This window comes from Engraulis encrasicolus, chromosome 16 (genome assembly GCF_034702125.1).
Source record: "Engraulis encrasicolus isolate BLACKSEA-1 chromosome 16, IST_EnEncr_1.0, whole genome shotgun sequence".
Classification (NCBI taxonomy): Eukaryota; Metazoa; Chordata; class Actinopteri; order Clupeiformes; family Engraulidae; genus Engraulis; species Engraulis encrasicolus.
This window is the reverse complement of record NC_085872.1, coordinates 16,265,697-16,326,644: the sequence shown is the minus strand read 5'-3', so window position 1 is coordinate 16,326,644 and position 60,948 is coordinate 16,265,697. Positions and strand designations below refer to the sequence as shown.

The window sequence follows — 60,948 nt, the reverse complement described above, 5'->3', positions numbered from 1 at the left end:
TGTCTCTTTACATTACATTACATTAGCATTTAGCAGACGCCTTTGTTCAAAGCGACTTACAAGGAGTAATTTAAACAAGGACAGGGTAAGGCACAGTGTACAGTTGCAACACTGATAGCATTGTCCTACACAGAGTAAAGAAGAGGACGGTGCTCTTGCGAACAGTGGCTGTTTAACAGGAGTGTGGACTACGCAATCTTGACGGTTTTTTGGGGGGGGTTGTCCTCTACTCAGTAGTCTACTGTATTAAAAGAAAATGGAAGACATATCATTTTTCTGCATGGTCATGGTGAACCTGGTGATGAGGCCTTGTTTCAAAGTGGCCATGAGTGTTGGAGAAGTCTGCCAATATTGCTACACTTGTCCTACACTGTCATTTTCACTTACTACTGGTGAGATATTGTTACCTGCTCTATCTTGTTTTGCCCTTTTATGTGGCAGTGTTTCTCTGTTCAAGTGCAATATTATTTTTCCATTGATTTAAAAATAAAGTTATTTTCAGTTTTACGCAACATCCTAAAGCAGTTTTGAGGATCTAAATTAGTGTTTCCCAATGGGGGCGCTACAGCCCCCCAGGGGGCGTTGAGGGTCTCTACGGGGGCGTTGAGTAGGAAACAGCTGAGAGGGGGTGGTGCTTTGTTGGGGGGCATTAGCTCATTTTATTTATTCAAAAAGGGTTGAGAACCACTGATCTCAATGAAAGTCTAAACACAGGAGTAAAAAGGGGAATGACATCAAATAGCGTTTATTTATATAATAAAAAAAAATCAGTATGTTCATCAACACGTTTTCTCTTCTAGTACCTGTACTTGTCAATAGAGAGTATAACAAGGCATTTAATTCAAAAGAGAGAAATGGGTGAAAGGTATTCTTAGTTGCATGCGGTACATAAAACAGTACACACAAAAATTAAGCTTCTAGTTGATCTTATCCTCTTCTCTGGGGATATTGTCAAAGAAACCTTCTGCCATCCGAAGCATCTTGAGTACAGAGTTAAGCAGCAGAATATCAGTGTGAGGGTCCAGATCTAGTTCATCACTGTAGTTTTTCACTGGAATGACTGCGGTCATGGACACTCCAAGCTGGGCAGCCACCTCACGCATCTAGAACAATTCAGTTACGAGACAGATGGCTGTTAGATGACAGTATCATGAAACACATAAAATGCAACAAGATCTATAGGTAAAACATACGAAATAGCAAGCATAGCTTAGTTCTAAGACATAGTACACACTTTTGGTAAAGCCCGGATGGAGTTGAACCAGTCAAAACTGCCTGGACAGAACTGAAAAAGTCAGAACTGCCAGTCGAATAAATGTTGTTTGTTTTAACCCATTGACGCCTAAGGCACCTGCAAGAAAGGGTGCTGAATGTCTGAGCCCTTTAAGAATGCTGCCCTCAGCCTATAAAAACCTAAATATCTCAGCTTCTGAAGCACATAAAATATGCACTAAGTTGCATTTTAACGCTAAGACCCTCATATTTCATTAGAATGTGTTAATTCATCTCAAGCAAGCAGAGATTTTTAATGAAGTTGTCTCAAATCTCATGAGCCTGAATGTTGATATAATGCAGCTCCAGGCGCCAGGGCCAATGTAGTGCAATGCAACATCAGGCATCAATGGGTTAATCCCTTAAAGGGACATTCCACCCATTTACATTAGGCTTTCCATTGATAGACACCCAGTCATACTTTTGAATGGTCGTGCAACACTCTCTCAATTCCCCCTGAGACAGGAGAAATCAGTATTCACCTCTTAACACTTCCTCCTACAATGATGTAAAAATCGTCATTTTGCATCATTGTAGGAGGAAGTGTAAGAGAGGTGAATTTCTGTTAAGACTACAAGCCTTTTTCCCACCCTTTCAACCCCACCCATAGGGGGTTGGACCTAATGCGCTAACAGACCTATCACAGATCAGTGTGCCAGTGCTTTTGAAATCACTGGCATTGAGGCTCCAGTAAGTCACTGGCAGAGCTGCCTGGGTGTGGCCTGTGGAACTTGAGCATGGCAATGCATTATGGGGATTGTTGTCACAAATCCACAAACAATAAAAAGTCATTTTCTGCCTTTTCTCGGCAAAGAAGGCACCAAATTAGAAATGTATGCTACTATTCTACTACATAGATGACCCACTTTCAATACATATTCATGTCTCCACCGGTGGAATGCCCCTTTAATACTGCATGTACTCAGACAGTATGTCTTAACATAAGTGAATTACAAAGAAATATTTATAATGTCTAAAACTGATGACCCTAAAACTGATAAAACTGAAGCTGTGTAATGAACAAATCGTAAAAGACTGTCTTGCATAATGGTTTGAACATGTTTTACACAGTGGGTACCAACTGAGCGGTTGGGGACGATAAAAGTCTATCTATCTATCTATCTATCTATCTATCTAGCTATCTAGCTATCTAGCTATCTGAGCATGGAAATACATGTCACTCCTCACCGTTCTCTCTACATTATGGCTCTGGTAAACATTCTTCAGGTCCTCTTTGACCAAAGGGCAAGCCTCATCCACCTTTGTCATGAGCACAAGTACAGGAACACCTGCAACACAGCAGACACAACACAGCAGTACGTTCTGCTATTACGAAAGACCTCATAATATACTGTACATGTACGTACCATGAGCATTCAACATAGGACATTTAGCTGTAGATTTGCAGTGCCATCTAGTGGTGTACTAGAGTACTTTTGTTAATCCTGAAGGAAATTAAGGTGTCTGTCAGCTAACATAAATACACAAATACAAAATATACATTAAGGCCTTATACAGATAATTGTATATTACAGTAAAATATAGCACACCCTTGAGTACAATCATCAGCCTTACATACACACATGCTTACACACACACACACACACACACACACACACACACACACACACACACACACACACACACACACACACACACACACGCGCAGAGCAAGATTCCTGCACATATACTCTCGGTTTATCACTGACCCAGCTGGTTGGCCTTCTTGCGCAAAGCCGCAAATTTTTCAATCATGCTGTCTGGAAGAAGTTTGAATTTGGATGTGTCAATCACAAAGGTCACACAGTGGATCTTATCCGTCAGTGTCACCGATTTGCGGTAGCCAGGAGTCTCTTCTTGCATGGGCATTGCAGGGTTAAACTGTAACAATAACAAACAAACATGTGTGATTGTAATTACACAGCAGTCATATGTTGTACAAGTACACATATCAAAATGGACTCAATGCTTAGCCCTTAGCACATGCTCAGGGTACCACGGCGGCACTTGCAGTAGTAAAACCTACAATCCTTCGAGCACAGGTGACATGGTGGCTTACCTCACCATTACCTAATAGCCTATAATATGCCTTTTTCAGACACTTCTTGTGTATTTTCTGTTGGTTATTAGATTGCTTTATTTACATAATGTTTTTGATTCAAAGATTAGACTGTTCTAGGTCTATTTTTGTTGTCTTTGTGTGTCTTAAGGGGTCCTCAAGTCCTTTTATCTGCCTGTCCAGCACTTTGGTCAGCTATCTTGTTGTATTTTTGAAGTGCTCTATAAATAAACTTTGACTTGACTTAACTTGACTATTTCTTGAAACAAAATATCACATCATATCACGATTTAATGTCACGTCATTTTTAGAGTAAGTAAAACAAAAACAAGAGAAGTAAAACGTACCTGATAGCGGTCAGGGACATTTCCCTTGACAACTCCTATGAAGTCATCCGTATTTAATCCTGCATTTAATCCGTCCTCCATGCCCATCGTATCACACAGGACAATTGGCACAGGATTTCCATTGCAGCCTCCACTGATGGAATAGGTGCGGTACTGGTAAAAGAAACATTATAGGAGCATTATAGGAATTACAGTAGGAACATGATATATGCCAGGGGTGTCAAACTCAAATGAACAGTGGGCCACAATCTAAATCTGGGACAAAAATATTCAGTTGCAAATGGAAGTGGAAGACACCACTGATGCACTTGTATGAGCATGTGACGCACAGCATTTCTTGGTCAAATCAAATTACAATACATAAATGTGTATGGGGGCCAACTGTAAAACACATTTGAAATGATCACAAGGGCCAAATCAATTGACTCCACGGGCCAACTTTGGCCCCCGGGCCTGAGTTTGACATCCCTGTGATATGCCCATGCAGAGCTAAACTATACAGTGTGTGTTTTAAGTACCTGTGTGGTCAGGCTGGTTCCTGCAGTGCCAGTGTTGGCCTGAGTTGACACGTAACCCTTGAAGACTGAACACACAGAGTTGAAGAAGCTCGACTTCCCAGCCCCCACTTGGCCAACCAGCAGCACTCGAGCCTGGCTCACTGAACTGATGACAGGCTTCCACTTTGTGATCGTCTCCATGAGGCCTTTCCTTTCTCTAAAACACACACATACGATAATCACAGTCAGCGTATACATGGGTTTATCAACACGATGTTATGAAGAGGGGCAAGACACTGGCAGTCAACCACGTTAGCTATTTTTGTGTCCGACAGCGGTTTCCAACAATCGGAGGTTGAGTTGTGCACAGTTAGTATCGCGCAGTAGGGTTGAAAACAAAAATTTGGAACCCATGTATTGCATTACTATTACAATGTACACAAATAAGCAGTGTATGACAAGGTCTACGGACAGTAAGACAAAGAAAGGAAACAGAAGTGTAATATGAATGACTGTCTTAGAGCACTGAAACGGTATCTGTGATGATGAATAAATGTGAACAAATTAAGCAGATATTGTGTGAGGTATTTTTCTTTCTTAAAATATATGCTGACGTACTCTGGATTCCACTGGACGTTCCTCCATGGCTTTGGCAGCAGCGCACTGCACTCTGGAAAGACACGGCATATCACATTGGTGAAATATATAACATATACAATATAACATATTGGTCACAAATGTCAAAAACCACACAACATTTTAAAATAGCAGCACGTGGCAAAATATGCATTATACCTTCAACTCTGTAGACCTCACATTCCAGGAGCTGTAAATTCCCCCCATGCATCTGGTTGGGGTCAAAGGTAAAGAAGTCGCCAGGGGCACTATGGATGGCTTCTGCATTGTTCAGCAGAAAAATCAAAGAACCAAAATTTGGACCAGTGTCTCCATCTGTGAAAGCAGCCTTGCCATTTTGGCTGGCAACGCGGTACGGCTCAGGGTTCTGCTCTTTCTCATCAAAGCTGAACAAAAAGGCCTTTTCATCAACAACATTTTGACCCGTTTGTGCGTAATCTTTGCTAATGTATGCTCCAAAAATGAAGCCTGAGTTGTTGTATGCAATAGTCAAGGTAGAACCTTGTTGATTGCACTTGTTGTGGAAGTTGGCATTATTATAGCCATGGATGCTAGCTTTGTATAGCAGGCTGAGTCTGGCATGGCCAAACATGGCACGGATCCTCTTCTCTTGCGCAGTTGTCAGTCTTGATGTGACAGCACTCATGTTGGTCCTTGATGATCTAGAAGATAAAAAATTGAATGGTTGTGACAGGCTTGTTATAACAGCAAGTCTTTAGGCCAAAGTATGAAATATATTCATACACTTTATTTCACTTTGATATTGCGTTGATATTGACTGCTGGCCATCCTTAAGACACTCTGCACAACATAACACTTGGCAGACTAATGTAGTCCCTGGAACAGTGTGGTTAAATGCTTTTCTCACGCGCACTCCAGGCATGGCTGAGGATGCAGGAGATTTTGGTTATGGATTTTGCATTCTTAAAACGTTAACTTAAAAACCCATAATCCACATATTCTTGTGTCTTTCTGTGATGACTAGTCTTACAAACAGCGTAGTCTAGGCTTCTCTTTTGCATCTATTGGTCAGATTTATTTCCCAGGGGAAACCCATGTAGGTCTATTACTCAATCGTGCTTCTTGTTCCAGTCCACTTTCAGTTTCACATTCATGCCACTCGTCTATAATTGTAGACATAACACAATGATAAACTTGAATTTCCTTACCAATTCGTTTCACACACAGTGAACAAGCCATGTGCATCGCACGACCACGTTTCAAGCCAGATTTAGTTCTTATCATGGTAGGAGAAGCGTCAAGACAGTTTACTACGAACAGACTTAGGCTATATGACCCGCTGAAGTGCCCGAGACGTAAACACAAAGATATGTAACCAATATTTCGAGGCTTACCCGTTTCTGCAATACTTAAATAACGTTGTAAAAAACGCGTGGCAAACTGTTGAAAGTGGTCAAAAATGATTTACGCGGGTTGCGCGTATCAGCCACACACCAACGCTGACCGGTGTAAAGTGCGGTACAGTAGTTGCTTCTGGTTTCGCTTTCGGTTGAGGTCTACGGGTGAAAAGGGGAAGACAGCCTACCCCGCCCACTTTCCCCTTGACTTAAACGCCCATACGAAATACAAAAGTAGTCAATCAATCAGTCAATCAATCTGCTCATGAAAAAAAGATAACATTTGTGAAGGGGCAGCACGAATTCCAGAAGTAGGCCCACTAAACAGATAGCTAGTCTACCTTTACTAGCCTACTATACTATTAGGCCTACTATTACTAGTAGGCTACTACTATGACGAATAATAATAACAAAAATAATAATTGTAATAAATAATAATAACAATAATAAATAATAGTATCTCCATTAAAGAAAACCATTCTCCAGCATTAATTAGCATGACAAAATTGAAGTGAGCATTACAAATTGTAACAGAAAGTGAATTTGAAAATACAAAACAGATGACTTGATACACTTTATTTAATTTATTAACACAACAATTACAATGTTTATGTTATCATGCCCCTTTCTTTGGCTTGGTGAGCAAATCACACTCCCTTCTATGTAAACAGAAAACAGAGGCTTCAACTAAGAACATCATTGACATGCTAATAATTACATACCAACGTAATAACCAGTGACAGCTTTGAAATATAGGAAAAACAAAGCAAAAAAACCTAAAAAACAAACAAACAAACAAAAACAAAAAACTGAGAAATTACGCCAACACTTAAGAATGTACGGTACATCTGATAAACCTTTAGAGTTAGTAAAGTCAGAGTAAGTGTTTGATACCTTACAATTTTAAGGACAAAGTGTCCATCTGATCCAAAATGTGTGACACATCGATTTCCGTGAAGATATGTTCAAAGCCCACTGAATATGGCACAAACCTGTAGGCTATTTACATCAGTATTGCATGCAAAAGTTCCAAATATGCACATTAATGCGAGTCTAATGTGGTGGATCTTGCAGGCTGATCGTACATGCACAATTATGTAAGAAGTGATGAGAAAAAGTGAGAGGATAGATAGAGGAAATCTCAATGAACTACAGAACAACATGAACTGAAATAACCCCACTGATATGGGTGTCGTACAGGGGGGTAAAGTGTGACTGAGTTACCAGGGCCCCATGTATATAGGGGGCCCACACATAGTCCAATTTATATAGATATATTGCTGGGTTGGGGGGGGTCCAATGGAGCTGATTGTATATACTAGGGCCCACGAGTTCCTGCTACACCCCTGTTCCTGCTACACATGACTTCTAGTCAGTTTTTTCTTCGTCCTCAGCGAGGTCATCAAAGTAGCTCTCTGCCATTCGAAGCATCTGGGTGACGGCATTCAGCAGGAGGATATCTGTGATTGGGTCAAGCTCAAATTCCTGACTGTAGTTTTTCACTGGGATCACCGCCCCCATGGACAGTCCCAGCTGCACAGCTACCTCGCGCATCTACATACAAGAACGCAGCACCAAACAGAATGACAGTTAAACATGTTCTACATTTCATTCTACAGTTTTTGCTTTTTGGGGACTGAGCAAAAAAACGTTTCATTGCTTTACATTCTTGAATTCATTTAGCCTAGTGAGCTAAACCCCATACAGCAAAAAGAATTCAAGAGTGCATGACAATAAATATCATGTTTCTTGTATATTCACTATATAGACCACAGTTTGATGTGTAATTGTATTTGTACCTCTGGTTTGAAAAATATGGACAACTGTTGTAAAAGGTTAATTTAACCAGTAATTGTTTTCAAACTATTGCCAATGACAGAAAAACTGACTATGAGGGAAACAAATTCAGGTCAATGAAGGCTTGGGCATTTGTTGCTGGTAATAGCTGAACAAACAGAGAGAACCCTCCTCACCATTCCCTCAAGATTCTTGCTGCAGTAAACATTCTTCAGATCATCTGCGACCGAAGGGCAAGCCTCATCCACCTTTGTCATGAGCACAACCTGAGGAATAGCTGCAACAAAAGGGAAACAACATCAGCACACAATGACATAACGAAATTGACATCTCTATCCTGTGGATAGCATTTGAACAGGATTTTTAGAAATGAAAAATCAATGTCAGTCTGTGTTTCTCAAGTCATGTAGAGTAGAGTAGAGTAGAGTAACTTTATTGATCCCCAGGGGGGGAATTCAGGAAGCTTATGGAGCTTATGGACATGTAGTTTATGGAGAAGTTCTGTTGCCATGGTTCACTGACCCAGGAGGTTGGCCTTCCTGCGAAATGCAGCAAATTTTTCAATCATCCGGTCTGGGAGGAGTTTGACTTTGGAGGCATCAATCACATAGACCACACAGTGGATCTTGTCCTTCACTCCTACAGACTTCCGGAAACCAGGAGTGGTTTCTTGGATGGGCATTGCAGGGTTGAACTGAAACAGCAATAAAATAGACTGTCTATAAGGTCTGCACGATTATGGAAAAAAAAACATACTCACGATTATTTTGGTCAAAATCATAATGACGATTATTAATCACAATTACTGTTTTTTTTAATTATAATTAGATGAAATATGACCAAGAATTAATTATATACAGGATGAGCAAAATAAAATGAATTGTAATAATTATGTAAAGGCAATAGCATGAAACTTAGGTGGACAGATTTCTGTCCAGAAACACCAGCCTGTCAGTATGTTCTAGCTTCAAGGACGCTCTCAAAAGGTAGGTCACTATTGTTGCCACGATTAAATCACGATTTCAATCACGACTTCGATTTCACAATTTTATCACTATTTTCGATTATTTACGATTAATTGTGCAGCCCTACTGTCTATATACACGTACGGTATCTACATCTTAACAATGTTAGTTAAACCTGTGAGCATAGCTAAAACGTGTCATGGTGGACAATATAAACGTCAACGGTGCACTGTGCAATATTTTCAGCACTTTCTTTCCAGGCTCCATGCTGCCCATTCACAAATGTTACCTTTTTCATGAATACTTACCACCACCACCACCATCAAATTCTAAGTATTCATTATGACTGGGAAAATTACACTTATCTTACTTGAAAACGGGGATCTTATCCATTTTTAGCTGCAAAACTTGTACAAAACTGTACTTTGGTTATACAAGTAAATATAAGTTTATTTTTTTTATTTAATATTAATGAAAATATAACATTTGGCAAGAGGCAGCAGCGTTTCAATGAGCAGCATAGCTGCAATATCTTCTCTGGCCACCATCCTATACAGTGCACTTTTACAGTAAGACTTTTTGTGTTTTACTTTATCAATCCAGTGAAAACAAGAGGAATAAGCTCAGTACCTGGTAACGGTCTGGTACATTCCCCTTCAGGATGCTTGTGTAGTCATCTATATCCAGACCAGCATTTAGGCTCTGCTCCATTCCCATGGTGTCACAGATAACCAACGGTAGGGGCTTTTCTCCGCAGCCTCTGATGGAGTATGTTCTGAACTAATACCAAGATGTTAGATCAGATAATCAAGTCAAGTCAAGTCACGTGTAGTGTACTTGATTGTCAAAAAGCTATGTAACAGGGTTAGCACAAAAGTTTGAAATTGCGATCAGAAATTGCACAGAAGTTTGAAATTGCAAATTTACAATCTCCCCCACACCCTTTATTGATATAAAGATCAGCGCATTAAAATGTTGAGTCTATTAATGTGTGACTTGGGTGTTTGTCTACCTGTGTGGTCAGGCTGGTTGCTGCAGTGCCCGTGTTTGCCTGAATTTTCACGTGACCTTTGAAGACTGAACACACAGAGTTGAAGAAGCTTGACTTCCCCGCTCCTACTGAGCCAACAAGCAGCAGGCGGGCCTGGCTCACTGAGTTGATCCCAGGCCTCCACTTTATGATGCTGTCCATGAGCTCCTTTCTCCTCCTGAAACAAATGTATGCATATGTGCAATTCATGAAACAAAAAATAACTTGGTTGTCCATCTAAACTAGTCACCAGAGGAGGAGTACAGATGTAGCCTAGTAAACCAGCGCCACCCGCTGGACGCCAATTTTGTTTTGGCTGCGAGTGGTCTAGCTTCGCATCGTTGGAGTGGTCTGCCAGGCTTGCCAAGAATCTGGCAAACCAATCACAACGCAGAGATTTGTTTTGAATCAAAGCGGGCAGGGTTTTGAGGGAGTGACGACGAAGCTCGCAACGTTTGGAGAGCACATCAACAGAGAACGTCTAACCTATGAGAACGGTATCTCTCATTGGCTCCCATTATAGCCCCGTTGGCGAACGCAGCCAAGTAAAAGATGAATGGGAGCCTATTGGGCTAAATGGCTCAGCAGGGATTTGTGATGGTTCTGTTCTCTGGTTTGTAAAGATGTGTGCACATTCTGTACCTTATCATGGAAGTTGTATTAGAAGTGAAGTTAAAGGTTCCTGACATGGCTTTGTTCTCCCAAAGACGTGTTAGTTTTGTCCTGCAACACACTAGCATTCGGCTAATACCTGCTGGCTGAGGAATCTCTGCGACTATTCACGACCAGAGCTGACGAGAGACGTACTCTGACTGATCCTGGCAGAGACATCTACGGTCACACACCTCAAAACCCCCCACCACCGTCCAACATGTTAATTGAAGGTGCCCAAAGGATGAGCGCAGTCATTTCCTTTACTCCATTTGCACGTACAGCTTTTCCACCACCTTAAATGCAATAAATAACAGGTGTCCGCAACAATCCTAACATAACTTTAAACACATCGACATCTGAAGTCAGACTTAAAACTACAAAACAAATGGCGTAGTGCCGTAAAGTCGATTGTCACGTGTTATGTCATTGCTATAGTTGAAATAAGGGTCATTTTCACGAATCTAACACTTGACAAGATGCAAACGTGTCGGCAAATGCTTTCACTTACTCCTATCTATCGAACGCGACTTCATTATTTCCAGGGAAAAAATTACACGGGCAGATACAACTATGAGAAGCGTACAGCCCCATTGGCACCCATTCATTATTTACTTGGCTGCGAGAACATAGCTGCAGTGCCACTCCTGGCCACCAGCCAGTGGCCATTCTCATAGACGTTCTCTGATATCAACGAGAAAGATAGCGCTGATTGGTCAGAGCGCCGGGCTACAGGCACAGGCACGGGTTGAAAGACAACGGGTTGTTCTCAACAATTTTCAGATATACTATTCATCGGGGCCAGACTAAATTACACATCCAATCTCACATTTATCCAAACAAATAGATCCGGCTTCAGTCTGGTAGACTAATGGGCTCACTGTGTTAATGAATATCACTGCTAACCATAAAGCCATAAGAACTGTATCATGATGAATGACATTTCAATACATGGTAGTCCTCATATCACTGAAAATATTATAAGTAAATAATAAGTGAAAGTAAACAAAGTGAAAGTAAACAAAGTGTAGAGTCGTCTGTTATTCTTAAAAATATAACGTGACATAGGCCTACTCTGGATTCCACTGGATGCTCCTCCATGGCTTTGGCAGCAGAGCACAGCCCTCTGGAAAGACACAGCAATTGAAAAAAATACAATGCATGTTGTTGCTATATGTTATGCATTACTGACTGGTTTAACAATATTTTTCAGTTATAAATATACTACAAACAATAAACATCCTCCTCACCTTCAACTCTGTAAACCTCACATTCAATCAGCTGTAAATCATTTCCATGCATCTTTATTGGATCAAAATTGTAAAAATTGCCAGGATTGCTATGGACAGTGGCTGCATTGTTGTGGAGAAACAGCAAAGCTCCAAAATTTGGACCAGTGTTCCCATCAGTGTAGGCATATTGGCCAGGTTGACTTGTGATGCGATAAGCACTTGGATTCTGCTCCTTTTCATCAAAGCTAAACAAAAAAGCCTTTTCATCAATGATATTTTGACCTGTTTGTGCATAATCTTTACTAATATACCCTCCGAAAATTAACCCTGAGTTGTTATATGCAACAGTCAAGGTAGGACCTTGTCGGATGCACTTATTTATGAAGTGATTCCATTGATAGCCATGGACACTAGCTTTGTATAGCAGGCTGAGTCTGGCATGACCAAACATGGCACAGATCTTCTTCTCTTGTGCTTTTGTTAGTCTTGATGTGACAGCACTCATGTTGGTCCTTGATAAAGGCAATCTACAAAGTACATCAAATGGTTAATGGTTAGGAGATTATCAATGTCGCACTAATGTGCTACTAAATGCATGATTATTGCAACAAGTTAAAATAAAATGTTTAAAACATAAACAGTCAGTGGCACGTTTATCAGTTCGCACTAATTGTACGTAGGCCTACCTATCAACAGATGCCTCAAACCCAAATATATCTAATGTAAACCAGGCACACAGCCTCTTCTAGGCTACAGTATAATTAAAGGTGCACTGTGTAATATTTTTAGCAGTTTCTTTCCATAATTCATGCCCATTCACAATTGTTACCTTTTCATGAATACTTACCACCACTTGTGTGCTTTTATAACTGCTTCTTATTTGTTTTCTTTTTTTGATTATGTGTTGGATGGCCAGGAGGCATTCAATTTCCCTTTGGGAATTAATAGTCATTCATGAAAGTTCATGAAAAGATCACATTTGGCAATACTGCCCTACAATCTAAGAACGCAGTAACTCTGAAAACGGCAAACTGAGAAAAAAGGCTTCAAAGTTTTCCATATGGCACGACAACTGTGTTGTCGGTAAATTGGTGGTGACACTTCCTGGTAATGCTTGTTTAGGATAGAAATTTAATGCACACAAAAAAAACAAAAAAACAACATTTATGTGTCTTTTTGCCACAAAAAACAGAGTTACTGCGTTCTTGGCTGGTATTACTGCCACAAAATGGAGTTACTGCAGGAGTTACTGCGTTCTTGGCTAGTATTACTGTCTACTCCCAAACCAGTCCCATTGGAACGTGCAGCAGTAACTCGCCGACTTACTGCGTTTTTGTTTTGTACGACATAACCTGTTAATACAACAAGCAGTAACTTTTTTTGGTCATTTTTGCACTTTCAAAATGAGTTTTCTCCAAAACGGGACGGTGTTGGACCACCATTTTTGGACACAAGACAAATGAGGTAGTTTAGAACCCATTTCCGATATAATTTTTTTTTGACCATTTTGAGTTACTGCGTTCTTGTATTGCACGGCAGAATAGGCAGCACCGTTTCAATGAGCGGCATTAGTTGCAATACCTAATCTGGCCAGCATCCTACACAGTGCCCGCCAGGTTGGTGGAGGGAGTAATTAACCAGTGCTGTCCCCCATCCTCCTCCATGACTGAGGTACCCTGAGCATGGATGGTACCGTTCTGCTGCACTGCTCGCTTGAGGCGCTTGAGGGCTGCCCTCTTGCACGGGTGATGCATACAGTAAATGCAATATCATTGTTTGCAGTGGACACTTGTGTGCTGTAGAGCAGTGTTTCCCAACCTTTTTTGTCTCGTGTACCCCTTAAGCCTTTTCATTGTGCCATGAGTACCCCCTAACTCGTGTTTTACATCCCTTTTTCTATTGCAGTGTGACTATGCTCCATGCATTTGTTAAAATTATATTTACTGCTGTAGAGTGCTGTGTCACAATGACATTGAGAGTTGGAGTTTCCCAGGTGGGCTTTCACTTTAAAGGGTAGGTTCTGCCCATTTCGACACGCAGTTGTAATGCTCACACTACCCTGGACTTGTCAGTACCTTAGAATATTTTTTTCGTCAACCTTTTCTGAGATCCTGGTCATTGTAATGGGGGCAGGTGTTTGTCTACATTAAAAAAAAAAAAAAATCTTGATTTATTCCCACTAATATCCAAACGGTTGTGCAACATCAGCAGGCAACTAGCAAACAGCGATACCTTTTGGGATAATATGTCGAGTAGGCCTATGTTAAGAAAGTTTTATGTAAACAAAGCATGTCCTCATTAGAATAGTTCAGATCTCAGAAAGGGCTGAGTCGAAAATGCAGCATCACCAGGTAGGCCTACTAACAACAAGTCAAGGGGTAGCGTGCTGTGAGCGATACAACAGGGGCCTATAGAGCTACTACAAAGCAGGTTCAGGATAAGTTAAGGTTTAGTTAAGAGGAAATCATCTAATAGAAGAGCCTGAGTCCTCATTTTCTTAAAAAAAAAGGGCTCTTGTATTAGATGAGTTACCTCTTAAGTTAACCTTGACTTATCCTTATCCAGCTTTGTAGTATATAGGCCCCTGCATATTTAAATTTGCAGAAGTTACTTTAATTGCTCCATATCCCGACAGTAGCCTACCAGTGTATGTGTAGGCCCACGTGTATGATGCGCGTAGGCCTATCAAACTTTGATGAAAGCATATGCATATACGATACGCGCCATTGGCTGGGTTCCGACTAGACCAGGCAAGCATGCAGGCAGGCTACGTGAGCTTCACTTCAACATTTCAACATTAGAGCAATTTGTTACCTCCGCCAGGGTAACAGGGTGTGTGTGTTCTGTGTTTGTTTGTTGTGTGTGTGTTTGTTTTCTGTGTTTGTTAGTTCGCTGCTATTCCACTGCCTGCCACAAGGTGCGCACAGTGAGCACTGAGCAGAGGCGTGGCTGCGCCTTTCTCAGCAAAGAACAGGGAGAGACTCTCTCCTCCGCCGCCAGCTCCAACACCACGTGCATTTCAACTAAAAAGTTGTTCATCTGCAGGCAGCCTTCATCCGCAGGCAGTAACCAGTCCTGTCAAATGAATTACCACCGCTACCAAAAATATTCAATTTGTTATGTGTGGCCTAGGCTATGTTACAATTGCTGGTGCGAGAAGGACAGTGACCATCCCCGCAGATCGTTTAGGTTCACAATGCTGTCGAATTAATTACGTTGTCAAAAAACATGGAAGTGATCGTGTTGTGGACTGTGACTTAGGTTCACAATCCTGTCGAATTAATTAAGCTACCGTTGCCAAAATAATGTATGACTCTAGACCTACGTTCACAGTGCTGGTAAAATTCATTACATCCCATTCGCTACATTTAAAGATAACCCCAAGTTCTTTGCGAGATGGACAGGGATCAGAAAGCCCGAGAGCATGCATAATGGTCGAGCACCGGTGTCCTGTCTATATGAGCGACCCGTCGAGATGTGATTCTTTTCGCTACTGAGCAGGCGCACGCATGCGCACACCCTCGCGGCGGTTTTCGCGGGTGATTGCCCATCGAATTGTGAGACCGCAGTTTACGATAGGATCCCCTGAGACAGTCAACTTTAGTGACTCAATCTGTATGAAATAGCGTGGATCATCCAGCAGATCATACACCTGTGTAGTGACTCAGACTTAACTTGTTTCTCCAACCCAGCAGCGCTTTTTGTAGCCTACCCGTAATTATATCAGGCATACTACATATTCTCAATTTGGAAAATCTGCGAAATAGCGTGGCCTCGAACATTTGCTACTTTGTTGCCTAACCGTAATCGCTCACACACGCAGCCTCGAACATTGTAACATCGATCAGAAAATAGGCCTACTATTTATGTTGAGAGGCGTTCTCATTGCAAAATGGAAAAAAATCGCCACCTCTGATTGAGCTGTCAAAATGTTCCCTCCACCCTTTTCACTCAAGAATTTGAATCGACTGCATTGTAAAATGCCTGAACATGATAATAAGAAATGCACTGGTGGCGATGTTTAGAAAATGATCCCGGTCATTAAAAGAGGTGTTGCCCATAAATTGACAGACATCTGCCAAAACAAAGCCTCTATCTGCTATCTGCATCTGCTATCTGGGAATCTCTGATCGCGCTTGTTTATCCCCATAGCACATCATTTCATATGGCGTTGCCTTGCGAGCCCACGTCGCATTGAAACCAAACTAACAGCAAATGGCTGCATTAAACAACCCGTAACCAGGCCCTGATCCCAAACACTTTCTCCAGTATTTGCGCAAACTCAACTCACTCTTTCATATTAGACTAGAAGCATTTCCAGAAAAAGGCCCTTTATAAGGGTGTTAGAAGCATTTTTTAGTAAAAGTTGGGAACCTAGTTTTCTAAGACAATTAGAGTACCCTGAATTCAGCTAGCCTGGTTCCCAAGCTGAATTTTGAGTTTTTGACCATGAAATGGGCAAAAAACAAAATGGCCGCCGAAATTCTTGATTTTGGGCAGAATACGTTAGAAAGTATCACTTCTCCATGGAAATAAATGTGCAATGCTCACATATTTGCATTTAAGATGTACAAACGTATTCGTACACTTACACAAAGGCAAAATGTCATTGCAAAAAGATAAAAATTACTATAATTATGCCTTTTTATAATGTGATATCCTCGTAAACTGGCATTCAATAGCAATAGCCTCCGTAAAGCACATTATCATACACAATTGTCATTCAATACGATTTGGAAAGAAAAAGAAAGAGAAAGAAGATAGTATTATCTAAAAAACTAAATATTGGAACATGAATATGTCCCCGGTTCTTTGAAGGAGATGAGTGAGCCATCTCTATGGGAGCACACTCTCAGCTGTACGATTAGCTGAAGACCTTTGCAATCACGCCAAAGGTCCAATCAACTGCGTCGTGGGCGGGATGTCCACTTTCTCAAAACCGAAAATAAGCCACTTTGATGCCAAACCTCTCTTCGGCTGTCGGCAACGAGGGTGTCTTGAGAGATGGCTCACTCATCTCCTTCAGAGAACCGGGGACATATTCATGTCCTAATGTTCTCTTTCAGTCGAATCGTTCGCATATCTATGGGAAAGTTACAATCACTCCCGATTGCTGGTCTAAACTAGGCAGAACTCCAAGAGCCTCCTGTAAGGATAGCGTTCCTATCACCCTACAGACAATCAGTGGTCGTGCCCAGAACCCTATGTTCCTGTGGCAATGTGGTCACATCTAGCCGGTAGAACCGGACAAAGGTGTCGGGGTTGGCCCAACCAGCCGCTCTGCACACGTCTGAAACTGCTGCACCCTTGAAGAGAGGACAAGATGTAGAGACCGCACTGGTAAAGTGAGCCCTAATCTGAGCCGGGGGTTGGCGACCCTTGGACTCATATGCCAGGACAATGGTTTGAACCAACCATTTGGAGACCTCTATTTTAAAACTGTGAGCCCTGTAGAGGGCTTGATGAAGCACACAAACAGCTGTCCTGTTCATGTACATGCGTAAAGCGTGCACAGGGCACAAGTTGTGTTGTCCCCTCTCTTCCACGGATCTGAAAGGTGGTGTGCAAAAGCAGTTTGGAGAGACCCCTCTTGGAGGGGCTCGAAAGGGGCCCCACACATAGCCTCCAGTACTAGAGAGATATCCCAGGTGACGTAGCACAGGGCGTAAGTATCTAGTGGATGGGCACTCAGAGTGTTGGAACTGAATCCTACATGGCACAATGAAATCGCTGCAAAGTAGACTTAAATGGTAAAGCATTGTCTCCCTCCAATAAGTCTTGTAGAAAGGACAACACCATCAGTACTGAACACTGAGAAGTTGTCTTGTCGCATTGGTCACAGTAGCGTTCGAAGACAGACCACTTCAGGTTATACAGTGTCCCAGTAGATTGGGCCCTGGCCCCTTGAATTGTCCTGATAACGTTATCCAGAAAACCGGTTAGGTTCAAATGTTCCCTTGCCAGACTCATAGGGGCAGGTGCCCCCTGGGCTGGGGGATGTCCTCCTGGTCCGGTGCCAGACTCGAACCTGCAGGAGAGAGGAAAGTAGCAGGAGGGGCCGAAGCCCCTACGCTCTCAGCTGAGGCCCCTGAGCCCCGTGGGTTAAGTTTAGACAAACCCTGAGAAATCTCGCCTCCTTGCAGGAGGGGAAAAAGGGAGGCGTCAGACGAAGGCGCTCGTGGTGTATTATACAGGACTTTTGGAGTCTACAAGCGGGCCATGAATGGTGACGGGTGCGCTTTTGTGCCAAGCGCAATGGCCTGCGGTGATGGCCAAGGGGCTCCGAGGCAGCTGCTCGAGCTGGGGAAGCCACATCAGCCACTAGGGTGGTGGTCAGTCCCTGCTGTATGAGATTCTCTGTGGTGGCAGGGAGTTGGGATAAAAAGTCGTCCACCTTAGGCGGGAGATCGAAGCACTTTGCCAGGGGGGAGTCAGAGTCTGACTCCACTGAAATGTGTTGCCAGTAGTCGACCGTAGTCAAGAGAACAAAGAGACAGAGCAGGCTAGAACTAGTCAAGCTCTCGTAACTCGTGTCATTCAGGGTACTCGTGACCTCAGTCAGGAGACGTGAGTCCAAGGAACTGGGTACGCACAAATGTGTGTAAAGAACTTTTACTCCGTATTGTTTCTAATCTGCGGTGAGTAGGTTCCGTCATTGTGAAGTTTCTTGCTGCCATGGAGGACACTGTACATTCCATATGTTTGATCTGCAATGTGTGATCTCAGGTTAAAAGAGAGTGTCCACCTACACAAAGCTGAGGCTGTCTCGGTGATCGCAATGATGCTCTTTTATTGCCTGTGACATTTACCCACTTCATAGAATGATCAGAATCTGGCTAAACGTGTATGTTCCTGTCCAAAATGTGAAGATATGACAATGCATTTGTATTTAAAGTATCAAAATGTGTGCAAAACGTGTGCAGTCGCGCATAGTAGGACTATTGGCAAATACAACGCAGCAGTCTGTTGTTCCTTTGATGACAGTGACTGAATGAACACTGGCCAAGAAGTCTTCATGTCTAAGTTTTGACAGTGCAAGAAGAAAGCTAGGTCTGTGGCCTTTGCTTTTTTTTAGCATACTTATACTCCTCTCCAGATTTTCCAAAGCATGATTCAGCAATGGGTGCTGAAAAAGTTGGTTTGAATGTCCTAGGAGTAATCCTGAGAGGATGTAGTTCCATCAGGGCATTTGGCACATTTAATGTCAGAATCATCAATTAGTTGGCCTCTCTGCCATGCTGCCATTTGTGTTGCATGGGAAGTATTCTTCCCATCAAGTGTTTCATCCAGGATGTCAATGTTATCACATGTGTAGTGGATGAATTTATCTGCCACAATGTTTGTTGGAATAATGGCACCACTCTCTTGGTTCAGTGTTTTACAGTGCTCTCCGCTAAGGAGGATCTGGACTTGGAGGACCTGGTTGTAACTCAGACAATGACCTGCCAGGTTGAATTGTCGTATTAGGTCTTTTACCCAATAGCTTGATGAAGAGTACAAGCAAGACCGACATGTTTCGGAGTCCATTTTTTGCCATCACTGACACAATAAACAAGGACTTAAGCCTCATTCAGAACTGTACTTTGAGCAAGTTTTTCCATCATCTTCAAGAGATGTCTGGCCACTAACAATCAGGCTGAGTAGCATGTATAGACTATCTCAAATGTATGCAATAGTATCTTATAAAATATGTAAAATATGTCTGAACATTTTTCAAAATGACACAAAATCACTTATGTTATATGTAATATCATGGTGTCATCTAGCGATTTCTGGACAGTTTTCAGAGAGCTAATAGCAACTTTAAGTGATTTTTTGGAAACACTAAATACTGCACATTATGCTAAGTATTTCTAAAATACTTATATCAATTTTCTTAACCATATAAACACACATAGGTTACAAATATCTTATTAGAAAAGCTAAATATTTGAAACGTTTAGGTTAACACCTATTAGCATTATTAGCATTCTGGAAGCTATTTTATACTTTTAAAAATCCTCTATAGTAGATACATTCATCAAGAAACATTATTGGGACACAAAATGTTAGAAAAGAGCATTTATTTCCAAGTACAGCAATACTTGGTAAAAATGCTCTGTCAAAAATAGCGTATTTTGGCAGCCATTTTGTTTTTCAAATTTAACTGTCAAAACCTCAAAATCCAGCTTGGGAACCAGTCTAGTTGAATTCAGCACACTTAAATTATGTTAAGTACATAGGTTCCCAACTTTTACTAAAAAATGCTTCTAACATTCACAAATATGAAAAATGTGTCTAGAATATATGGCACGTTTCTTAACTTAATCAAACGAGAGGCTCACGTTTTTTCAGGCTAGTGGTCAGCAGCCGCACGTTCTTTTAACTCCGCACGAACGATTGCACACCCCTGTCCGTGAAATAAACAAAGTAATGGTTATTAAAACAGTCCTACTTGGACCGATTGATTCGCCTTCCGCGGAAAATCAAGGTCGCTCATTTAGATGAGGCATCGCAAATCGATAGAACACCACTATCGAATAGGGCGACCGGTCGCTCATCTCGACGAGGCAACACATCTCGACAGAACACCGGCATAGATTTCACACGGTTGAGCCTGCGCCATTCTAAACAGTAAGGGACAGGGTGGGACTGTCTCAGCTCCCACACCAGTGCTATCAACCTAAAAAGTTGCTCATCAGCGGGCAGCCTAGCCCTAGGCTACACCCTCATTGAAGTTAACAAACAATCATGTAAAATTAATTACCGCTGCCTAAAATATGTGTGAAGTGGAAGTGAATTGTTGCGAGATGGACAGTGACCACCGCAGATCATTTTGGTTGACAATGTCGAATTAATTGGGTACCATCGCCAAAAATATGGAATTTGTGGCTGTGTAAGTTCACAATGCTGGTCAAACACCCCCTTCACTAAATTTAAAACCAAGCCCAGTTGCGAGATAGAAACGGTGAATAGTGATTTGAGGAATGCGGGGAAGCAAATGTCGCTTCAACCGACAGCGCCAAGACTAACCAGTGGCCCATGAGAATGATGCATAGCCATCGTAGGCACAAAAAAAAGGGCCTTAGCCTTCTGTAGTTGTTTCAGTTTTGTTGGTCAAAATCATTACATTCCCTTCATTAATTAGGCTACAGTTCTATCAGCGCGTGATCACAAGCTTTCAAAGCAGGTAGATTTTGCAAATGACTGACATGAGTGTGTCATTTTGAAAGTTCTGACAGGAATATAGTCGTTCATATTGGCAAAGTGATTATTTTTGTCCATTATCTAATTATGCCATGCCCTGGCGGAGGTATGTGATCTCGGAGCACTTTTCTAGTTATCAATTCAATGGTTTACCAAGTTAGGCCTACCCAATTTGCCTTTTCTGTTTGTCATTATTCGCAATTAAGGTTTTATGCAAGCATTTAGCCTACTTACCAGTGCCAGCGTTGTGAATATGATATCTCGTTGTTTGGTTTATGCAATGTTAATTCCCTGCGTTCTTCGATACAGTTTAGTAAGGACTTTGCAAAACTTGTGCGCACATGCTGTTCGGCTACTGACACAGGCGGTCCGCTACTTGTGTTGTGTGTGGAACGCTGCTGACTTCCGTTTTCAAATGAATCGAAACCATGCTTGCTACTAGGCCTACTTGAAAACGATGGGATCCCAAGGTTTCCGTATCAACTCCATAATGTGCCTTAGAATTTTAAAAAATAAAAATAAAACATATAATGTTTGGGGTAATAATTGAATATGTTTGAATTCTCCATCAGGTGTAGAAACACATTATGTAAGTGGATGTGCTTAAATTATTTAGATAAAACATTTGCTGTTTTGTTTAACATACGTCATTTCCATCACACTGCAAACAATGTGTTGTACAAGCAAAATTATGAATATGGACAAGTCTTTTCCCACATAGGCTACTGTATTTGGACACATAAATGTGCATATCTTTCATCCATATATTACATGTAGTTGCAAGGCTGTAGCACCAGTTCCTGGGACCTATGCACACATATGCCTACTTTTAAAATGTGCAGTCATAGGTTTTAGAAAATGAATAGGCCTGCATTAGTATATGAAGCAGTCAACAGTTTTCTTTTTCATTTTTTCAAATTTTACTTGCCACACAGATGCTATGGACTGACACACTTTCTCAGTATGAGATGGTGATTTCACCTTTGACCTCAATAATGAAATGCACCAATAGTTTTGCATCATCACAGAAGCAAGGATTTGAAGCATGTGGAGATTGGGTTAATTCGTGATGAAGCAGTGATGCTTTTTCCATGGTTAGTGTTCTCTGTTTGACCATGGGAGTCTATTGCTTGCAAGGCCCAAAACTCTGTATTTGTACAGTATACATCACTGTCTTTGAATTTAATATACAGTAGGCCTTTCAAAAGGTCAGGGAAACACAACATCCACTTTTGAAATTCAAGAGGGCTCTTTAATAGCTGTGTGCATATAATTCACATGATTTACAAGTTACATGTAAGACAGTAACCAGTGGGACATACAGTAGAACGGAAAAGAAACCAATCAGCTACAACATCTACTCATGATGGCATACAGTCAATGTCAATCTTTGATAACCAAGAACAAAAAAAGTGAAACTATACAGTGTCTTTAAAGTGCGTAAGAGTTAAATAAATTCTACCGACATATTAAGAGAATACATCAGTTCAAGTTTTGGTGGAAACATTCAAATACTGAGTAAAAACGACACAATGCTTGAAATGGTGTTTGAGGAACAACTAAGAACATCATTGACATGCTAATTACATACCAACGTAATAACCTGTGACAGCTTTGAATTAAAGGAAAAACAAAGCAAAAAAAAAAAAAGAGAGAGAAATTACTCCAACACTTAAGAATGAATGGTACATCTGATAAACCTTCAGAGTTAGCAAAGTCAGAGTAAGTGTTTGATACCTTACAATTTTAAGGACAAAGTGTCCATCTGATCAAAAATGTGTGACATATCGGTTTCCGTGAAGATATATTGAAAGCCCACTGAATATGGCACAAACCTATCATTATTGCATGCAAAAGTTCCAAATATGCACATTAATGTGAGTCTAATGTGGTGGATCTTGCAGGCTGATCTTACATGCACAATTATTTAAGAAGAATAAGTGAGAGGATAGATACAGGAAATCTCAATGAACTACAGAACAACATGAACTGAAATAACCCCACTAATGTGGGTGTCGTACAGGGGGGTTACCAGGGCCCCATGTATATAGGGGGCCCACACACAGTCCGATTTATATAGATATATTGCTGGGGAGGGGGTGTCCATTGGTGCTGATTGTATATACTAGGGCCCATGAGTTCCTGCTACGCCCCTGCCCACCACACATGGCTTCTAGTCAGTTTTTTCTTCGTCCTCAGCGAGGTCATCAAAGTAGCTCTCTGCCATTCGAAGCATCTGGGTGACAGCGTTCAGCAGGAGGATATCTGTGATTGGGTCAAGCTCAAATTCCTGACTGTAGTTTTTCACTGGGATCACCGCCGCCATGGACAGTCCCAGCTGCACAGCAACCTCACGCATCTAGATACAAGAACCCAGCACCAAACAGAATGACAGTTAAACATGTTCTACATTTCATTCTACCGTTTTTGCTTTTTGGGGACTGAGCAAAACACTTTTCATTGTTTTAAACTATTGAATTCATGTAGCCTAGAGAGGTAAACCCCTACAGCAAAAAGAATGGAAGAGTATGTGACAATAAATACAATATTTATTGTATATTCACTATATAGACCATAGTTCAATTTGTAATTGTATTTGTACCTCTGGTTTGAAAAATATGGACAACTGTTGTAAACCAAACCAGTAATTGTTTTCAAACTATTGCCAATGACACAGAAAAAACGGACTATGAGGGAAACAAATTCAGGTCAATGACGGCTTGGGCATTTGTTGCTGGTAATAGCTGAACAAACAGAGAGAACCCTCCTCACCATTCCCTCAAGATTCTTGCTGCAGTAAACATTCTTCAGATCATCTGCGACCAATGGGCAAGCCTCATCCACCTTTGTCATGAGCACAACCTGAGGAATAGCTGCAACAAAAGGGAAACAACATCAGCACACAACCTCTTCAATGGCATACAAAACTGACATTTCTATCCTGTGAATAGCATTTCAACAGGACTAAAAAATATATAATTCTGTGTTTCTCTAGTCAAGTAAGTAAGAGTAACTTCATTAATCCCCAGGAGGAAAATAAGGGTAACGGCAACTGCCCAGGGCAGCGCCCCAACATAGTCATGTAGCTTATGGACAAGTTCTGTTGCCATGTTTCACTGACCCAGGAGGTTGGCCTTCCTGCGAAATGCAGCAAATTTTTCAATCATCCGGTCTGGGAGGAGTTTGACTTTGGAGGCATCAATCACATAGACCACACAGTGGATCTTGTCCTTCACTCCTACAGACTTCCGGAATCCGGGAGATGTTTCTTGCATGGGCATTGATGGGTTGAACTGAAACAGCAATAAAATAGACTGTCTATACAGTATACACGTATCTACATCTCTATACCTGTGAGCATAGCTAAAACATGTCGTGGTGGACAATATACACTATAACGGTGCACTGTGTAATATTTTCAGCACTTTCTTTCCAGAATTCATGCTGCCCATTCACAAATGTTACCTTTTTCATGAATACTTACAACCAGCATCAAATTCTAAGTATTCATTATGACTGGGAAAATTGCACTTATCATACATGAGGAGGGGGATCTTATCCATGTCTGCCATTTTGAATGTCCATAAATAGACATTTTTAGCTGTAAAACTTGTAAAAACTGTACTTTGGTTATACAAGTAAATATAAGTTTATTATTTATTAAATATTCATGAACATATCAAATTTGGCAAGAGGCAGCAGCGTTTCAATGAGCAGCATAGCTGCAATACCTTCTCTGGCCACCATCAGTGCACTTTTACAGTAAGACTTTGTGGGTTTGACTTTATCAATACAGTGAAAACAAGAGGAAGAAGCTCAGTACCTGGTAACGGTCTGGTACATTTCCCTTCAGGATGCTTGTGTAGTCATCTATATCCAGACCAGCATTTAGGCTCTCCTCCATTCCCATGGTGTCACAGAGTACCAACGGTAGGGGCTTTTCTCCGCAGCCTCTGATGGAGTATGCTCGGAACTAATACCAAGATGTTAGGTCAGATAATCATGTCAAGTCAAGTCATGTGTAGTGTACTTAATTGTCAAAAATCTATAACAGGGTCAGCACAGAAGTTTGAAATTGCGATCAGAAATTGCACAGAAATCAGAAATTGCACAGAAGTTTGAAATTGCAAATTTGAAATCTACCCCACACCGTTTATTGATGTAAAGATCATCAGCGCATCAAAAATGTTGAGTATATTAATGTGTGACTTGAGTGTGTGTCTATGTACCTGTGTGGTCAGACTAGTTGCTGCAGTGCCCGTGTTTGCCTGAATTTTCACATGACCTTTGAAGACTGAACACACAGAGTTGAAGAAGCTTGACTTCCCCGCTCCTACTGGGCCGACAAGCAGCAGGCGGGCCTGGCTCACTGAGTTGATCCCTGGCCTCCACTTCATGATGCTGTCCATGAGCTCCTTTCTCCTCCTGAAACAAATGTGTGAAGTATTCATGTGCAATTCATGAAACAAAACAACAATCATTTGGTTGTCCATCTAAACTAGTCACAACAGGAGAACTGACGCAAACCAACAGTTGCAGTTTCAGTCTGGTAGACTAGAGGGCTCACTGTGTTCATGAATGTCACTGCTAACCATAAATCCATAAGAACTGTATTATGAATGACATTTCAATACATGGTTAGCCTGATTATCATCGACTTTCAAATCTCTTCGAGACTTGGTCTGACCAAGACCATAACAATTAACCAAATGGCATGGTTGATCTGCCTCCCTAGGTTTTCTACTGGTTGACTGGTGTCCAACAAAGTGGGTGGAGTTCCGTTTTTTTTTCGGGAGATCAGAAACGATATTTACATTGCTCTTGGCCTGACTTGGTGTTGTATCACTAGGAGGGCTTGGTCTGGCTAAAATATGGTAGTACCACTGAAAGTAAACAAAGTGATGTGGTGAGTCGTCTGTTATTCTTAACGATATAAAGTGACATAGGCCTACTCTGGATTCCACTGGATGCTCCTCCATGGCTTTGGCAGCAGCACACTGCCCTCTGGAAAGACACGGCAATTGAAAAAATATAATGCATGTTGTTGCTATATGTTATGCATTACTGACTGGTTTAACAATAAACTAAATAAACTAATAAAATAAATTTCAGTTATAAATATACTACAAACAATAAACATCCTCCTCACCTTCAACTCTGTAAACCTCACATTCAATCAGCTGTAAATCATTTCCATGCATCTTTATTGGATCAAAGTTGAAAAAATTGCCAGGATTGCTGTACACAGTGGCTGCATTGTTGTGGAGAAATACCAAAGATCCAAAATTTGGACCAGAGTTTCCATCAGTGTAGACATATTGGCCAGGTTGACTTGTGATGCGATAAGCACTTGGATTCTGCTCCTTTTCATCAAAGCTAAACAAAAAAGCCTTTTCGTCAATGACATTTTGACCTGTTTGTGCATAATCTTTACTAATGTATGCTCCAAAAATAAAGCCTGAGTTATTGTATGCAACAGTCAAGGTAGGACCTTGTCTGGTGCACTTAGATACAAATGAAGTATATGGATAGCCATGGATGCTAGCTTTGTATAGCAGGCTGAGTCTGGCATGGCCGATCATGGAACAGATCCTCTTCTCTTGCTCTTTTGTTAGTCTTGATGTGACAGCACTCATGGTGGTCCTTGATAATGGCAATCTACAAAGTATGAAATGAAATGGTTAGGGGAGATTATCAATGTCACACTAATAGAATACTAAAAGCATGATTATTGCAACAATTTTAAATTAACTGTTTTAAATGTAAATAGTCATTGGCACGTTTATCAGTTTACACTAAATAGTAGGCCTACGTAGGCTAGGCCTACCTATCAACAGATGCCTCCTACCCAAATATGTCTAATGTAAACCAGGTACACAGCCTCTTCTAGGCTACAGTATATTTAAGGTGCACTGTGTAATAGCCTATTTTGTAGCCATTTCTTTCCATAATTCATGCCAAATGTTACCTTTTCATGAATACTCACTCCCACTTGTATGCTTTTATGACCGACTGTGTCTTATTTATTCTTTTTTTATTATTATTGTGTGTTTGTCTTGTCCTGCTGTTATGTGTTGGATGGCCATGTGGCATTAAATTTCCCTTTGGGAATGAATAAAGTCATTCATGAAAGCATGCAAAGATCACATTTGGCAATAGGCAGCACCGTTTCAATGGGCGGCATAGTTGCAATACCTACTCTGGGTTGAATATCTCAAAAGAGAAGTTGTTAGCAACTTCGGTAGTTGCCAATGGGAAAATGCATTGAAAACATCGAAGTAGCTAATGTAGTAAGCAACTTCGGTTTTGAGAAATGCACCCCTGGCCATTATCCTACTACACAGTGCCCGCCAGGTTGAAGGAGTAATTAACCAGTGCTGTCCCCCATCCTCCTCCATGACTAAGGTACCCTGAGCATGATACCGCTTGGTGAGCATGGTACACTGCCCACTTGAGGCGCCATTGAGGCTGTCCTCTTGCACGGGTGATACATAAATGCAATATCATTGTGTGCTGCAGAGAACGGCCAATGACATTGAGAGTTGGAGTTTCCCAGGGCTTTCACTTAAACATTTCACTTTAATTGCTCCATATCCCGATAGTACCAAAGAACACGTATATGTATAGGTGTGTACGTGGATGATACACTTTGATGAAACCATATGCGCCATTGGTCACCATACGACCAAATTTAAACAAGAACAGGGCAAGGCCGTATTACCGACCGGGTGAGTGGGGCTGGCGCCCCGGGGCCCATGGATCCAGGGGGCCCAGGGGGGGCCCAACAACAATCCAGATACCGATGTCGATGCTGATTGTGATAGAGCCCTCTATTCTAGGATCTTCTTTAGTTGTACTTCTTTAGTCTATAAGGGTTAACTGAAATGGGCTGGGGGGAGTGACAGCAGTCAGAGGGCCCTCGGCCACAGGACATAGGAACCAGAGGGCCCCTGGGCCATGTCGTACAGCAACCAGAGGGCCCCTAGGCCACGGAGGACGGCAATCAGAGGGCCCCTGGGCCACGGGGGATGGCAAAGGGCCCCTGAACCACGGGATATGGCAACCAGAGGGCCCCTGGGCCACGGGGGACGGCTATCAAAGGGCCCCTGAGCCACGGGATATGGCAACCATAGGGCCCCTGGGCCACAGGAAACGGCAATCAAAGGGCCCCTGGGCTATGCGGTACGGCGACTAGAGCGCCTAGGGGGACAGCAATCAAAGGGCCCCTGGGCTACAGGTTATGGCAACCAGATGGTCCCTGGGCCATGCAGTACGAAAACCAGAGGGCCCCTGGGCCACAGAATATGGCAACCAGAGGGCCCCTGAGCCATGATGTATGGCAACCAGAGGGCCCCTGGGGCATGGGGGACGACAACCAGAGGATCCCTGGGCCATGAGGAACGGCAGCCATTGTAAGAGAAAAACCAATATGGATTTTCCAGTGGACTCAGTCCTGCTAAAAATCACAGAAAGTCGCAATTGGCTCTCTGAAAAGTCGCTTAAAGTCACCAGATGACATCATGACATTACGTATGATGTCACAGCACCATGCACGCAATGCCAATCTCTAGAAAACGTGTGGGGACGGTTATGTCTGTAGTAGAAGAAGACAGTGCTAGCGGATTTTTACAGATCAGAGCTAATCTGCAGCACTGATTCACCGTTAGAAATGCTTCTGACAGCGGCGCAAAGCTACAGTTATGTTGAGAACAATGATTTTTGTCACTTTAAAGACGAGCAGCCAGATTCACCAAAAGGTTGCGAAAGTTGTTAAATGTTTTTTTTTGTCGCTAGGGACGCCCAAAAGTGCGGACGTTTTTCCTTTCCAAAACCCCGCCGGTTAGAGTTAGCGCAAGGGGGTAGGGATATGCACCCCCGGTTTCGGGTTTCGGATTCGGTTTCATAATAGAGAGGTGTAACGGGGGAGGTGTAAATCGGGGGGGTTGGTATGGGCTCGGGGGGGGGGGGGGGGGGGGGGGGGGGGGGGCGGCTTGCAATCTCCTTGCCCCGGGGCCCAGACCCACCTTAATCCGGGCCTGGAACAGGGCAAGGCACAGTGTACAGTTGGAGCACTGATAGCGTTGTCGTACAAAGAGTAAAGAGGACAATGCATTAAAAAGTAGCAAAAGAAAACAAAGACCTCAAGGTGCAGTGTACAGTTGCAACACTGACAACACAATAGAAGCAACATTAAATAATAGGAAGGTAACAAGGCAAATTGGATAATAAGCAAGACATCTAGGCGCAGTGTACAGTTGCAACACTGGCAACAATGTCCAGCACAGTGATAAAGCAAAATAATTAAAGGATAATAAGTAGGCTACTTAATAGGCCTAAGTAAAGAAAAAAGGATGTTAAAAGCAAATTAGGTACATAAAGATGTTAGGTACATAAGAGATGTTAATAGCAGTGGCTATTAGAGACTAAGACCAGGGAAAGAGACTAAAAACTACAAGGTGAGTAGAGTTAGTTATGTTATAGTGCAAGGAAGCTTTCTCGGAAGAGGTGAGTCTTCACTAGCTATTTATTGTGATGAATGTAATGAATGTAGGCTACATGACAAAGCATTTATTTAAATAAAGTATGCATAGAAGCAACAAAATGTAGGCTAAATGTAAACATTTATTATATATTTGACTAAAGACGAATAAAGGAATAAAATAACTAAAATGGGTTTTCGCAGCAAACAGAGGGTCACGGTTGGGCTCGCGCGGTTGGGTCACCAAGCTTACAATGGTAAAAACATGGGTCCCTGAAGAAAAAGTTTGCGAACCACTGGGCTACGCGAGCTTCACTTCACTTCACTTCACTTCACTTTTGAACATTAGAGCTCTAAGCCTATAGCCAGTGCAATTTGTTATGAATGCAATAGCTTACCGAGTGATATGACTTTTCTGTTTTTCTTATTATTCGCAATTAAGGTTTTACGCAAGCCTACTTACCTGTGCGTTGAGAGTATGATACCTCGTTGTTTGGTTTGTGCAATGTTAAGTCCGTGCACTCTTCATACGTCCAGTTCAGTAAGGACTTCGCAAAAGTCGTGGGCACAACCTGCGATTAGGTTATTTCTACTGCGCTCCGCTACTATTATGTGGCTGACTTCCGTTTTCAATGAATCGAAACCAATGCCTGCTGTCTGCCTAAACCTAATATGATTCCAAAGGTCCCATGGTCCAAAGGATCCAAACGTTTCCGCATCAACTCCATAATGTACTTAACACCTACTGCATGACTTTCATCTCAATGAATAACCACCAGTACTGTATGTCAAAGTATCGCTTTCATTTATGCTACTCCCATAATAATATGCAGAACTGCAGAAGTTTATGGTAACTTATAAGGACAAGTCTTATTCCACATACTGTATTTGGACGCATAAATGTGTGTATCTTTCATCCATATTACATGTAGTTGAAAGGCTGTAGCACCACTTCCTGGGACCTATGCACACAGATGCCTACTACTGTATTAAAAATGTGCAGTCAGATTTTAGAAAATGAATACATTAGTATAGGAAGCAGTCAACAGTTTTCTTTTTCATTTTTTGACATTTTAATTGCCACACAGATGTTTTGGACTGACACACTTTCTCAGTGTGAGATGGTGATTTCACCTTTGACCTCAATAATGAAATGCATCAATAGTTTTGCATAATCACAGAAACAATGATTTTATGCATGTGGAGATTGGGACATTTATGATGAAGCAGTGATGCTTTCCCATGGTTAGTGGTCTCTGTTTGACCATGGGAGTCTGTTGATTGCATGGCCCAAAACGCTGTATTTGTACAGTATACATCACTGTCTTTGAATTTAATATAGGCCTTTCAAAATCTCAGGGAAACACAACATCCACTTTTGAAAATTCAACAGGGCTCTTTAATAGCTGTGTGCATATAATTCACATGATTTACAAGTTACATGTAAGACAGTAACCAGTGGGACATACAGTAGAACGGAAAAGAAACCAATCAGCTACAACATCTACTCATGATGGCATACAGTCAACGTTAAGCTTTGATAACTAAGAACAAAAAAAGAGAAACTATACAGTGCCTTTAAAGTGCGTAAGAGTTAAATAAATTCTACCGACATATTAATAGAATACATCAGTTCAAGTTATTCTGGAAACATTCAAATACTGAGTAAAAACGTCACAATGCTTGAAATGGAGTTTGAGGAACAAATGGCAAGGGCAGCAAAACTCCCAGCTGACAGTACACATGTGGCATGATACACAAGAAAGAAAAATCTACAGCGAAAAGCCAAAAGACACTCAACAGAGGAAATGGGGGAAGTCATTAAATGTGCCAGATAGCAAATAATGTGTCATAATAAACATGTTTAAAACCTTACATTGAATGTATGGTCCCAAAAATAGTACAAAAGAAATGTTCTTTTTCAAATACATTTTACATAGACTAATTCAAAAAATGACTATGCGATAAATGATTGTAAAATGCAACACCACCACTCTGCCTGGGTTCTCAAATTGTACAAAAAGCAAGATAACTGTTGCGTCATACTGTGCAGATACAAGTTTCACAGATACACAGGATTTACTTGACATTTTGTCAATGTTTTAACCAAACGTAAGTAGGCACAAAATGAAACAGTCTGAAGACAAAACCCTCCCAGTAGCATTAATTTACCAACTCTGGATTAGCAAATATGATCACATTTTGGGATTAAACCACCTACAACCATCTTAAATTGGATTAAAAGATAATCTAGAGGTGGGAGATTTATATACTTCTAATGGTCAGTTTTCCAAAGAAACACTGGACCGGTTCATATGCACAGCATCATTAAATTTCAAGCTATCTAATTAAGTCATTTGGTTTAATGTGTTCTTTTTGAATAGATTTGATTAATACCTTACAACAATAACGTAAATAATAATTTGTTACTATTTTTGTGTCATTCAGGTTCCAGAGACGTTCCCCTTTCTAACATATCTATACAGTGATGTTTGGAGTAACACAATGAAGTCATGCACATTAGTGTTACCAAGAGATTTTTCTCGCACACCTCAGCTGGCAGGTGCATCGGAGATGGCCCATGGGTCACTCAGAAGACAATTAGAAAAAACTCCAGCCCAATGGTCAGGGTGTGGGAGTTTTTTCTAATTGTATGCACATTAGTGTTACCAAGAGATTTTCATTATTACAATCACTTTGGAGTTCACTCCATACAAATTATTCAGGCACTTTCTCACTCCCCTAATGACCATTCGCTGTGTGTGTTATGCAGTGTTTGTACTGTACAAGTCTTTTAGAACAGAGCATTTTCAACCCTCTGGTGAAACATGTCTGTTTACACTTAAATTTAAGTTACAACAACCATAAACATTTCAAACTGCACAGATTTATCTTTTTAGAAAACCAATCAAGCACAGTTGTACATCTCTAAACATAACCATTACATAAGTGCTCAGATATATAGTTTAGTGTTAAAAGGGAATACAGGACAGTATGACTGTGTGTGTGTGTGTGTGTGTGTGTGTGTGTGTGTGTGTGTGTGTGTGTGTGTGTGTGTGTGTGTGTGTGTGTGTTTAATTTGAGAAAGAGGGCAAGAGAGACAGACTTCTACATAAGTATTACACGTGACCCTCATAGATTTGTCTGCTGATCAGAACTCTACTTTGCAAGCAGGGAAAGTCTCCTCTTGCATGGCTACAGTGCTGTTGCTGCCGAGAACAGTGACTCCCAACTTCCTTTGTCTCTCCTGGGTCTGCTGGTACCACTCATGAATTGTCAGGGATTCAAATGTGGGTATCAAAGTCACCTAAAATGCAAGGAACAGATGCAAGGACATTAAGTTTGATGATTCATGATTAAGAACTCTCCTCCAAATAGTTACACTTGATTATCAAAATAAAATGTCAAGGACATTCAGTTTGATGGTTCATAATTAATTACAAACTCTCTTCCAAGCAGTTAAACTTGATTATCAAAATAAAATATCAGCTGGAGGTTAATATATTTTATTTGTCAGTCAATAAGAAAGGAAACTGACCGGTATGTCATCAGGCCAGACAGATTTTCCATCCAGGATTGCATCCAGAATGGGCCTCAAAATGGCCTCCTTTAGAGTGTCATCCCCGCTGACGATGTAACAAGAAGAACGCAATCGGCTGAAGAATTCCACATCAATGGTTGAAGCTGCATGGCTGGACGGTAGATATGCCAGGTCCAAATAGATAGCAGGACCCGCAATATTTCCCATCTTGCTGCCAATGCTATAGCCTTTGAGGCAGATGATGGAAGATAAAAAGACATCATGCATTTGCCATTTAAAAATAAAACTAATCATAAAACAATTATGTTACAAATATAAGAGACACATTAAAATTGCTGAAAGGGTTGTTACCTGAAGACGTTGGCCGTGAAGCACTTTTGGCACCTGACGCACGGGGGGTAGCCTGTGTCTCCAACCCAGAGCTGGTCCTCAAATTGCCCGCAGATGTATTTGACGTCCCCGTCTTCCCTTTGCCCCCCTGCCCTGGTCCTGCAGCAGACACAGTCCTCTGAGTAGCTCCAGCCGGTAACCTTTTGGTCTTCCCTGCTGCAACCCTGACCCCTCTGCCAGGGTCGGGCATGCAAGCACCTGGCTGTGGTGGTAGAGGGGGCAGGTCTTTCAGAGGCGCAGGTGGGGGGTCTTGGGGAAGTGGATGCACCATCCTCATGGAGAGGTGATTTTGTTGCGCACAGTCGCCTGCACTCTGAGGTGGAAGTGGCAAGCCACATTCGTCGTCAGAGTCTAGAAGTCCGTCAGCTGTAATGGATGGGCAGTCTTCAGTGCCCGGTGGCATGTCTGAGTCTGACGCAGTGGGCAAGTAATCGCTCGCAGAGGTCAACGGCGTGTCCTGTGCACATGGATGAGGCTTGCCAACCAAATTGGATGGTGCCTTTGGCTTAGCTACCTCCTGAGAATGATCACTATCATCTGAAAATTCGTGAGGGCTGGGGTTGGCCACCCTGGGAGACAATGGATGCGGCTGATTCCCAACCGGCTTGAAGTGCTTGAATTCACAAGGGGACACTAGACAAAGGTCGACGTCATGTGACGGGTCAAATATGAGTCCTTGCGGTGGTGCAGGGGGCCGTCCGTCTGCAACTTCATTCTGGTTCTTCATGGCATGGGGTTTCTTTAAAGGTAAGGCCATTCCTACTTTGAAGTCAGGGTCCACAAAATGTCCGTTAGAGTAGGAGTGGTCATCCTCGTTGCTCGACTCGCTGACAGGTGGAAGAACCTGCTCAAACGACATGGACAATGACTCGTCCACTTCTGTTGATTGTGGGGAGCTGACTTCAGCCGGCATGGAGTGGGTGGTTGTTGTCACTGTGGGGGATATGTCAGGGCCGATGTCTTTGAAAGAACTCAGGGACAGAAAACTTGTGTGTTTGTCCTTAGATGACGTTGAGGTGCTCTCTTGGTTACTTTTAATGGGACCTGCATCAGAGTTCTTACAGTCCATTGACTGACTGTCTGAATTCATACATGACATCTTGCTCCCAAGACTGTTATTCTTCTTAGAGGACCACATCTCCTCAGGAGACAGGTGGTAAGGGGTATGACCAGCACTGTTAGGCCCAGACCTTGGGGAGGTCAACTCGAGAGTTTTTTCTTCGGGAGTAACACACACATCATCTGGGCTGTTTTTCCTTGATGAGTCCTCTTTCAGAAAACCATCAAGTAAAGTGTACTCTGTTGGGGTCAAGTCCAGATTAACACAGCGTTCAGTTTTGCTTGGTTTTGCAGAGGAGGAAGCAGATGCTACGGCTTTGCTGTCTTTTGATCTGATGTTTTCTGAGCTATCCATTTCCACCTCCTGAGACATGTCTCCAGCCAAAGCATTGGCTTGACCTTGATCTGTTTTTCTTCCATTGCGTTCTTCTTCCTCCCTCAGTTTTAGCACCTCTGATGATAGGTTTTCTGGTGAGGAGACAGGTGATTGGTCTGTATCGCCGCCGGACAAGATCTGATTTTGTTGCTCTTTGCTGGATTTATGGTTTATTTTTTTAATTTCAGTATCTTTGCTGTGGTTTTCTCCATCTGATTTCGCACTGGCTGCCTGGCTGATGCTCCTGTTAGGTTCAACAGATTGATTCATTGAGGCTTTCTTGGTGTCTTTGCCGAGCAGTTTCTTACTTTTCCCAGTATCATTTTTCAAGTCCTTCTTTCCATCTTTTCTGGGTTCGGTCTTTACATCCACCTTAGGTCTGCCTGAGACAGATTCCTTCTTACTTGGTGTTCTCCTCAATCCATTTTCAGGCTTTGCAGGGCCACTTGTGCCTGTGGGTTTGTCTAGTTTGGACGGCCGCATTCTACCACTATCAGCAGCAGACTTTGGCTTTTCTTCTCCTTTTGGCTCTTTATGCTCATTTTCATTTGAGCCTTTGGTCTTGTCATTCAGATTTCCACCTCTTCCATCTCCACGTGGTGCTTTAGTGTCTTTGACAAGTGCGCTTCCTGGTCTGGAGTCCTTGTTGCTGGACTTCAGGCTGTCCTGGCTCTCAGCACGCTTAGGATTCTTTGATGATTCCAAATCACTGGGGCACACGACTGGCCGCTTCAGAAAGTCGAGGTGTTTGATTTTCTCTAAGCCTTCCAGAATTTTTCCCTGTGGTGTGGAGCCAGGGAAGAGAACTCGGATAATCTTCTCGTGCGGATTGGCCGGATGCCAGACCAGCAGTGCACAGACCGACACAAGGCTAGTCAGTGGTATGTCTTGTCCTTTGGGATTTGTGCTGTGCTCTGGCCAGTGATGCATAAATGTGTCTAGATCTTTGGAGCGTTTTGCTGGGTTAAGAACATAAAGCTCCAAGCATCCTACTCCCATTTTTTGGAAAAGGATGACTGGTTCGATTGCAGCCCCTGCTGAGCGCAAGAGCGGCTCTGGTGTGATTTTGAGCTTCTCCAGGTACCGTAAGGTGAGAGCCACCTGATCACTACTCCTGAGCACATTAGGTTCCCCGTGTACCTTTTTCAGCCTGTTTGGCGCATTGAGGAACACGACACCAATCTCTGGTGATATGAGATTCTTCAGCCATTTCTCCTTCATCTGTAACTCGGTGGCATTCTCCTCCTGCTCGGCCACTTTCCTCTCCAGAAGGCTATTCATGCCGGGTAAACTGTCCAATCCGACGTGCGTTAGAAGCACAGAGTCCACCCGGTCTAGGTGCCTCACAAGCTTCCAGAAGCAAGACCGAGCATCCGCTCCCCCATTGACCAGGATATTGAAACCGTTCACAGCAAAGAAGGCACAGTCGCCTCTCCCACCCGGGAATACATAGCAGCAAGGTCGACAGAGCTTCAGGAAGCCCACAGTGCTTGGGGGCTCCAGCAGGTCAAACGGAGCCAAGAGCTCCATAGACTCGGAGAGGCAGTCTGTGAACTCCTCGAGGCCCTCCATCTTTGGCAGCACCATTAGGGGGTTGACTTTGATGTCAATGCAGTCTTGCAAAGTCTGTTTTCCCAATATAGAGTTCTTCCATTTCCCTGATTTTGGGCAGCTTACTGTCAGAGTTGCTTTTCCAAGCTCACTTGCTGTAGTCAGTAGATGACTTATCTAGTAGAAATATAATTAGTTATGAATGGTAAAAGAGATAGATTTACATACAGTATATTTGAACACATTCAGTAAACAAATAATACTTATACAATCAATTACAGTGCGAACTTCAGAAGCAAAGTTACCTCTTCATCAGCAAAAATCTGGACAAAGTCATGTGGCGAGAACTGCCCAGTGTGCAGCAACAAATCTCCCGAGTCCTCTGACGACTGTCCAGTTAACACAAGCAACTTGTGGCGAGATCCATCAGATATCAGCCAGTGAACCTAATATGTCATCACAATTGGGAAAAAAATATACACATTTTCCAATTACAAAATGCAGCTGACTGCAACTTTTTAAAATAATTTACAGTATGCATGTACATTATAGTATGACTAAAGAAAACATTCCTTACTTCTGAGTACAGCAGCTCCTCAGATGGGTTAACAATAACATGGATGTTCAGGATGTCTGAAGTGTATTTCAGTGATCTCTGACCTAATGCAAGGAGAGAGAGAGAGAGAGAGAGAGAGAGAGAGAGAGAGAGAGAGAGAGAGAGAGAGAGAGAGAGAGAGAGAGAAGTGCTAAATAGGCCTACATCAAATATTACTCATATCCAAACACATTTTTGTGTCAATCAATGTGTATTGTGCATGGTCCCTGTTGAACTAAACTAAATAAACTAAACTAAACTAAATTTACAAATGAAATTTCTTTTCTAGCTGCATCCTTGATTTTTTTATGGCAAAAATCTGGGATTTTGCTTTAATTTAGCAGACTGCTTTTACAGAGGCTTTAAATGTTCTGCGAATTATTTGTCAATTGGCCTTTTGTTCAGTTGTATTGTGAACATCATAAACTTGTCTGCATGCAGGTCCGATTGTCATCATGGCAAACAGCAATACATCAGGCATACTTTAACTTTAAGAGGGCACTGTGGTACTGAAAACAGGCCCATATTTTGTCTTTATATCTATACTGCATACTTTTATGGAATGGTGTGTGTGTGTGTGCGTGTGCAGTGGTGTACGTACACAGACATTTTGGAGGGCAGTTGCAGAACATGGGAGTGTTGGGGGCATGTGGAACATTCTGTTTCTTTAGAGGCTATATTAAGGAATAACGGCCAACGAGGTGTCCCGATATCAAGGGAAATAATGGAGGCGGCGAACCGTTCTAACAGCCCGACGGCGTTCGCTTCGCCAAATCCATTTTTCCCTTGATATCGGGACACCTCAAAGGCCATTATTCCACTTATCACCTGGTTTCCAGTATATAAATAATAATTTATTAATTTGTTGATCTATGGCTTGCGCAAAATAAGGGACATTTTTAATAACTCGACCCTTTCATATGGGTGTTCTCCCCACGAGAAGACAGTGATTTCCTTTGGTGTATCCTTTAGGCCATCAGTTGAGAGTAGCCTAACTTCGGCCTATATAAAAACTAAGTATTTTTGGACAAATAACTATAAGGGAAGACAGAAAATGAATAAAAATAAAGGGGCTTCCCAGGGCAGGGCAGCAGGCAACAGAGGTTGACGAGGTGACTGTTTCGATGAAATGAATGGCGAGGCGGATGCTTAGAATTGCGGCAAGATTTGCTCAGGGTTTTTTTTAAATCTATTGCTGAAAATTTGTAGGAATCATGCCAACTGCAGCATAATCTAGTGAGTAAGTCAGACTCGCCTCATATCGGACGAGTGTAAGGATGCGCGTATAACATTGGGGCGACTGACTTGACAACCATATGCGATAGAACTAGCGACTGGGATCTTGACTTGACAACCAAATGCGATAGAACAAACGACTGGGTTTTGGCCATAGCAACCGACAGTTTAGAATTAGTAATGGCAGTTCCCCAGAAAGTTATGAATAGAGGCAGCTTAGATGCACGCACGCCTGCATGACATCATAGGTGTCCTGTTCTCGGGGAATAATGGACACCTGCTCGGCCAATCAGAAGACAGAACGTCTGATCAGTGGGTGATAACGGGACACTATTGTCACATGCTTTTGATCCTGAAGCATTTGTAGATTACCATGTCAAAAAAAGAACTTTCAAAAGGGCATTTTATGTCCAGTAAGGCAAAGCGGGAGGTCTTTAGGACCACCTCATCCCTATCTGTGCACACCTATGTGTGTGTGTGTGTGTGTGTGTGTGTGTGTGTGTGTGTGTGTGTGTGTGTGTGTGTGTGTGTGTGGGTGGGAGAGAGAGAGAGAGAGAGAGAGAGAGAGAGAGAGAGAGAGAGAGAGAGAGAGAGAGAGAGAGAGGTGTTTCAGCTCCAAGAATCCGGCTGCCCAACAATTGGTTTCAGACACTTCCTTCCTTTCTTTCTACAGGATGTGCAGTGGTAGCAGCCCAAAGAAAGGCTATTAACACAGCACACAAAAATGTAAAAGCTTCCTCTCTGAGCCCTACCACTACCATATACAAAGTTTAACTTTAACCCTTTGACTAACCTAATGTAACATCCGAAAGTAACAGCTTAACCCGTTAAAACATGGAGTTAAAATGTTGTTGTTACCAGAATGGCAATGGCTGAGTCGTCGTGCATCACTAAAGGCCCTGTGTTATGTCATAGTAGAGTAGTACTATGGTAATTATCCTTTCAATGACTATCACAGCGTTCCTCAGATGGTGCGGTGTGCATTAAGGGCCTACTAAAGATGACACCAAGAACTGCCCTGAATAGAGTATGGCTAATCTATTGAACAATGGTGACCATTTGGAAAGTGCCACCGATAGGCTTCCGTTCACTCTGCACAAGGTCAGGGCTGGAACTGGTTGATTAGATCAGATCAATCAGGTAGTTTATGGGTGTTCACATGTTCAGCAGGGGGTTCTCGAGAATATCTTCTGTTTTCAGTAAGACTGTAATTCAAAAGGCACAGCAGGCTGATGAATAAGACAGTGTTTAGTGGCAGAGACTCTATCTGCAACTTGAAAACAATACTGCCCTTTGTTCCATATGCCATACCCACACTCTTGAATCATCTTTTGCATACTTACTTCTTGAACAAAAGAGCATTTAGATATTTTATGTTTGGGCTTGCAGTATGCACTGTTTTTGGTTAAAAAAGAAAAAGAAAAAATAAGACATTCTTTCAGACATTCAGGACATATCTTCATTTCTGAATAGATAAAATATCTAATAATTCATACATTTCTTTCACTGTCCAATTCAGGCAGTGCTTGCCATACCTTTGACATCTGTAGACACGGTGTTGGAGTGACGGGAGGCAAAGAGTTTGAGGTGTTCGTCCAGGTTACATGCTGTCAGGTCAATATCCCAAGAGCGGATACCTGAACACAGGAATAAGAACACAACATCTGTATGTGAAATCTAAGGCGTGTGTTTTTTTAAATTGTAGGCTACTTAAGGGGAGACCGATGTCAGTCAGGACAGCTATAACTCCTGCTCTACACCAGTCAAATTCTTCTTCTTAAAATAATCCACATGGAAGTCAAATGGGTAAAGGTAACACTACACTGAAACACACACACACACACACACACACACACACACACACACACACACACACACACACACACACACACACACACACACACACACATGTACTCTGTACAAATTTAAGACAAAGCATCTCTAGAAGTGATAATACACACCTGATAATGCACACCTATTGCCAAATATTGCAATAACTTGGGAATGGCAAATGTTGCTGATAATAATATGTACATTTCCCAACATTATGCTGCAGTATACTGTTTGATAATGCAAGACATTTCAAGTATATGGCCAGTGTTGTTGCAGTATGACACTTTTGACAGGTATTGGCATATCTAAACATATTTTGATGCCTCCCCTTTAGAAGAATAGTTCATGTCTCCAGTGTGACATAGGCCTATTGTCATTTTCGTCACTAAAATCCACATCCCGTTGCAGCTGTCAGTCAACAACCGAGAAAAACATCAGCCATGCGCGTAATCAGAAGAATCGGTGTCGTCAGTAGAACGGTGTCAGACCGTCACCCTTTGACTATGTAGCTTGAAGAGGCAAATGCCTCAGCTAACCGCCAGGCCACTGATTGATAATTGATGCCCATAACGGGATCTTGTGATGAAATGTGTTTGTTGTCATGCTTTACAAAGGAAGCAGCAGAAACCCAGTTTGTGCTTTATGGCCAAAATAAAAATTAGTCGAACTCGAGGTTTCCAATTCAAGCATCCACACCACTGCATGCGACTGCACTGCACCAGGACACTGGCGTTTATGAAAGCACATGTATTTAAAGAACAGAGATAACGTGGGAAATCGAAGAATCGTAGGCTATATTTAATTTCAACATTAAAAAAATGGTCACCCTCTGCCAAGCACACAATAGCAGCATCTACTATATTGCGCGATGAATTAGTCTATAAAATTAGTAAACAATGTTTTGCGCATTTGGAGTCTGATGAGTCTGCGAACGCTTAATAGCAGGCTATATTCTATGAAAACAGTGCAATCGATATGCAGTCTAAAACCCAAAAGACCGACTATTAAAGCATCACAGTACACCATGTTCAATTACACGGTGGAAAATAAAATGCACGCACCTCGTTCAATTTCCAACATGACATATTCGACAAGACTCTGTTGACGGTGCGCTCCGATAATAATCAGCAGAGAATATTTGTCATTGCTGAAACCCGCAGGAACGCGACCCTGATTTCCAAGCGGTTCCCTTGGACGCGCTTGTTCAGACGCCATGTTGAAAAGTTATGGTTATGATGTCACACGCAAACAACCAGGCTCTATCACAGGGAAAACTGTAATTCCGACCAATCCCAGCCTCGCTCTGTGTTGCTGGTCTATGAAATGTGGAGAACAAAATATTTTTTCTTTTTTTTAATTGTAGGCCTACATTTAGTCTATGCGATATATATATTTTTTAAATGTGTAGGCCTATTTTGATGATCATTGTCATGGCGTTGTGTCTCGTGAGTTTTATGTGATACAGAAAATAAAAACTTATCATAACGATCAGTCATCATAATCATCAAGTTGCCATAGGCCTAGCCTTCATTATCATCGACAACATTTCAATAAGGGTGAAACAGTCGATGTAATTGTATAGGGGCGCTGCTAGGCATAAGCAGAGTAAGCAGAGCGCTTAGGGCCTCAACCACTTTGCCCCTAAAATTGTGGCCTCCTAAAGTGAAAATGACCAAATGTTTTGTTATTATTATTATCTACTCATGACAGGGGGCTCCTGACAAGTTGTGCTTAGGGTCTCCAAAACCTTAGCAGCGGCCCAGAGGCAACTCATAATGAATCTACAGACACTTCAAAACCAAGAAGTGGCAGGATGTTCCTTGTGGACAGCCACAGAGTTTCCCCAACTCGAGCACTTTTTCGGACAGCACAATCCTGTCATCAAGCGAAATTTGTGCGCAGGACCGCATCTCTTAAAATAGCCTAAAGAAAGAAACATCTTCCATCATGTTATTTACAACTATTAATTTAATTAGTTACAAATATCTAGGTCTCAATGATAAAGCTACTAATTAGGCCTGCGCACGTTCACAAGTAGCCTACAATATTGCAGAATCTTAAGAACCATGTAGCACTTCTTTGAATGTGATAACCCATGTGTTCTTTACTTTCTCGAGAATGTTTTGTAATGAGCCAGTCTGACTGAATAGATAGATAACCTCTTGGTAAGGTCTTGTATTGTATGTTTTTGTTGTTGTTTTTGGGTTTTGTCAAGTGTAAAGTTTTTAACCATTTATCTCTTTGAACATCTCACCGTCAAGGGTCAAGGTAGCATGAAGGATGATCTGAACGCTGACCATGGTGCTGATTACCCAAACTGTCAAGGTCGAATAGAAAGGGGTGTGACTCGCCAACTACCTAAGGGAGCAACTATCCTCACTGAATATCTATCCCACAATTAGGCCTAAATCAGTGCACTATTCATGAAAATCCATTCCACCGCGCAAAGCCCCCCACATTTGGGCTCACATTGCCCAAGGGGACCCCGGTTCGAGTCCGGCCGGGGTCATTTCCTGGCCCTGCCCCATCTCTTTCTCCCACTCATTTCCTGTCTACTCTCACACTGTCCTGTAATAATAAAGCCCAAAAAGCCCCCAAAAATACGTTAAAAAAGAAAATCCATTTGACGGACAGCAGAGGTAGGCTAGCCTAAGCTGCTGAGGTCTTCAGGCTACAGTAACCGTTGCAATAACTTGACAATGGATACAGTTATAGCTTATCATCAAGGCACATCTAAATTCAATAAAATAAAATAAAAAAAACCAGCTACTACATTTATCAAAAAATCTTTGCTTGTATACACGGCTCCTCCAGTGACATTTGACCCATAGTGACTTTGGCACCTAGACACTATGGACACTTTTCTAGTTTTTGATCTTCTCTCTGTGTGTGTGTGTGTGTGTGTGTGTGTGTGTGTGTGTGTGTGTGTGTGTGTGTGTGTGTGTGTGTGTGTGTGTGTGTGTGTGTGTGTGTGTAGGATAGGGAGATCTGACCCTGTGTATAGTGAATATTTGTGAATATATGTGCAATATTGTGTGTAATGTCCTTGTGTCTTCTTCTGTATTTATGTATGTATGTATGCTACTTGACACCTTCATTTCCCTTGGGATCAGCAAATGATACTCTACCCTACCCTACCCTACTCTACTCTACTCTACTCCCGACCCGCCAGGTTGGTGGGGGGAGTAATTAACCAGTGCTTCCCCCATCCTCATCCATGACTGAAGTATCCTGAGCATGGTACCGTCCCGCCGCACTGCTCCCTTGGGGCGCCTTAAGAGGCTGCCCCCTTGCACAGGTGAGGCATAAATGCAATTTTGTTGTGTGCAGTGTTCACTTGTGTGCTGTGGAGTGCTGTGTCACAATGGGAGTTGGAGTTTCCCAGTTGGGCTTTAACAGCTTTCACTGTGTGCGTGATGCAAGCATAGAATTAAACTGATAATATGAAAGATTTGTGAATATTGCACTTAAATGGCTTTTTGAGTTCTTCATATGTAGTTTGATGAAATGGTACCCAATAAGGCACCATTCAGAGCAATGTTAATTAGTCTGTAGTGGTGTGCATTGGCACTGTCCTCACGATTCGACTCGATTACGATTCGGGAGGTAGCGATTCGATTCGATTCGATTCAATTCTACGATGCATTGCAATGCATTACATTTCTACTGAAAGCAAAGCAAATGTTTCATCAGTCATGATGAGGCAATACAAGTAGTCAGATACTGAGCAACATTTTATTGGCTGTTTTCTGTATCAGTCTTGCCGTTTTCAATGCTTTGAAGTGCTTTTATTTAATTTAACATTCATTTGCTACTGAAATATCCACGGAAGTAATTGAAACTTAAAAAAAATTGCTGCATCGATTCTGGAACTTGCCGCATTGAATTGAATTGTCCATGCCCTGCATAGCATTACATTGCTGAATCGATTATTGTTGACACCACTTTTAGTCTGGCAAACCCACTACACCAACATAATTGCAAACGCTGGTAAAATGTAAATATGCATACAAGTAGATACAGCCAGTCAGCCAACCAGTTCGCTCAGAAATGTTGACCACTCTCAAGAATTTACAAACCAAATGTATTTTTTCTATACCATCTTAACAATTATAAATCATGGTCTCTTCCAGCCTGACATAAATAGAATAGAGCTGAAAACTTTCAAACCACCCTCTATAAATACATAAATGACATTCTCAGACAATGGAATGGTGCTTACAGGTTAAGATCAGAACTACTTCCAATAGAATAAATGCATAACCATTCGCCAGGCAGAAAACAATTGTCTGCACCAGGCATACATAACGAGAAAACACTGAAAGTACGTTCCCCAACTCCTCTTGAGTTAAATAATTGAGTTTTACCTGTCTCCTTTTCCTTCAGCCGTTCTCTGAGTGGTGACACAACTTGTATCCCCAATCAAGCATATACAATTGAACTGGATGAGCTAGTTCCAAATGGTCCAATGATCCTGGAACTATAGGAGTAATATTACCAGACTCAGCATGGCTGGATGCGAGAAGAGACTGGATGAATGTACTGTACCAAGCTCCAAGCACCCCCTGAACATGCTCTGTCATCTATTCTTCAAAATCATATCATTCGACACAATGGTTTTCAGACTGCTCACCGTAGAAGAGATGAGTCTACTCACAGGAAAGATACCCAGGTGAAAAAGTGGTTCAATTTAGTGCAATAAAAGCACGACTGAAGTGTACTTAGCATGTTAAAAGTGCACTCGTACTTTTTGTGCTAAGAAAAAGTATGTTTACAATATGCTTATTTAAAGTGTACTTAAAATTAGATGTAATTAAGTTGCTCCCAAATAAAGTACACTTAGCCAACCATACTTAAAGTGGACTTGGAAGATGTTTGGCTAAAGTGTATTAAGAGGAATATACTAATAGTGTTCTAATAGTGAACTTACTAAAAGTGTATTTTTTAATAACATATTGCAATTGCACTTTTTTAAAGTGCACAATGATTATACTTCATCCAAATGTTTTCGAAGTGTGATTTTCTATGGTGCGCTTTAAAGTAAATCGCTTTAACATATTGCAAGTATACTTTTTCTAAGTGCACCATGATTGTACTTCACCCAAATATCCTCAAAGTGCGCTTACACAAAGTGCATTTACCCATCATGCACCATCATGCATGTCCCATCATGTACTGCACTTCTTGGAGCTAAATTTCTCAAACAGAGAGCCATTTATCTCGAAGGAATATCTTTGGTTTGCATGAAAATATTACTCATTGTTATATTTTGCGTTTATTGTAGGGTTGTATAAAATTTCAAGTCGAACACAAAAAATGACCATGTTCCCACCGTCATTGCGATGGTCATGTATATGTTCTGGTAATGGTATATATCCCTATAGGCTCACACAGATGTCGTGCTGAGAAGTAAGACAGAAGTAGTTGCCTATTCTAAGGTTAGTGGATGAAAGATAGTGTTCAAGTGCAGGAAAATGAGATTACACAGAGTTGAAGTGATATCTGAAATCTCTGTGAACTTGCAATGACTGTGATTGGCAAACATGCTGTGCATGCATATCACTGACGTGATCTGTGGATGTGGATTGTGTACAAGCCCTGATAAATGGCTTGAATTATAGTATTGCATTTATGTTATTTCATGTACTTGGGAGTGTACTGTAAACGTACTTCAAGCATACCTGTTAATATATTTACAATAGGCCTACTTAATATGATTTTCTTTTTACAGACTTGAAGTGTTCCAATGTAGTCCAAAGAATCATGAAGTTAATATACTTTTATTGAACTTAAAGTAAAAATAGAATGTCATAGAAGAGTACTCCAGCACACTCTTAATGCCATACGAATGCATGAAAAGTGTGTTTGGAGCATACTTTCAAAAGTATGCTTGTAGTGCACTTAAAGTTGTCCAAAAGCGGTGCCAATTTAGCAGCCTCAGTGTGCTGCAAGTGTGCTGAAGTACTGCTTTAGTAGTGCTTCAGCGCACTAATAGTGCAATGAAGCGCACTTTAAATCGCACAAAATAGTACACTTTGTACTTAGTACGGTCAAAAAAGTACACTTTAAGTATATGGGTTTTTCACCTGGGTAGTTAAGACTGTCCAAGTTGTTTGAGCACCACTAACACCATGTAAAACCAAATATATGTTCTGAAGTACACTGGCAGAGAAGACACATGGCGAGGAAGTCCTCCTTCTACTAGTTCTTGGACAAGAATCATGAAACATCTTCGGACGATCTTGTACAATACCACCTCTTGAATTTGAATCTGTGTAAAAAAGTCCCGTAGCCCCTTAATGCGCGCCGTACCTCCTGAGGCACGCTGTAATAGACATTGAAATGTAACTACCATAGCACTACAATACTATGACACAACACAGGCCCTTTAGTAATGCACCACGACTTGGTCATTACCATACTGGTAACAATGAATTTATAAAGCCGCGCCTTAAGGGGTTAAAGGGCCCTGCTGTGGCCTAACGGTAGGGCACTGGGTTACGCTGGCGACCCGGGATCGATTCCGGCCTGGGTCATTTGCCAATCCTTCCCCTTCTCTCTCTCCCCACTCATTTCCTGTCTCTGCTCCACTATCCTGTCAGTAAGGCAAAAAAGCCCTAATAGTCCTAGCTCAAATCGTCATGCTACTACTGTTTTCTGAAACACAAATTTTAAACTGAGCTGAATGCAACTGTTCCTCTGTTTAGTGCCATAAACTAAAGTGAATGACTTGTCCTGTACACTACACTTAGGAACAGTTCCATATCTGGGAGGATTTGAAATTGTATTGTACACTATACATCCCTTGTGTGTGCATATGTGAGCGGGTGCGCACATGTGTATGATAAGAGAGAGGCACTGGGCCTATGCATGCAACATGCAATATTAGTAGATCAGAAAATCCTGCAGTAGAATGGTATCACAATCTGACAGGAACTGGAAGGTGAAAAAGTGGATCGCACTCAGGTTCTTCTTTTCTTCTTTTTTATTTTTTATTTTTTACATAGCAGAAGAAGTGTAGACAAACGTTTCGGCTGTTGCCTTCGTCAGTGTCTCTTTCAAGAATTTAAAACTGACAAGGGCTTTCATTTAAAAAAAAGAAAAAAACATCTAACTGTATACAGACTTAAACAGAAATGATTCTATCATTTAAAATGTGGTCTTATCGGCATAGTGGGCACACAGGCCTACTCAGTTGATTTGGCTTGGAAATGTAGTCTTCGTGAAATGCATTTTTTATCCTATTTTATCCATGCTATAATTTCTTTTAATTCGCCCCATTGAAGTCATTTGTCTAGGCTTGGTAGGTTTTAGGTAGTGTATTTTTGTCATTCTCAATATACTATACCAATATAGAGCTTATTAAAATGTGAAGAATTAATTGGGCATTGAATGGCCTGTAGGCCCTATATGTAATCAGATAACACTTACATGATGTCTAAGCATCTGTTGCATTCATTGTTGGTGATGGATTGGTGACAGTGTTAAGATTAACAACACCAATAATGACTACACAAGGATTTGATTAATGTTTGCATTAATCTGAGCAAGCCCCGAGTTAATGGGAAACCATTATTAGAACCTATGCATATAATTTGGCCTATTCCTTTGTTGTAGGCCAATGTATTTTGCCTGGGGCATCTCATCTAATCCAAACTATAATGGAGTTTAGTGATGGGATATCATGTTTTAAACTGAGAAGCAATTGACCGATTTTCTGGCGTTTGTGCAGTTTCAGTGAATCAAGCTGACCTTTCGTCTTTTGATTGCTATGTTCATACCAAGCACAATTTCAAAGGCATGTCCTCACAAGCCCAGGCGTGTGACGTGGTCATTATATCGCTGGTCACAGGAGGGAGCTCATGAGCCTGTCATTATTAGAAAAGGGAGCAAAGGAAGGCAAGTAGAATTCACATTATTGAACAACATAGCCATAACATGTAGTCTGCCTGCTACATGCAGTAATAACAATATTACGCCATAATAAACTCAGTTGGGGTGTTATTCATTACAATATAGGCTACTGTATTGTGCATTTGCTTGCAGAAAGTTTACAAAGAATAATCACCAGGGGGCGATGAAAAGTAGCTCACATAACATTTCAACTGCATCTGCAGCTCGATAGCCTACATAAATTCATATAGGCTAATGCATGTGGAAAAGTGAAATCTGTATAATGCTTTGTTGATAAAGAAATGTGCTTCTTATTTATTGTTATCGCTATGTTTAGAGAATGGTAGGCTATAGTGAAATTATAAATGACAAAAAGAAAAAGGGCAATGGCAGGTAGGCTAACAGATTTGATTCTGTGAATGGTTTTTGCACTTCAGTTAATGTAATTATGCAGACCATTACGCACTTCAAAGCAGATTAGTGCATTAGACAAGATAAACGGCAATCAGTGCTCAATCGCAGAACTTGGTCTGAAAACTCTCCGCCAATTTATAGGGTTCGACTGCAGTTTCATTCACGCCCACACGGAGAGGTATAAGAACTTGGAGCGCCCTCTCAGCAGTCAGTCGAGCCTTTGGATACATGGCGATGTCACCAAGGCAAACTGTTGCACGAGGATTTTAACGGATTATTCACTTGGTCCATCTACACCGTAAATTGGATTTACCCGTGGATTTTCTCCTTTTGGAATATACAATTCATATCACGATGACCCTAGAGGAGGTTTCTGGATGCAACACTACTGATAGAGAGTAAGTTTCTTGCACTGCCAAAGTTCTTCATTCTGCATTGTTGCTACTTTACGCACGTCAGAACGGTAAAACAGCTCCACATTTACTAACTGGATTGCATTTCTTTTAAAGGATGGAGGCAGTAAGTCAAGCATTGGAGGAACTGCTGGTCGCAGCCCAACGCCAAAACTGTCTGACAGTTGGTGTCTACGAATCTGCAAAGTTGATGAACGTGTAAGTAGCCTATCTGTCCACAAGACCAAGTTGATGAACTACTGTTTACTTTTGTTTTTGGTTTACTAACTGACATTTTTTAATTGCGTTCAACAGGGACCCAGAGAACGTGGTGTTGTGTATACTTGCCACAGACGAGGAGGACGAAAGTGATGTTGCGCTGCAGATCCACTTCACGCTCATCCAAGCCTTTTGCTGCGACTTCGACATCAACATCTTGCGCGTGTCTGGTATGACGCGTCTTGCACAGGTCCTGGGCGAACCCCCTGCAGCCAGCAACGTCAATGAATCAAAGGATCTTCACTGCATCCTTGTCACTGTGAGTATGGAAACATTATTTCCCATTGGTCTTTTGATTTCATAGTAACTATTTGTATTCAATTTGCATAGTGACACCCCACTAAAGGATGCATATCTCTCATTTTTCTTCTCTCAGAACCCTCACGCTGACCACTTGAAACTCAACGAGGTTGGAAGCTACTGCAAGGAGAGTCGTTGCAACAACCAGTGGGTTCCCTCTTTATCCTTGCGAGAACGTTGAAAGATGCTGCTGGATGCCTGCTGGACTTCGAGTTTCAGATTGGTGTTGTCCACTGAATAGGAGGACGTTACCATCAGTGACAGGACGTCTCTCTGTTGAAAACCCCTCAGGACACAGATGCTCATGGGATGCACTGGGGCTGACCGCTCATCTGACGAGTGGTGATGGGACAGTCTGGTTCTGAGGAGATCTAAGTGAGGACTATCACCAGGCCAAGAAGGATGCTTGTGCATCTGTGGTGCCCTCAGGAGCCCATGAAGGTCACATGCACAGCTCCTCCTGGTCTATGGCTGACTGGACAGTTGGAATAGGCTACCTGGAAGCCCATTGGTGGTGCAGGGGTGCACAGGGTGGTCGTTCAGGGGGGTAAAGTGGGACTGAGTCACCAGGGCCCCATGTGTATAGGGGGCCCACACACAGTCTGATTTATGTAGATATATGGGCTGGGGGTCCATAGGAGCTGATTGTACATAGGGCCCACAATTTGCTGCTACGCCCCTGGTGGTGCACTGCACACAGCTCAACAGGAGTAGTAGAAAAGCTCTGACTGAAAAACATGTGTCAAAGGTCAAAATGAAATTGGGTGGTTTCTGAACCCTTTAATGTGTCGTTGAATCAACATTAATATATATTATTTAATTGCCTTTGTGTGGTATGTAACTTGGCATGGAATGAAGTTGTTCAACACAGCAAATACATAATATATTTGTTATTTATTTATTTACAGATCTCAAGTTGTTTACATTAAAATATGGAAATAAAGTCTAAAACATTATTCTGCCTGTACTGCTCATTTGTATGAGTGAGTGGCTGAGAGACGTGGTGGTGGTGGTGTGTGTGTGGGGGGTGGGGGTGGGGATGGGGTTACACAAACAGTAAAACAATTGAAGAATTAATTGGCAATTAGGCACCAACGAAGCAAAAACTGAAGTAAGGGAAAGTTCACCTACATATATCTGATTTGTTTCAATGACTTATGTTCAGATTTATTATCCTGTGCATTGTTCAAAACCTTAAGTGGCAAAACAGCAAGTGGATGTACCTTTGTACCTAATGGATGTACCTAATCTTTTTTTTAAAGTAAATAAAAAATATCCACATTCACATCATACTGACAAGGCCAGAAGTGCCAGAGTACCTCTTCAGATTTGATTTCACTTGTTCTGTGTAAGGAAGTCTAAGGGCCCTTCCATGATAAGGAATAGTCGGTGAAGTCCTATTTTTGGGCAGTAACAGTTAAACAAAAAGAGCAGCTGGCTGTTCATGTGATCTGTTATGTTGCTGTTTTGGGGCTTTCCCCAGGCCATAAACAGCAAGAAACTTGAAAGCACCTTGTGTGTGAACCTCAACAAAGGGCCAGGGACAGTCATACACAAGTCACACCATTCAGAATTGTTTGACTCAGGCTGGACACAATACGGAATGTGGAACAGCAATGAACTCAACGCACTTCAACCGTGTCTTATAGTGCTGCATAATGTTGCAAGATTGTTGCAACAATGTTCCAATAAGACATGTTGTATTTATTTCTCTTTTTGTGCCCTAACCTGGGTATCATTTTTAACAGTACATTACTGACTTAATCCACATTGGTTTGTTTACTCACTCGTACGCACAGTATTGTTTTGTTCACCAGCTGCACATGGGTTTGGTGCAGAATAGGTCAAAACAGGCATAGCTAACCACAATCAGACAGAGAGGCATTCAGTTGTAAGTAACCACACATTACTCAGCCAACACACAGTAGCCCACTGGACAAGTTGCTCGGTGTCTCTTCTCTCCTCCTCTCTGTTTCTCATTGTTTTTTTACTATTAATTCTTTGTCTTGTATAATGGTAAACCATGTTTGCACTGCATTTTAAAATCTAGATACCAGCAATAGTGATAGTGCTACAACCAAATGTATTCCTTACATCGAAGGCATATTATTTTCATATTTTTATGTTGCTGATATTTTATTTAGACCTACAGTAGGCCTACTTCTGTGCTCCCTGCTTGCATGGGCACAAGGGGAGAGGCCACCTACTCAAATCTCTGACCATTTCAGTGACACTCAGGCCTATGGCAGAGAGAGGCATGCACATGTAAAAGAAATAAGCTTGAAGCCTTGTAAGTGTGACCAGCAACCCACAGTGCGGGAGATGGAGAGGGATGAAGGGGGCCCCTTGCGTTTCAGTTTCACATGATTTGCACCGCAAGTTACAAGCCATGACCTGAATCTTCTTGGTCATATGACCTGCAATCATATATTTTGTCCAAGTCTTTACCCAATATTTGCAATGCATCTAATTGAATCAGTTGAAACAGTTACTCAAGCTCCCATTCTTTCAAGCCAAGTCATAGAAAGAGAAAGAATAATGATGCATCATTCAAATTGTATTTTGGTTTCAGACGGCTAACTAGGAGGCATTTTCAATGAATATCACAGAACTTGCAAAAGCAAAGCGAGAAGAGTGCCTTGTTTTGGGTCATTGGAGTGCTTCACATGTGCAGAAAGCAACAGGGGAAGAGAGCAGTCTGCCCCGAGGCCTCTCAGTTTAAGCACATGTAGTCTAAAGCGTTTAGCCAGGGGGCCTCTGCAGTGCAGACAGACATGACTAAAGCCCAGTTTGTCTCCATTGGGCGGCTGCCTGCCTGCGGAGAGGAGAGGAGAGGACAGAGGAGCTGTGCGCTTTGGGAGTGGGGGAGTGACGTCAAAGTCAGGGGGAAAAAATAGAAGAAAACAGGAACAGGCGGCTTTTATTTCCATGGTAGCGCCGGCCAGGGCCGGGTTAACGCAGAGGCTAGATTCGGCTGCAGCCTAGGGGCCCCCACCTGCCAGGGGCCCCCTGATTTGACAAAAGTGAAAAATTGCAGAATTGTGACAAGATGCAATATTGAAAAGCCCATCTATCATGTTGAGTGCAGTTGGTAGACAAGAGTAATTCCTAGCCCCTAATTATGATGACACTGTCTATGTAAATTTGTAGAGGAATTTGCCTTCCTGGGGGGCCCCACAACAACCTGTAGCCTAGGGGCTCCGGGCCATCTTAATCCGGCCCTGGCGCCGGCTCAACCCTCTCCAGCGACGCAGGCTCCATTGAGGTAACTGTTGCTGCTGCTGCTATGAATAGGCTGACTCCATGACTATTTTTAGTCACGGTAAGGTTATATTTGACACTTCTTTTTTTTGTGTGTGTTTGCAGCTTCATGTAGTATTTCTGCTAGACTAAAATGGTAATGGGAGGTTTTTGTGTGGGAGAGGCATTATATTTTTAACATTTGGCCCATAAATTGTATTTTTCTTAGACCAGGGAATGTCTTTAGACAGTCCCTTATAACCAAGCCCAACTCCCTGTTCTTCCAGAAACTCCCTGGGTTGTCCTGGTTATAGCCTGTCTCCTAGACACGTTGAACTTTGTATGCATCACACTGTCTCAGAATATACAGAGACAGAGGTACAGAAAAACAGACACATAATTGAAGTGACCGGACTCATGTCTCACAGACAGTCCAACCTTTCTCTATCTGCACCCTCCCTTTATTTGGACGTCTTGTCACGTCTCTCTCAAACCTCCACATTTGAGGAGGGAACATGTGCTGCAAATCCATTGATATCTCTGTAGATTGTTACCCAGTCAGACCCTCTGTGGTCATGAATGTCTAAATATGCAATTAGCGGTGCTGTATGACGTCAATGTGTGTATTGTCACATGCAGTCATGCAGGGAGATCCAGAGCAGGGAGTTTAAAATAGACAGACCTGGCTATATTTGGGTTTCATCTGCTGAAAGATCAAAGAGATATGCATCATAACATCAAAGGTCGTTTATGAGTGTAAGCACATGCATTCCATCTTTGACGCTGTGAGTAATCTCCTCTTTGTATAGTATCGTAGTGTGGACTACTCATGCGTGTGCAAAAGGGGCGAGGAAGAAGCATTCATGTCATGGGAGCAAACATGGCATGCCACTGTCACCTCCATACCTGTTCCTCCCGCTTCAGTATCTGTCTCTCTTGTCTTGACGTAATGGGAGCTAGTGTTTGAACATGTGGCCCATAGTGGGAAGAAAGCCCATCAGCATGTCATCAATCACCCACGCTCCCCGTTGTCTCGACAGAACGCTTCCTGTTATGGCGGCGCATTTATGGTGGACCAATAAAATGGGAGGTTTTGAAATACATGGGTAGACAGAGAGGGAGAACATGAAACCACTCCTGATAAAGCGTGACCCTGATTTACAGTGGCAGGACGTAGTCCGACCTTGACCCCATATTTCATTACTTCCACATCATATTGATTAGTGCTACCTGAAACACAGTTGTAAATAAAGGTTGCATGTGCACAGCAGCGCTTTGCAAATGGCCAAATGCTGGCAACATGCTGTTGGATGCTGGTGGTTGCTGATTTCTGGTTGGAGACATACTCACACAGTTTGCCTGCTGTTATCTGAAGGCTGTGTGTCATACAAACATAGCAGAATCTTGTGGCCACATCTGGCTGCCTAGCAGCAGGGCCTAAATGAGGCCTACCGTGGTAAAGGTAATGGTCTAAAGATGGATATGTAGTGCTATATTCCTTAGAAAACTGGAACTTTAACCCCTTAAGACACGGCTTAATACATTTGTTGTTACCAGTATGGTAATGACCAAGTCGTGGTGCATTTCTAAAGGGCCTGTGATGTGTCATAGTATTGTAGTGCTATGGTATTTACATTTCAATGACTATTACAGCGTGCCACTGGAGGTACGGCGCGCATTAAGGGGCTACAACTGTTAACTTGAGGCGGGCAGAAAAAGTGACATTCTGACTGTTGCACTGTTTGTTGTATGTGTGTTGTTTGCATACTGTAATGCCTCTTTTCCACTGCCGGTTTTCTGGTGGGCCTACAGCTCAACACAGCGCACCTCGGCTGCAACTTTTTGCTTTTCGAATATGTACGACAGCTCAATCGTGAAGCAAAGCGTGGTGGCCGTGTCACTCTGTGTCGAGCTGTAGACCTACCAGAAAACCAGCAGTGGAAAAGAGGCATAAGTATACCAAATACAAGGAAATATGACACCAAGTGAGGCAATTTGACTGAGAGTGAACAAACTAGCACCCTCCCCACCGTGACGATTGTTTAGCCACTCTCCGGCACACGTCAGGACTCTACTCTTTCAGGCATGTATTAATCAAAGCTAAGGCTTTAATCTAGCAGTGAGCCCACAGAACAAAACCATCATTAACCCTGTAGCAATGGCTCAGAGGAGGAGAGAATGTATGGGCGAGGGGAGAATGTTTTCAATGTTACTTTACTCTGGATTATTTGTCATCACCATGCATGCCGACATGTCTCTTAACAGAGAAAAACTTCTCCACAGCTCAGCATTTCATGGGGACATACCTTGCACGTTTTCTTTTTAAAGATATTTTTTGGTCTTTTGACTTTATTTTTGTGATAGGACAGTGAAGGAGTGACAGGAAGCCAGTGGGGAGAGAGAGATGGGGAAGGGTCGGCAATAGACCCGGGCCGGAATGAAACCCGGGTCAGTTGTGTAGCAGATGAGTGTCCTACCGTTAGCGCGACAGTAAGGTCTACCGTGCACATTTTACATCCATTTCCAGATGTATGGGAGCTGTTTCAACACATTCTGGCCAATAGTAATTCAAACTAATATCATTCATCTACTTAACACGAAACTGCATACCTACAGGGAAAACAGATCAAGTAAATAAAATAAAGAATAGCTAGGCCTAACCTTAATGCTCATTATTACAATTGTAATTGCCATTAGTAAGGCTTCTAGGAAAACATTCAAGGCCACATTATTATCTGTGTGTGCACTGAGGTCAGCATGGATAGATTCAAGGACACCTGATTTGTCTATCATGTAGTGGACTTGTAAGAATTGACCTTGGGAACATGCCAATGTCAGTGGTGTAGTCTATTTAGAATGCAGGTATACTCAGTATACCCGCCTTAGCCTAAAAAAGTCAGGGATTTCAGTATACCCACCTAAAAGTGATAAATTCAGTATTTACGTAGAATAACACAGTATACCCACCACAAAAATGCTCAAATATATCAGTATACCCACTTCAAAAAAGTAGCCAATTCTGTATCCCTCAGACCTTGCCACTGCACAGACATTACACTAGTGACATTCTTGTTTGTGAAAATACCGGATGAAAACAGAAACGGAAGCAAGAAACAGACAGCAAGCGAGACAGACAGAGCAGTAGGCATAGGGAGACTCTCCATAAACAAGGGGAAATCACGGCCCACTTGTTCAAACTGCTAAAGATAAACTCTGCCCTGTTCCTCCGCTGCTGCAGGGGCAAGTCTGCAGCCAGTCAATCCCCAGATTACCATCCCAGGCCGTGCATTTCCTCTGCCTTTTGTGTGGACGCGGTACGTCATGGCCCCGGGGTTAGAGGTCACGGCACCCTTATTCACTGGCACACTCCAAACATCCAACTTCGCAAGTCAGTTGGTCGGTGCAGAGTGAGGTCAGATGACACAGGAACACAAACTGTCTCCCTTCCTGAACCTTTTGTTTTCCTGGTGATCACATTAAACACAGAATCTACATGATGGGCTCAAAGGTCAGTCTGTTGAACACATGCACACATTAGCATATCATTCATGGAGTGATACAGATGGATCACAATGCAGATAACTATCAAGCACTCATTTTGTATGCATGCATTCTTCCTAGCCGTACCAGGCGGCCCTAGCTCAGATCAGAAAGTGCATGGTGCATGTTCTTATTATGCCTATGGATGTCCATGTCATTTTGTTAATTAGTAAAGAAAATTAAAATGATAGAACATGAAACACTGTGATAACAAACTTTGAGTGTGTGACATGGATGCATAAAATTCACTCTGGATAATGACTCGACAATCGGTGGAATTGGAAAAGCTTTAAAACAGCAACAAACAGCATCTGCTATACCCATCGCGGTGGAAATGATTATTTCAAACACAATGTTCTAACCACATGAGAACAGCCTGGGCATTTTGTTCTTGATGGGGAGTACACCTCCTGCTGAATGCAGTCTTATCATCATGATTAAGTACCGCAGGAGCAGAATCCGTGATGACTTGTTCCACGTGTGTCATCTGTCAACAGGTCGAAAGTGGGTAGACTGCATGGAGCACGGCCAAAAAAAACCAAAAACAAAACAAAGCAGGTAGACAGGATGAAAGGAAGGTGTGTGCAGTGTTTACAGACACCGTGTCTAATCAAGGGACCATGACCGAGCGTGGCTTTACTCACTGAACCTTGAGTGCTGAAATGTGAATTTATGGTGTCTGGACTGCAGTAGCTGGATATTTATCTGACTGACTCACCCTGTCGAGAGCTAAATGTGACTGTCTGAGAGCGCTCCTCCTCGTTCTCCACCTCCTCCTCCTCCTCCTCCTTGTGTCCCGCGGTTCCTGCCGAGGCCGTGCAGATGACAGGGGCTTACTGAGCCTCCAGACTAGAGGCCCCCATGGCTCGCCCACCGTCTGAGTCCACACAGGTCCTCCAGCGCCCCGTCTGGAAATTCACCAGCCCTCCCCCAAAAACATAAACCGTCGTCTGAGACTGACATGTCTGAGTGGTTTTGGGGACGTTGCTCTGTTACATTGCACATGCTGTGTGTGTTAACGCCAAAGGCACACACGCACCCATGCGAAAGTGAAGTCTACTACAGTAATAAATTGCTGCCAAAATGAACTCTTTTGGTCTGAATGCCGGACAATTGACATATGAAATACTGTATACTGCACTGGGACCTGACATGGCCAACCGGTAGGGCACTCGTCTACCATGCGGCTGACCTGGGATCGATTCCTGGCTCGGGACCTTTGCCGGCCCTTCCCCGTCTCTCTCTCCCCACTCACCTCCTGTCACTACCTTCACTGTCCTGTCATAAATAAAAAGTCAAAAAGACCAAAAAAAAAGTAAAGAAAAGAAATATACTGCACTGAGGTGCTCAGGGATCCTGCAGATGTTTTTTTAGTGGCTGCAGCATCAGCTGGGTCTGCGCACGGCTTGGCCTGAGGCAGATTGGCTTCAAAGCATGAACCACAACCAGAGCTCCTCGCTGTCTTGTCTGTCTTAATATGCTAAGGAATTTTAGGTGCCCCGGGATTGCAAACTACAACAAAGACTTTATTATTATTACAGTGTTTCAGGTTTCATACAAGCATTTCAAACCCCCTGGGTTATCTGTCTTCTTTTAGACTGTAGGCTACAGGTCACGTGGTATATGTGCATTTTGTTGTGCTCTTTAGTTTGCATTATTAAGTATATGGGAATGCATTGTCTTTCTCTTGGGAGTGACATTGTACGGGAGGATCACTAATCTACATGAGTCATGACAACGAATGAACTGATTACATAACAAAGTGTAGGACAAGGATCTTCCTCAGCTTTGTTGCTGAATGTTACGTGAATGCCAAGTCTGTGCACCGTAATAATGTCCATTTGAAAGCACATGCATGATTGCCAGTCATTAAAAGATTATTACGAAAGCCTGTACAAAGGCAGTGAAACCATCCCAGAACAACGTCAACTGCCCTACGGTTTTAGTGAGTTGTGTCACGCCATCAATACTGGGCATGTCCAATTCAAGAACTTGGCAAATAACAAAGGTGTCAGGTGACCTGTGGCCCTGACCTGTTGAGTGCATATGAGTTGAGCTGCACAACCTGCCATGAACTGCAGTAGCCCCTTAATGCGCGCCGTACCTCCAGTGGCGCGCTGTAATAGACATTGAAATGTAACTACCATAGCACTACAATACTATGACACAACATAGGCCCTTTAGCAATGCACCACGACTTGGTCATTACCATACTGGTAACAAAAAATTCATAAAGCCACGTCTTAAGGGGTTAACTGATTTCACATCGATATCAGAAAGCATTTCACAAGAGTGCTACAACCGTTTTTTTTCTTTGTATTTACACCTATCACACCTATATCACCTACACACACCTAACACCTATCCCTCATTCGTGGGTCTACTTGCCTTGTGCAATACCTGAGGTCAGAATTCCAAACCCTGGCAAAGGCAGGCCGCTGACATTCCATGCATTCCCTCCTCCAAAGGTCACTGTGGGAGGCACCCGTGCTGCACCTACTAATGACTACACTGTATGCAGGTCCAGGACGCAGCGAAAGATAGAAAGAACACATGCACTTTGTTTTGAGCCAGAACACAAACAAAGCTTTTTAGACCTGAGGCAGGGCTCCACACATTGAGTGATTTTGATTGGTTCTGCAAACACACACACACACACACACACACACACACACACACACACGCGCGCGCACGCACACACACACACACACACGCACGCACACACACACACACACACACACACACACACACACACACACACACACACACACACACACACACACACACACACACATGTGTGCAGCAGCCAGTAAACAGGATGTCTGTGTTAGCATGCCGTGCTCTGCACATGTCTCTGTATACTGTAGAGCAGTGCTTCCCAAACTTTTTCACATCACGTACCCCTTGGAGCATTTCAGCTCCATCCGCGTACCCCCCCCCCCCAAAAAAAAACCCCACAATGCACATCAACAGAAACGTCCACAGATGAATGGGCATACAGCTAACATTGTTGCAACATGTAGGCTACACCAGTAGATCACTATGAAAGGCTTCCAGCCATAATGGCCTATTAAGGTTGCTATTTGCATGTTTTCAACCAGCCATTATTGTTTAGCGATATCTCACTTATTAAGAGGGTACTTAGAGGTGTGAATGTAGTTTAAAACGTGGCCAGTCGCCATGTCAACTTTGTAGACACAGTTAAAATTTGAATGAAATTGGATGGACCTGTGACTGTGCTAAAAGTTATAGGAGTCACCTAAATTGAACACACATACTTGTTCATGGCTAATTACGGATATTTAGGGTGGTGTTAGAAGGTAAGATGACTGCTCTTGGCTAAAAAATGACATTGCATGAACATAGCAGTTCGCTAAAAGCATGCTAACAAACACATAGCCTGCAGTCTGCCTGACGAACCAGACCTGACAAAGCTAATTTTGTCAAAATCCCAAAAGTAGCAAGTTATTATCTTACTCTTGGCGTAATCACGGGTACTTGTGGATTGAAGCACATAGTCTCAGAAACTCTTCAACAACTCCAGGAAGTAACGTGATGATGCTTTGTTGCCATTCGTTTGATGCTGCACTATGCAGACTGGAGGAGATGGAACACACAGAGATGTGCCACGCACGCGACTCTCCTCAACAGCTGATTTTGCGATTAACTCCCATGGAAAAATAAACTAAGATGTGTACTGAAAACAATGTTTACAAGGAAACAATTTAACCAATACCCATGAAATACCCAAAACATTAATGCCCATGCCTGATTCGAATATTAAAGGCTATTGATTTTTTTTCCTGCATTTTTTTTTTTTTTTTCAAAATTCAAAATCCTCTCGCGTACCCCCTGTCATCACCTTGTGTACCCCTAGGGGTACGCGTACCATAGTTTGGGAACCACTGCCGTAGGGGAACAGTGTGGTAGCTAGCACTCAGCCCATTCCTGAAACCTCTAATCCAGTCAGACTGCCAAGTGTCTCCCCACAGCTGAGACACTGACTTTGGCATTCAGCTTTGCAGTCAGGATGAGGGGGGCACGGGCTAAGGGGCAGACGGCGGAGAGAGAGAGAGAGAGAGAGAGAGAGAGAGAGAGAGAGAGAGAGAGAGAGAGAGAGAGAGAGAGATTCTCTGTGCTTGATAATACACCCTCAGCTAGTTTCGACCTGTATGCTTTGACTCTGCAGGGATCAGACACCTATCATTATGAGATCAACACAAGAGAGCAGGTGGGGGTGTCATGGCTTAATCAGAAACGCTGACTCACTGCTCCACATACAGTACAGTCTGCATGTGCACATACACATGTGCAGAGACAAACGCAGACCAGTGGGAGGGGAGGGAGGAGGCCGGACAAAGAGGGTGTACTGTGTGTGTGTGTGTGTGTGTGTGTGTGTGTTCGAGCGTGCGTGTGTGTGTGTGTGTGTGTGCGTGCGTGCGTGTGTGTGTGTGAGAGTGTGTGTGTGTGTGTGTGTGTGTGTGTGTGTGTGTGTGTGTGTGTGTGTGTGCGAGAGTGAGAGAGAGAGAGAGAGAGAGAGAGAGAGAGAGAGAGAGAGAGAGAGAGAGAGAGAGAGAGAGAGAGAGAGAGAGAGAGAGAGAGAGAGAGGAGAATGGAAGGGGGCAATTTTGCAGGGCACTAGCTAATTTTCCTCTAATACAATTAGGGCTTGCTGGGGGGAACAGCTGGAGGTGCCATTTTGTGTCTACTCAGTTCCAAACTACCAGGGTTCACAAGGGGTTCTGCTTCCCATCTTCTACAGGCCCTGTGGTATCTCAGTTGAAACACAGAGATGGGGTG

The 60,948-nt window shown here is 42.4% G+C and overlaps 5 protein-coding genes across 7 annotated transcripts; 1 reads left to right on the top strand and 4 right to left on the bottom strand.

Annotated features, from left to right (window-relative positions):
- Positions 1-729: 729 nt before the first annotated feature.
- Positions 730-6,304, bottom strand: LOC134466330 (interferon-induced protein 44-like). Its single transcript, XM_063220228.1, has 8 exons — positions 6,167-6,304; positions 4,971-5,473; positions 4,794-4,845; positions 4,197-4,392; positions 3,679-3,831; positions 2,982-3,153; positions 2,461-2,561; positions 730-1,103 (listed from the first exon to the last, which is right to left on the bottom strand). The coding sequence occupies exons 2-8, from the start codon at positions 5,455-5,457 to the stop codon at positions 918-920; spliced, it is 1,347 nt and encodes a 448-aa protein (XP_063076298.1). The 5' UTR covers positions 5,458-5,473; positions 6,167-6,304; the 3' UTR covers positions 730-917.
- A 434-nt stretch (positions 6,305-6,738) lies between these two features.
- Positions 6,739-21,419, bottom strand: LOC134465286 (interferon-induced protein 44-like). Of its 2 annotated transcripts, XM_063218879.1 has the most exons (8): positions 21,265-21,419; positions 11,863-12,371; positions 11,687-11,738; positions 9,944-10,139; positions 9,562-9,711; positions 8,489-8,660; positions 8,143-8,243; positions 6,739-7,723 (listed from the first exon to the last, which is right to left on the bottom strand). In XM_063218879.1, exons 2-8 carry the CDS (start codon positions 12,347-12,349, stop codon positions 7,538-7,540), a joined length of 1,344 nt encoding a protein of 447 aa, XP_063074949.1. In that variant the 5' UTR covers positions 12,350-12,371; positions 21,265-21,419; the 3' UTR covers positions 6,739-7,537. The 2 variants fall into 2 exon arrangements, with proteins under 2 accessions (XP_063074949.1, XP_063074950.1); XM_063218880.1 differs by lacking the exons at positions 11,687-11,738; positions 21,265-21,419 and having other exon boundaries at positions 11,863-11,904.
- Positions 21,420-22,281: 862 nt separating this feature from the next.
- Positions 22,282-30,101, bottom strand: LOC134465287 (interferon-induced protein 44-like). Of its 2 annotated transcripts, XM_063218882.1 has the most exons (8): positions 29,973-30,101; positions 26,180-26,688; positions 25,983-26,034; positions 25,260-25,455; positions 24,854-25,003; positions 24,152-24,323; positions 23,803-23,903; positions 22,282-23,389 (listed from the first exon to the last, which is right to left on the bottom strand). In XM_063218882.1, the coding sequence occupies exons 2-8, from the start codon at positions 26,664-26,666 to the stop codon at positions 23,204-23,206; spliced, it is 1,344 nt and encodes a 447-aa protein (XP_063074952.1). In that variant the 5' UTR covers positions 26,667-26,688; positions 29,973-30,101; the 3' UTR covers positions 22,282-23,203. The 2 variants fall into 2 exon arrangements, with proteins under 2 accessions (XP_063074952.1, XP_063074953.1); XM_063218883.1 differs by lacking the exons at positions 26,180-26,688; positions 29,973-30,101 and having other exon boundaries at positions 25,983-26,039.
- An 805-nt stretch (positions 30,102-30,906) lies between these two features.
- On the bottom strand, positions 30,907-41,305 carry map1sb (microtubule-associated protein 1Sb). The gene is made up of 7 exons (XM_063219907.1): positions 41,152-41,305; positions 39,793-39,894; positions 37,004-37,086; positions 36,732-36,872; positions 33,402-36,603; positions 33,048-33,277; positions 30,907-32,816 (listed from the first exon to the last, which is right to left on the bottom strand). The coding sequence occupies exons 1-7, from the start codon at positions 41,303-41,305 to the stop codon at positions 32,661-32,663; spliced, it is 4,068 nt and encodes a 1,355-aa protein (XP_063075977.1). The 3' UTR covers positions 30,907-32,660.
- A 7,263-nt stretch (positions 41,306-48,568) lies between these two features.
- On the top strand, positions 48,569-50,324 carry gadd45bb (growth arrest and DNA-damage-inducible, beta b). Its single transcript, XM_063220227.1, has 4 exons — positions 48,569-48,795; positions 48,907-49,008; positions 49,105-49,327; positions 49,445-50,324. Exons 1-4 carry the CDS (start codon positions 48,752-48,754, stop codon positions 49,547-49,549), a joined length of 474 nt encoding a protein of 157 aa, XP_063076297.1. The 5' UTR covers positions 48,569-48,751; the 3' UTR covers positions 49,550-50,324.
- The last annotated feature ends 10,624 nt before the right edge of the window (positions 50,325-60,948 follow it).

Coding starts and splice junctions, on each gene's coding strand:
- LOC134466330 (XM_063220228.1), bottom strand. CDS start 5,457: ATGAGTGCTGTCACATCAAGACTGACAACTGCGCAAGAGAAGAGGATC. Junction 4,846..4,970: donor TGAGGTCTACAGAGTTGAAG/GTATAATGCATA, acceptor GTGTCTTTCCAG/AGTGCAGTGCGCTGCTGCCA. Junction 4,393..4,793: donor AACGTCCAGTGGAATCCAGA/GTACGTCAGCAT, acceptor TGTGTGTTTTAG/AGAAAGGAAAGGCCTCATGG.
- LOC134465286 (XM_063218879.1), bottom strand. CDS start 12,349: ATGAGTGCTGTCACATCAAGACTAACAAAAGCACAAGAGAAGAAGATC. Junction 10,140..11,686: donor AGCATCCAGTGGAATCCAGA/GTAGGCCTATGT, acceptor CATTTGTTTCAG/GAGGAGAAAGGAGCTCATGG. Junction 8,244..8,488: donor CAGGAAGGCCAACCTCCTGG/GTCAGTGAACCA, acceptor CTTTTGTTGCAG/CTATTCCTCAGGTTGTGCTC.
- LOC134465287 (XM_063218882.1), bottom strand. CDS start 26,666: ATGAGTGCTGTCACATCAAGACTAACAAAAGAGCAAGAGAAGAGGATC. Junction 25,456..25,982: donor AGCATCCAGTGGAATCCAGA/GTAGGCCTATGT, acceptor CATTTGTTTCAG/GAGGAGAAAGGAGCTCATGG. Junction 23,390..23,802: donor GCAAGAATCTTGAGGGAATG/GTGAGGAGGGTT, acceptor TCTTGTATCTAG/ATGCGTGAGGTTGCTGTGCA.
- map1sb (XM_063219907.1), bottom strand. CDS start 41,305: ATGGCGTCTGAACAAGCGCGTCCAAGGGAACCGCTTGGAAATCAGGGT. Junction 39,895..41,151: donor CATGTTGGAAATTGAACGAG/GTGCGTGCATTT, acceptor TCCTGTGTTCAG/GTATCCGCTCTTGGGATATT. Junction 36,604..36,731: donor AGATTTTTGCTGATGAAGAG/GTAACTTTGCTT, acceptor TATTTCTACTAG/ATAAGTCATCTACTGACTAC.
- gadd45bb (XM_063220227.1), top strand. CDS start 48,752: ATGACCCTAGAGGAGGTTTCTGGATGCAACACTACTGATAGAGA. Junction 48,796..48,906: donor TGCAACACTACTGATAGAGA/GTAAGTTTCTTG, acceptor TTTCTTTTAAAG/GATGGAGGCAGTAAGTCAAG. Junction 49,328..49,444: donor TTCACTGCATCCTTGTCACT/GTGAGTATGGAA, acceptor TTCTTCTCTCAG/AACCCTCACGCTGACCACTT.